The 60,948-nt window shown below is 43.8% G+C and overlaps 1 protein-coding gene, 1 long non-coding RNA gene and 1 pseudogene across 2 annotated transcripts; 1 reads left to right on the top strand and 2 right to left on the bottom strand.

The window, feature by feature from the left end:
• The first annotated feature begins 13,102 nt into the window (after positions 1 to 13,102).
• LOC136526985 (protein LE25-like) lies at positions 13,103 to 13,470 on the top strand. Its single transcript, XM_066519574.1, has 2 exons — positions 13,103 to 13,174; positions 13,294 to 13,470. Exons 1-2 carry the CDS (start codon positions 13,103 to 13,105, stop codon positions 13,453 to 13,455), a joined length of 234 nt encoding a protein of 77 aa, XP_066375671.1. The 3' UTR covers positions 13,456 to 13,470.
• Positions 13,471 to 32,521: 19,051 nt separating this feature from the next.
• On the bottom strand, positions 32,522 to 42,286 carry LOC136528111 (uncharacterized). The gene is made up of 4 exons (XR_010776987.1): positions 40,756 to 42,286; positions 39,900 to 40,017; positions 39,719 to 39,771; positions 32,522 to 32,837 (listed from the first exon to the last, which is right to left on the bottom strand). It is a non-coding gene; the product is annotated as an uncharacterized lncRNA (long non-coding RNA).
• On the bottom strand, positions 33,829 to 36,451 carry LOC136528595 (probable mixed-linked glucan synthase 9; annotated as a pseudogene).
• Positions 42,287 to 60,948: the final 18,662 nt, after the last annotated feature.

Raw genomic sequence — 60,948 nt, 5'->3', positions numbered from 1 at the left:
CAACTCTCAGGGCTTAAAATTAACTTTCACAAGAGTGAGATCTTTTGCTTTGGTAAGGCAAAGGATAATAAGGTGTTTTACTCGCAGCTGTTTAGATGTGGGGTGGGTAAGTTTCCTTTCCGTTACCTTGGTTTACCTATACACTCTAGGAAGTTGAGTAATAAAGATTGGCAGACAATCGAAAACAGAATTGAGAAGAAGCTTAGTGGTTGGAAAGGCAAGTTGCTTTCGGTAGGAGGTCGCTTGGTTTTAATAAACTCGGTGCTCTCTAGCTTACCGATATTTATGATGTCATTTTTCCAACTCCCAAAAGGAGTTTTGGAAAAGATTGACTGTTTAAGATCAAGATTCTACTGGCAAAATAACCAACACAAGCGCAAATATAGGCTGGCTAAATGGGAAATTTTGTGCCAACCAAAAATCCAAGGTGGCTTAGGTATTCAAAATTTGGACTTACAAAACAGATGTCTGTTAAGTAAATGGCTTTTCAAATTGCTAAATGAGGATGGCATGTGGCAAGAATTATTGAGGAATAAATACATAAAAGATAAGACTCTAGGGAGTTGTACTAAAAAGCCAAATGACTCTCATTTCTGGAAAGGCTTGATGAATGTTAAAGATACTTTCATGGGTTTGGGTTCATTCAGAGTGAAAGACGGATCACAAACTTGTTTTTGGATTGATGCTTGGTTGGGTGACCAGCCACTAAAAGATAGATTTCCTGCGTTGTTCAATATAAAGAGAAGAAAACAAGATTCAGTAGCAAGAGTACTTGCTTCAGTCCCACTAACATTTCCTTTCGCCGCAATTTAGTGAGTAGGAATCTAAGGGACTGGCTTAGAATTGTTGCTTCTATACAAGATGTGAACTTACTGGGGGAAAGAGACACATTTGTTTGGGCTTTACATTCATCAGGTACCTTCTCTGTTAAATCTATGTATGCCAAGTTAATTAACAATGGTGTCAGAGTGTCACAAGATTTATGGCAGATCAAGATTCCTACAAGAATAAAGATATTCTTGTGGTACCTAAAAAGAGGTGTAATCCTAACCAAAGATAACCTTACAAGACGTAACTGGAATGGTGACAAAAGTTGTTGCTTTTGTCACTCTACAGAGACTATTCACCACCTTTTTTTCGAATGTGCTTATGCCAAATTTCTGTGGTGCGCTGTACACTTATTATTTGGAATAGCACCTCCTCTCAACATAGACGATTTATTTGTTACTTGGTCTAAGATGAGTGGTGTTATTTATAACTCATTGTTATTAACGGCAGCAGCGGCTTTATGTTGGACAATTTGGTTAACTAGAAATGAAGTGGTTTTTAACAAATGCAGACCAAAAACTTTTTTTAGGTGCTCTTCAGGGGAACCCATTGGCTACGGCAGTGGGCAAGACTGCAGCGGTGTGATGATCTACGGGACCAGCTGACCCTTGTTGGGCAGCGTTTGGAAACTTCAGCCCTGCATTTCTTTAGTTCCAGTGGATGGTTATCTACTAGGTATTATAGTCTTTCTTAGTCAGGACTTCTCTTCATGTTTTGTTTCCTAAAGTCTGGATGTGATCTTCTCAACCTTGAAAGTGGTGTGCTGTGAACTTTGTAATAATTGGCCTGATTCTACCTCGGTAGATGAAGCCGGATATAAACGTTATCTAAAAAAAAATTTAATATGTATAAAATAACGGCCACAGACGTGCTACCAAAGGTGACACGTCAGACACACCACGCAGAGCGTGAGTCCCTACAGGAGACGACGAGAGAGTGACAGCCAAAAAGGCGACCATGACTGCCGCAAGACACGCAGCAAGAACCCGCCGCACGAAAAGGTACGTTTTCTGTTGGCGCCACACCACCAAGGGCTCCGCCGGGGACGAGGCAACATATACGGCATGTTGTGAGCCTTTTTCCTGACGTCTTTGCGTCCTGCGAGCAGCAAAGGGAACCAAGACAATGCGCTTGGCCGCTCATGCAGACTTTGGAAGCTAGCTAACGTCCCCGCGACGATCTCTATGATTTCCGACGCGGGGCAGCGTACAGTGTGAGTGACAAGTGTTAAATGATTACTTGTACGTCTATATCTGGGTATGCGCAGTGAGATCCACTGGATATCAATAATGTTACTGCCCCATAGAGGTGCCCCTTGTTTTCTAACAGTGGTTGGATCACGAACCACCCTAAAAATGATTTTAGAGACAAATCACCCTCTATAAAATGACTTCTAAAGACGATTTCTACTGTTATCAAACATATATATAATCTATACATCTTATATCTTATATATATTTTTTCAAACCCCGCTAGAAGTTCTATCTTAAAATACAAGCTATCCACACCAACTATCCACACCATCTCCCACTAATGCTAAGTCAGCCCACTAACTTTCAACCTATTAATACAAGCCATCCACGTCACCTCTACAACATCTTGTAGTTTGATCTAATTCTTTTAATTTTTTATTGATATGCCAATCTATATCTATATCTATATATCTTATATTTTCAAACCTCACTAGAAGTTCTATCTTAATATGCAAGGTATCTGCTTCATTTCTTACCAACTATCCATGTCATCTCCCACTAATACCTACAGTCAGCCCACTACCTTTCAACCTATTAATGCAAGCCATCCACGTCACTCTCTACATCATCTTATAGTTTGATCTATTTCTTTTATTTTTTTGTCAACATGCCCAATTTTGAATCAATGCAAGAACATGTAGATCTAACTCATGCATGCAATGATTTATTTGTAAGAAAGTCCCGCAGGAACGCGCGGGGCATGCTTCTAGCTCTTTTTATTTTTAGGGGCGATTAGTGTCATGGATCAGCCTAAAAAGGGAGACATTTCTAGGGATAGTCAAAGACACCAATCATGGTTGAAAAATTCAACAAAGCTGGTAACGTGACTTGGCTCTAAAAATAGGTGCAATACAGTGAAATCGTAAATTTTCCGGATGAAGTTGTGTAGGATAGTTTGACAATAAGATAGGAAATCATATGCAGGGAATGATTGCAGAAGCAAAAAATAAATTTTAGAATTAATTAAGTCCCAACTCTTGTATTTGTCTAATTTTAAACCTCAACTATAAAACCGTCTAACTTTGGCACCTCAACTATCAAAACATTTAATTTTTACTGCAGAGCCCTCGCAAAACCACTCAAACGGCCTAGATAGTTAGGGTGCTAAATTTAAACAAAAACAAAAGTTGAGAGGCCGAAAATAGACTTAATCATGTACTTTAGTTTTTAAGATATTTATGAAAATTTTTAAACATTAAATTTATATATTCATAAATATTTATTCGTATTAAAATATTTATCTACATTTTTATTTTTATATATTGGAGTTTTTCTGAATATGAATCCAAAATTATTTAAAATATAATATATATGTTTGAAGTTCTTATATTTTTCAAATTCATTTTTTTTAAATTGTTCGAATGAACTTGAGCCACCACCTCCCTGATCTGCGTCGGGAGGCAGCATAGTCGATCATGAAGGCTCATCCCTGCCGGCAATACCATCGCGACGGCGGCAACCGCCGCGTCTTGGAGCGCCGAATATCGTGCTCACCACTGGACTGTGCTAGGGCGGCAGAGGAACGCGACTAGGCTGCCGACTCAATCCGCCCACGGGCCGCCTCCGCCAGCTACCCGACCAGGTCTTCGCTGGCCTGGCGCAACCCCGTCACCTCAGCTTGAGCGCCAACCAATTGCCCTTGGATGCCTGGGAAGGGAACGAGAACTCAGAACCATCAGTATCAAGGTGCAGGTCGAATGGATCTTGAAGAAGACGAAGTTCAACTCACTAGCAAGCTCCGCCAGGGCCACCATCGCCGCGGCCTTGGCTTCAACGGTCTCCCCATTCGCGGCCGAGACATACTCTCTCAGCCGCCTCACCTCCCGATTCATGTCATGAAGGGCTTCAAGCGTCACATCAGCCTCCTGCACAACCGCAAGGACGCCCCTCCCCACTATACAAACACCGCTTCACCATCAGACATCTGACGCTAAAAATTATATTTGGCGATGGATGATCTGACGCTAAAGATAACTTAGAGACCATCTAATGCTAAATCCTCATTTAGCAATTTAGTGTTTGGCGCTATAGGTATTCATATTTAGCGTTGAACCATCTGTCGCTAAAGCCAAGTGTACCATCAATCTATCTGTCGCTAAAGAAAATGGGCCCCACCCACCGTGACAAACCCTAGGTCCTTTCCCAAGTCCTAAACACAGCAGCCGCTGCCTCTTCTTTCATCTCCCGCAAGCCGCCTCTAGCTTTTTCCTCTTCCGTCGCGCTCCACTCTCTCTCCGGTCTCTCCCTCTTGATTCCAATCCGCCCCATCCCACCCCATGCGACTACGGCGGAGCTCCGTTCTTCCTGGGGCTTGGCGGATCTAGTCCTCGGAGCAGCGGATCCGGTCGGCGGGCGTCCCTAAGGCGGCAACTCCTTCGTTGTCGATTCAGAGATGGCGAAGAAGGAGCTGGAGTGGTGGAATCATGGAGAGCGCACAGCCCCGGCCTCGATCCACCTCGATGCAGCCAAGGGCGCTCGACGGCGGCACTCCAATCCAAGGTGGTGCCAGTCGGTGCGGTGCCATGATGGCTCCCTCTTCCGATCCCGCACGCTCCCAGCTCCCCCTCTTGGTCCCGCGCGCTCCCTGCTCTCGGCAGACGGCAGCAGGCTAGCAGCAGCCGTGGCTGCGCCAAGCGTCCAGCACGCGGTGCCGTGTTGCGCCTAGAGCCTGGGGGCTACGGCCTGCCCCTGGCGCTGGCCTAGGCGCTAAGCTCGTCCCTCGATCTTCAAGGTACTCACGCATAATTACATTGGGCTTGCTTGTCACAGTTTTGCCACAAAGTTCATCTGCGGCTGTAAGCCTGTAATCTAATAATAATGTAGATCTACGCCGATGTAATCTTCCTGACCTACGCTGCTACCTGTAGGATCGCACAATGCACGATACACAGATAATATTAGAGTGTGGAACTTTGTTTGATATTTTGTGCTAAAAAAGAAGAGAAGAAACTTTGATTATATTTTAATTTTATAACCGAGCTCACTAGAATTGATATACATACATGATTAGACCGGTTAAGTTTGATATTTGTATGTAGCAACCTGCCCTAGCTGAACTTTTCAGCTGGGTCCGCCAATGTCTATACTGCTCTCTGAATTTCTCGTACCACCTAAACTAAGGATGCTATGGTTTCAGATGGTTAGAAGCCCCAAAAAACTGAATTAACAGTATACTAGCGAATCAGTTCTAGCTAGCTTGTGTCTCAGCATTTTGATTCGCACAAGAATCTGATGAACACTGCACCAAACAGTGAGATGCTTTTGAGATGCTTCTAGCCACGTGAGATGCTTTTGAGCTTCACGTTGGTGTTTCTTCATTTTACTGATTCTTTGATTTTTTTACAGTATGTGTGTGTGGTCCAGACTGAAGAACAAAGCCATTTTTTACAGATTCTTTCAATGGCTATTTGCATTTGTAAAAGCACTTTGTGCTAGTTATGTTATCTTGTCTGGCTCCATTTGTTTGACAGAAAATATTCTGGCCAATGTACCTTGCATGATTGTAAAACCATTTTGTCCTAGCTATGTTATCTTGTCTGGCTCAGTTTTAGGTAAAGGCACAATACATTTACAGTGCTAATGCTAGACATCTATTGGTTGATTTAACTTGCCTGTTAATGGGAATTAGTAAAATTATTTGAGAAAAAAAGAAGATTATGTGAGCATAGGTAGCTTGTTTTTGAATAATATATCATTTTTAGTTCCCTTTTAAAATATTAGACCTAATGTGACTGCAGTTTCATAACCTGGTGTTTGATGTGTGTAGGACTGCAGGTAGCAGCTGTCTACTAGCTGCTAATATAACACCTTCAATGTACAGAAAGGTAAATAGTACAAACCTATGGCTATTTATCTTGCTCCATTTCATTAGTATAGACCTATAGCTAGCATCTGGCATTCATGTGGACACTGAAGCTAGCAGTTTTCGTTTTTGTTCAGACTTTAAACTGTTGGATTGTGGTAAATGAAGGCAGCCAAATTAAAAACAAATAAAAATATATTTATGATGTTACGCCTCAGGATTAATTAATTAATTATATTGAAGTTGGAGATATGGCATGACATGATCTTGCTTTTTTGGCTGAAATAGAAATTTCAACAGTTTCCTTTTGTTATTATAGTCATACATGAGTCCCTGATGCTTTGTATTCAATACTTTCATTTATCTGCACTTGACTTTATTTAAGAATCTATGTTGTTCAGATTAGTAGTGAAGAACTGAAAGTTCTGTGAGTCCGCACTTCCACAGAAACAAAGTGATATCTGCTTAGTCATTTGCACCCTTTGATCTGATTACTTTTTTGGGACCTCATCTCATCCTTGGAAGATGATGCTTTTGCTAGATAGATGGTTCACTCAAGTACACAGGAAGCCGATGTAACTTTATTGATTCCTAACAGTGGGGTAGCAGACTTCAAGTGGTGATGGGTTGAGTGGGGAAAAAGGTTCGTGCTTGTACTAGCTTTCCTTCTACTGGCCTCAAATCCTAGTCAAGTAGTTGGTTAGTCCTCAATCTGATTTTTTTTTTCTTCTACATGGCCATTGCATTTGGTTCAGGCTGCAGACTACATGCAACATGGCAGTATTAATCTGACTATCTGAAGCAAATTTTGGTACTTGTACAGAAGGTGGGACAGGGGAAGTGTTGTCTTCACTTATATTTTCTTGAGCTGCAATCGTTGACCTCAGATTTGTCCAGGTGCTGCAGCCATCTCCTGCCAGCCCTCACTTAAATGGTAGACATTTTGAATAGCCGATAATTTTTTATCAATGATATCTTGCCTTATATCACTTATAACTGATGACTTTATTCTCATGAAAACATTGAGACTTCAGCTGTTGCAAAATTAGTTGCATAATGTACCCAATTGGGATTGGAGAAAACATCCTGTGGACTACTTGTGTGTGATAAACTGCTTGTCACTACTAGCTGTCTAATTGGTCTATAGAAAATTTGTTACTGCTAATATCAAGTTAATTTCATACTGTTTGGCTATTCATTAGAATGCTGGTTAGTACTAGTTGTTAGTTACTGTTTTAGCAAGATGTACTTAGGTAAGGTACAATTCTGCTTTGGTGAATTATCTGATTGCAGCCTTATGCCCAAAAATATGCACGAATCGTACTGGTACTTTTCTTGTAGCTCATTTACAGAACCCTTGTCTGAAACTAATATTCAACGGCCCAACTTGCTATATGCTAAGAACAAGAGTTTACTTCACATTAGTTAATCATCAATTTGTTATTATTTTACAGTTACTTGCTTAATCAGCTGCCTCTCTTGATTATGTTCCCTTCATTTTCATCTCTTTCCAGTTGCTTGGACGGTGGCTGCTTTCCTTTTTCAATTGTTCCATGCCTTTGTGATTAATTTAAATTCAGTTTTATATTTGCTATCACTGTGCATGTTACTAAATCGATGACTACAGAATACTACATGCAGTGCTCCTTTCATAACAGTATGGCATATACTGAACAAAAGGATGGAGTTGTCATGATTATCACCATATTTTTTTCTCTTCTTATGAATTGATAGTTTTTGCTATGTAGAGTAGTGGATGGCTGAATTATTCATGCCATGTGTCATGTTTGTCGTTAGGCAAATTCAGACCAAATACAGGGGTAGTAGCAATACAATGTCTGATCCTTCGTACAGAACTAGCCAATGGATAAATAATTTAGCAATTTCAGATTAATGGATGTTTAGCTGAGTTAAAGCAATATCTAGTGATCATCATACTAAGTAGAGTACTATCTGCAGTGCTCCTTCCATTCAAAGGTTAAGGATGACGGAATAAAAATGGTCTTGCCTTGATGCTGTTACAGTGTCCTTTTTCATCAGATTCTTGTTGCCCTTTTTCCTCACCTTACAACAACCTGTTGATGCTAGCTTCCTTTTTGTATTAATATTAGGTTCATGTTTCACAAGTCAGAGAAGACAGTGTCAGTCCAATTGAACAGGTAAGTTACTGAATAATGTTCAATGTTATTTATACATGAGAAAATAATTCTTGAGAATCCAGTTACTATTTCCTTTTGAAATTAAAATGCATCAGTCGATGTTACATCACATGATCACTGTTGGTCTTATGGTGTAAGACTAGCGCTGTTCCATCACAAGCGCCTCCACAAATGCTCCCATCTACACAACTAACAGGTACCATATCCTACGCCTTCTCTGTGTACCACAGGCTCTGCCTTCAATTTTACACAGATTTGGAACTAACTGCAATCTATATTCTTAGTCTGTACCACAGGACTTGCTTGTTTTTGCTTTTGTCAATTTTTCTTCCATGTATTGTGGTCTCAGAATTTTTTGTTTTGTCAATATATGATCTATAAAATATGTTTGATACCAACTTGTGTCTATGAATTCAGTACCTAGCAGATTCGAGTACTGAACATAGCTAGTCTCATTGTTCCTTCAGTGATTTAAGTAGTGCACTAGCGTTTTCTGCTCATTTGGAATTGAGTAACACATAGTATTGAAGTAGCAGTAACCTGCTCCAGAAATATTATTGTAAAAAAAATATGACTTAGGGTAAGTACTTGGTACGCTGTTTGCTATTTGACCAACAACTTATTTTTTCACATTGATTCTATACTGTATGCTCACTCTTACATAATGCCAATTAGCAGCACCTGGATAGCTAGGCTAGTTAAGTTTTGAACTTCATTTCACTCTACTCTGAGGGCCTGTTTGGCACAACTTGTGATTTTGTAGAGGCTGCTTTTTGGAAATTTTTGTGAAAAGCAGATTGTGCTTATTCTGCTTACTCTTGGTTTCTATTTATTGATAAGCTGCAGCAGGTCATGAGATCCGGCTGCCAGCACTGTGACTGAGGTGAGCTCTCGTCGTCCCTTATCTCGACTTAAAGTGAATGCAAACATGTAGAACATGCTAAGCTACATTTTCTGAATTTAATCTCCACACATAGGCCCCGTTCGGCTTATTCTATATTCGGCTTGTTTTTTCAGCCGGAACAATGTTTTTCTCTCACAACAATTCAGCCAGAACAGTGTTTTTCAGTCAGTTTCAGTCAAGATTCAGCAAGCCGAACGGGACCAAAGTAATGTATCTGCTTGAGTATATATGCCATGCTCAATACGCAAATTATTTTTCCATTTTCTGAATTTGTCAATTCTTAATGCTTTACTGTGTTCTGCATTCATACTATGATTTTTCTATTTTATGCTAAATAAACGTCATGTACTTTCTTATTGTTTCAGTTGCAATCACTACTTTTAGTAGCACAAGGCACATGCTTCCACAACCAGATTGGCTTGGATGGTTTTGGAGGATGTTCTTTGTCTCTAGAGGAAGTAGATGTGGTGAGCTTACCTATGTGAGCTATTGTAAACTTTTGGTCAAATTTGAGAAAATGCATGTATCTTTATTGAAGTTGAGTTCTAGTTGTGTATTTGCTGAATGAACTTTTGAAGCTTAGTGTAACATTTGTAATAATTGTTGAGCGATCAATTTTTATTTTTTAACCATTTAAAACTAACTGTTGGACCATCTGTCGCTAAAACTATATGTAGCATCAAATGATCTGTCGCTAAAGAGTAGCAGCGGGTTGTCTGTCGCTAAAGAGTAGCAGCGGGTTGTCTGTCGCTATAAAAATTCAGGGCAACAGACTATCTGTCGCTAAAAGTATTATCTGTCGCTAAAGATTTTTAGCGATAGGACTTACAGCGTCTGCAGAAGTCTATCGCTATAACTTTTTAGCATCAAATTGTTTGTCGCTGTAGCTACTTTTAGTGTCAGACCATCCATCGCTAATCTTGGTGTTGTGGCGTAGTGCCCACCGTGACTTGCCCTATTACCAGGCAAGGGGGCGTCGGATGTCATCATGCCTCAATCTGCTAGAGGTCGTGACGACGACGGAGCGCCTCCACCAACGGCGGGCCTTAGAGCAGGACGCACCGTCAAGATAGCCCTCCACCAAGCAACCTGTCAAGGCCTCCTTCCTGAAAGCAAGGTTGAAGAACAGACTCGCACTTACCCAAGTCTCACCAACTCCCCGCGAAGAAGAGTAGGGCCCTGAAACATACGCTTTCGGCGGGCCCCTCCTCTGGTTCTCCCCCCGAGCGCTCGTCTCCGACCATGGATGACAATCAAGAGCTCAGAGGAAACAACGACTAACAAGGAAAGCTGAGAATATAGAGGCTAAAGCATAGGCTTACTAACTCTCCTTTTCTTCCTCTGTTTTTATAGGCAGGGGACGTGCACGGCCAATTGAATCCCAACAATCTCTCCGAGCGACAATGTCAATTAAGGCTAGGCCACGTCCCCACGATCTCTAGGAGGGACGCCTTCCGAGAAAAGTGCATGGGGAAACGAGCCGCCAAAAGCGACACCATAGCATCGTTGAGAAGGAATCCAACCGCACAATCCAGGAAGCCGTGGGACCCTATGGTCCACATCTGACGCACCGTCACCCGAGCCGGTGCAGGCGAGTGATCTGACACTTAGATCGGGTACTCGGCCCAGCTCACCCCTTCAGCAGGTATAAGCGGTAGTGATTCATTCACTAGCGACCCTGCCATTCTAGAGTCAGGGGGTGTTCGGGAGGGTCGCCAGTATGATCCTAAAACCTTTGACACACTGTGTCACGTAAATCTCTCAATACCTAGACGAGCTCAAAGTACCTTATTTCAGCGGATGTGTGCCCCTTAATAGGAAACCAGAAAACTAGTTGGCCAAGTGCTGTAACCAAAGTATGAGCTCCTGAAATCTGGAAAAAGAGTTTCATGACGTGCCCATGCTGGTCAGGCTTAGTCCTATCGCCCCTATTAATTAGGACGCGGATGCTCACTCATTCTACCCGCTATCAGCTCGAAGAGTAACATACGCAGCTGCCGATAGCTGCTCACACGTTCGTTTCTCGCCCACAGTAGTTCTCGCCCTAGGACACTGTTATACTAGCCTCAGGGCTCCAAGACAATGACCTCACTTCTTCCACTAAAGAGGCTCACAAAAATTCGTGATCACAATGCTTAGCGGGTCTTGAAGAAAAACATGACGCCCTTAGTTACTGTTACAAGTCAACCCGCATCGGGTCACCCTTAAAAATCAACTAGCATAGTGGCGCGTAAAATGATAGCAGTGCAATTACCCTGTCTTGACTATCTGTTCTTTGATTAGGACTTAATGACACGCAACCACTAGCGGACGCCAGAATACATTGGGAATCGACTTCCTGAATAAAGTGGTGCAACCACCCGAATACGGCGTTAACAACGTCCTTGAAGCCACGCTTTCGGTTAAAGGGTGCCACCACCCGAATACGACGTTGACAACATCCCAAGGGCCACACCCAGGAAATCACATTTCCCGACACAGGGTGTTACCACCCGAGCCAGACGCTTACCGCAGCCAGGGAACTACGTTCCTTGATGAACGGTGAACCACCATACTTCTCGATACCCGAGGAAGGTTCTCGGCACCCGAGCAGCCACATACTGGCTCCTCAATACTTGGGAATACCAAGCTGCACTGCTCACAACCTCAGTACCCGATGGACAGCTCACTGGTACTCACAATGCTCACAAGGGTCTGCAACGTCCCGATGGCAAAAGCAACCAGCTAGCTTGTCATTAAGTTCTATGGGGGCTACTGTCAGATATATGGACCATGGATACCCGCACCGCCCGTATATGTGACCATCACCAAGCTATCGGCCCAGCAGCCGTCAAGAAGGAGGCCCACAAGGGCTGACGTGATTGAGCAACGTGGAAATCAAGTCAATCCGGGATGGATGGATCTGTACGGTAGCTAGGATCAATCTGTTACGCATTCAGTGTAACAAACTAGGAATCCAATCTGTTAGTCCAATCGTCCTCATTGTAACCCTACCCTTCTGCCTATATAAAGGAGGGTAGGGACCTCGGGCTTAGGATCCATCTTCCATCACCTGAATCAATAATGTAGCTAGGAGCAACAGCCCCTATAATTGAACATACAAATACAAGAGCAGCACTACCACCACTGGAGTAGGGTTTAGTGCGCCACCGCGTCCTGAACCAGTATAAATCGTTGTGTCTCGTGTGCTACCATCTGATTCCATCTTCGCGATCATGTTGCTAGGCAATGCCGGAGCTAAATCAACCGACAACGACGTTCATGATTAATTCCTGAAGAGGTGGAACCAAGCCACACGAAAGACCAAGAAGTTTCGACAACCGGATCCTTGCCAATCCTATGCAAAGATCCAGCCGTTGACCAAGTTCTTGAACCAACCCGATCCAAAGCTCCAGCTCCCTACACCATGTTTTGCTACAAATTATATGATAGTTCCTCAGCTACCAGCGTGGTAAGAATACAGAGGCAACCTCTAGTCACTCGGTGCATGTCTACACGAGAACCAAGATACGATGAGATATGATTGAAAGATACTACAAGAGAAGATAAATGATTAGATAGATATTTTATTTGTAGAAACTATTTATTGAGAGCATATATATAGTACTTATTTTTTTAGATAAGGGTAGCATAGTACTTATATGTGATTATATAGTAATTAAAAAAAATGAAAACTATTCCATAGTTTTTAGGTTGGGACTATCATTACGAGCGATGTACGATACTTACCAGTTAGATAGTCGTTGAAAGCATGAAAGTAATTACCACCGTGAATTTGTATTGATCTTCATTCATTATTACTGTACCATAAAAAATTGCAGATCCTTTCTCTATAGAAAAGTCATTTGATTTTTTTACGCGGCAACTGACAGTCACATACTAGTTTGATTACGCCAGCACTTGGTAATAGCATAGCCAACCTTATTACCTGTTACGTGCACCACCACGCGTCAGGGCAGTTAGTTATCAATTGGACACGCGTAGCTTGTAGGCTACTACGTGTGCAAGCGAGATGCTGCCGTATGCTTTGTGATAAGTAGCTACTACTCCATCCATTTTATCTCGTTGTTTATATATATAAGGAAATTACTCGCGCGCACCGATAAGTACTAGCTACTCCATCCATTTCTACAACTACAACGCGTCGCGCAGGAGCATGTCCGCCATCAAAGCGAAGGCCGAGGACGCCGCTTCGTCCGCCAAGGCCAAGGCCACCGCCGACGAGAAGGTCGTCCGTCGCCGCTCGCCGCAGCATGCTGCGCAAGCCGTCGACCACCCATATGTAACGCGCAGCACTTCGGCACAGCGTACGACGTCTGATCGATGATTTGTGTGTGCGGCGCAGAGGTTGAGAAGGCCAAGACGAGGGATCCGTTGAAGAAGCGGGAAGCCGAGGAGGACAAGGAGGACCGTAAGCTGCAGATCGAGTCCGACGAGCGAGTCGAGAAGGCCGGCGACGGCCCTCTCGGCCCCGAGAGGACCGTGACGCACACGGCCGGTGAGCGGTGATGGATCGGACCTGTAGCTGACAACGTGTGCCGAAGCTGCCGCGGCGAGAATACGCGTGTAATCTTATTTACTCCGTTTCAAATCATATACGTTTTGGCTTTTTTATCGTATTACGCATCTAGATATATTTAATGATATCACTAGCAGAGAACAGATCTTTGATCCTCGATCAAAATAGGCTCTAGTCCCGGCATTTTTTACGCTCGGGATTAGAGATACCTTTAATCTCGGTTGGTGGCTTCAATCAGGACTAAAGGTCCCTCCCAACGACTACTGCGCCAAACAGAGGTGCCAGGGACCTTTAGTCCCGGTTGGAGCCACCAACCGGGAGTAATACTCCCGGTTGGTGGCTCCAACCGGGACTAAAGGTCCCTGCCACCTCTGTTTGGCGCAGTAGTCGTTGGGAGGGACCTTTAGTCCTGGTTGAAGCCACCAACCGGGACTAAAGGTCCCCCCTTTATATCCCGGCCGTCTCCTTCTTCCTCCCCGAGCTCAGCACATTTTGAAGCTCGCTGCACTAGTGTTCTTGCTTCCTCCCTCCATTGTTCCTCCATCCATTCTTCGATTCCTCCGTCGATTTCTTCGATTCCTCCGTCGATTCTTCAGTTGTAAAGGTTACCAATCTCATACTCTCATTTTTCACCATTGTCTTATCTTATTTTGTTCACTATATATATATGGTTCTTTATTGTGGTTTTTTTCATTTGTAAGCAATTTGAGCTCAAAATCACTTCAAGCTTATATATTTACATGAACGAAGGTTAAAGTAGCTAGTTGAACTTGCGGACCGTGTTCATCTCGGCGAGCATGTTCTCTGCCGAGCGGTAACGGACGTCAAGGAGGAGCTTTGATTCTACGAGGGAGAGCGGTAACGGTCGTGGAAGACCGTGTTCTCTTCCTCGTAGAATCGGAGCTCTTCCGTGGTCAAGTACGGTGCCGTCCGGTGGAGAAATGCTCGCCGAGATGATCATGTAAGCAAGGTCAACTAGTACGGATGGTTATTTATTCACACGTCCCGATATCATCGCAGTAGTCTGTCAATCACCGTACCCAAACGTAGTATATATATAAATATAAACGATAATCGATTGTTATGTGTGTACACTCCCATTCTTCTGTTAATTTGCGGAAATATCATGTGAATTACTTACCTGCCGCAGTAAAAGACGAGAACACAATGACCATGGCCACGGCCATAAAAAATGCCAACGACACAACACTAGCAACTTTCTCGGTAAGCACAGTAGTGTTAAACGCTCTGGAAACCTTTAAACTTCAAGCTTGTATATTTACATGAAGGAAGGTTAAAGTAGCTATTAAAAACTAGTATTCACTGTTCATTTGTAGCATGCATAGCACACTTCATTGTTTAGAGATATAGAGAATTTTAGAGTTCTTTTAATTTTATTTGTTTATAAAATGAGAAATTTATAGTGTATTAAAAAATGAGTATAGAGAGTAGATGGCAACTGCTTCTGGGTCCTCGGCCTCTCATGGGTTTCTAATGCGACTTAGGCCGGGCCTCCCACTCATTGCATACGACAAGTGTTGTGATGAGACAAAGATTGTGATGGAGTACCGAGTGAAGAAGGAGGGTCCCAATAAGGGTCGTATTTTCTACAAGTGTCCGGATCGCAATGTGAGTTATTTTATCGTATTTAATGACTGTGGTTAGTTTATACCTATTTTCATGATGGTTGTGATTAAAGTTCTAATTTTCTATTTTAATTTTAGTGGGATGGTACTGGATGTTCAGGCTTCTACTGGGAGGAAGAGTATGTTGAACTCGTGCAAAAATATCTTACACAACAGGCAGATATGACGGCTAATGAGACAGTGATCTAGCCGAAGAAGCCCAAAGATGTTGAACAAACGGGGGATCTGTCTGTTTTAGTTGGGATTGGTCGTGAAATCCTTGTGCTGCTGAAGTGCATTTTAGCTTTAGTGTTTTTAGTGGTAGTTGGGATTGTCTACATTGTAGCGATGATTTCTTAAATTTATAGCTTTTGTGGTGGTATGCATGTTATATAATTAACTAATTATATTCTAGGTTTTAATACGGTATTTATGTCATGTAATGCAGATGAGTCGGCATTGGATGTACAATGCTAATCGTCGCTCCCAAGAGTTCATGGACGGCGTGCATTCTTTGTTACGTGCGGCCAAGGCAAACAAACGCGATGGTTTCATATGCTGCCCATGTGCCGTATGTAAGAATACAGTGGAATATCCTTGCTCAAGGACTCTTCATTCACACTTGTTCAAGTCGGGTTTCATGCCAAACTATATTTGTTGGACGAAGCACGGAGAAACCGACGTTGTAATGGAAGAAGGTGAAGAAGAACAATGGGACAACAATGATATTATTTCCGATGGTGCATGCTTCAATGATACTGTAATGGGAGAAGCTGAAGAAGAGGTAGCCGCAGAAGATGAGTCTGCTGATAATCTTTGTCAGGTCATTCGTGACGCACAAAGAGAATATGAAAGTGAAAAGGAGAAGATCAAGTTCGAGCGGATGCTAGAAGATCATAAGAAATTGTTGTACCCAACTTGTGATGCAGGGCAGAAAAAGTTGGAAACCACACTAGAATTGCTGCAATGGAAGGCATAGAATGGTGTATCTGACAAGGGATTTGGAGAGTTACTAAAAATCCAAAAGAAGATGCTTCAGAAGGACAATGAATTGCCCGCCACTACCTACGAAGCAAAACAAGTTGTCTGTCCTATGGGGCTAGAAATCGAGAAGATACATGCATGTCCTAATGACTGCATCCTCTACCGTGGCAAAGAGTATGAGAAATTGGATGCATGCCCGGTATGCCATGCATCGTGGTATAAGATCAGGCGAGATGACCCTGGTGATGTTGAGGGCGAACATCCACGGAAGAAAAATCCCTGCCAAGGTTATGTGGTATGCTCCTATAATACCACGCTTGAAACATCTGTTCAGAAACAAAGAACATGCAAAATTGTTGCGATGGCACAAAGAAGACCGTAAGGTAGACAATATGTTGAGACACCCTGCTGATGGGTCCCAGTGGAGAGCAATCGACAGAGAATTCCCAGAGTTTGCAAATGACGTAAGAAACTTAAGGTTTGCTTTAAGTACAGATGGTATCAATCTTTTTGGAGAGCAGAACAGTTGTCATAGCACTTTTGGTGAGGATATACTCGATATGGTCAATGATGTGAAAGTCGTTTTTGGAAAAGGACATGGCAGCCAACCTATTCCGAACGACGCTAACGGTCACACACCCATGTGGAAGAAGAAGTCCATATTTTGGGAGCTACCCTATTGGCAAGTCCTAGAGGTCCGCAGCTCGATCGACATGATGCACCTGACGAAGAATCTTTGTGTGAATCTGCTAGGCTTCATGGGTGTGTATGGAAAGCCTAAGGACACATTTGAAGCACGACAGGACTTGCGTTGTTTGAGAGAAAGAGACAACCTGCATCCAGAGAAGACAGATGATGGACGCCATTACTTACGTCCTGCCAGCTACACTCTAAGCAAAGAGGAGAAGGAAATCATGTTTGAATGCTTAAACACCATCAAGGTACCATCTGGATTCTCCTCGAATATAAAGGGTATTATAAATGTGCCAGAGAAGAAATTCTGTAACTTGAAGTCCCATGACTGTCACGTTCTCATGACGCAATTACTTCCAATTGCATTAAGAGGAATTCTACCTCCAAATGTACGTCTAGCCACCGTGAAGCTATGTGCATTCCTCAATGCAATTTCTCAGAAGGCAATTGATCCAACTGATCTAGCTAAACTACAGAATGATGTGGTTCAATGTCTCGTCAGCTTTGAGTTGGTGTTCCCTCCTTCCTTCTTTGATATCATGACACACCTCCTAGTTCACCTAGTCAAGGAGATTTTCATTCTCGATCCTGTGTTCCTACACAACATGTTCCCCTTAGAGAGATTCATGGGAGTCCTGAAGAAATATGTTCACAACCGTGCTCGCCTAGAAGGAAGCATTGCCAAGGGCTATGGAACAGAAGAGGTCATTGAGTTCTGTGTTGACTTTATTCCTGACCTTGACTCGATTGGTGTTCCTGAATCGAGACATGAGGGGAGACTAAGCGGAAAGGGGACACTAGGGAAGAAAACATATATTGGTACGGAGGATGATTATTTCAATAAAGCGTACTACACAGTTCTACAAAACTCCTCTTTGGTAGATCCATATATTGAGACACGCAAGGATCTCTTACGATCTGAGTTTCTAGGGAAGACTGAAACTTGGATTACGCGTAAGCACATGGAAACTTTCGACGGTTGGTTGTGAAAAAAATGTCAAGGTGATGAGAGCATCCATGAGCAACTGTATTTTTGGCTATGCAACCATCATGGCATATCATCACATACAAAGGGTACGAGATAAATGGGAACATATTCTACACAGTAGCCCAAGATAAAAGGAGTACCAACCAAAACAGTGGTGTCCGCATAGATGCCACAGACCCAAATAGGAATAAGCAGACATATTATGGCCGCATAGATGAAATATGGGAACTAGAATATGCACCTACTTTGAAGATCCCATTGTTCAAGTGCCAATGGGTCAAGGTGACCGGAGGCGGGGTAACAGTAGACAACGAGTATGGAATGACAACAGTAGACCTTAGTAATATTGGGTACAAAGACGAACCATTCGTCCTTGCCAAGGATGTGAATCAAGTGTTCTATGTCAATGATATGTCTACAAAACCAAAAAGAGGGAAAAACGATAATGACTCAACCAAAGAGCCAAAGCGCCACATAGTTCTTTCAGGGAAAAGAGTCATCGTGGGAATTGAGGACAAGTCAGACATGTCAGAAGATTATGAAAAGAATGACCGAATTCCGCCCTTCAAAGTGAACAAAGACCCTAGCATCTTGGTAAATGATGAGGACACTCCATGGTTACGACGCGATCATAACCAAGGGACATACATAACGAAGAAGTTCACTGTTGTGCCCACTTGATAATATAGTGATTTAATGTAGTGTGTGTTTGAGATATTATGTAATAATTGTGAATTTAGATGTTTATTATGTCGTGTTTCAAATTAAATCAATGTTTGATTTGGCGGGATTTCTCTCTCGAAAAGTTAAATTAGGATATTGAGTGATAAAAAATTAAAATATTAACGTTAAAATGATGTGAAAATAAATTTCCTGTCCAAAACCAATAGTTTTAATAATTTTAATTAAACACTACATTTTTGCATTAACAAAATAATAAATATTAGTTACATTATGTTTTATAATTATAACAAAAAATAAAAAAAGTTAGGTTATAGATTTTTCCTATGTGCAATAAAGAAAAAGAAAATCCATATTTTTAATAAAATAATTGTATGCCTTTTATTTAATTTACTATGTATTTAACAAGACTATTGCATTTCTATTAAAAAAATTTGCTCAAAACAGGCGGAAACGAAACTGTAGCCCACCTTTACTCCCGGGTGGGAAGCCCACCCGGGAGTAAAGGTGGGCTGCAGTTTCGTGGCCCGCCAAAAAAACCTTTGCTCCCAGTGCGTGTTACCAACCGGGAGTAAAGGTATACCTTTACGTGAGTAAAGGTATACCTTTACTCCCGGTTGGTAACACGCACCGGGAGCAAAGGACCTTTACTCCCGGCTGGTGGCTGGCACCGGGAGTAAATCTCCCTGGTATATAACCGCCAGTGCCTAGCCCAGATCGATCCCCTCCTCTTCTTCCTCGTCGAACACCGCCGCCCTTTCTCTCTTCTTCCTCGCGCCGCCGCCGATTTGTCTTCGCCTGCGCATCAGCCCGCCGCCATGACACCGGAGCCCACACCTCGCCTCGTGTGGCCCTCCACCACGCACGCCCGTGTGGCCCTCCACCGCCGATGACCTCGCGCCTAATGGAGTCCTCCACCGCCGTCGCCGCTGTCGACTACTACCTAATGGAGTCCTTCATCGGCAAATAAATTTTTATATACGAGGTAAGCCGAATGGAGTGTATATACGAAGGTAAGCCGAAGGACTCCATTAGCGGTGCAGCATGCCTGCGATGTGATTTGTGAGTAGGTAGTAGTCGACGCCGGTGCTCCCCTCTTAATCTAACGCCGACAGGATGAGCTCGCGAGGCTGGCGGGCATTGGAATCTTGGATTGGGCTCCTCCCTAGGTGGAGTCGAGCTTGACACTGTCGAATTGATTTGTGAGTACTCCTAGCTAATATTCGGCACGGAGGCTATGGAGATCGAGGACTCCATTCTACGCCGGCCCTGTGGCTCAGATCCAGACCGGAGGACGATGAGAACGAAGCAAGGCCGCCATCGGTCATCAGATTCATGGAGGCGATGGCTTCATGGCAACGGGTCTCTGGGTAGGTGCGGGTTCAGGCGTACGGCTCCTCGCTCACTCACACCGGCACGCAGCACGCAGCTCCTGCGCGGTTACTCTGTAGGGATTTAGGACAACAGCGAGGCTGGAGGTGTGGTGATGCTCTGTGACGGCTATGGCGATGATAGTAGTAGCAGCAGCGCGAGGTGGCCAGGGAGAGGAGCCGTGCTTGGCTGCTTGCTAATGCTAGTCCTTGCTTGACGTTTGTACTGTGTTTTGCAAAAAGAAAAAAACATGTGGACATGCATGCATGATATATAATGTACTCCTTTTGATCACAACCCTGGCCCGACGCGCGGGCCACACCCTCCAGCGCATTGACCGCAGCCCTGGCCCAGGCCGCTCTGCGCCGACGACGCCCTCCACCGCACCGACACCGCCCTGGCCCGCCTCACGTCGTCGTCGTCAACACGCCGGCCCGCCTCACATCGTCGTCGTCGTTAGCACACCGGCCACCGCACCGACACGTATATATACGTCATTTGTATTCATATGCATGTATATATACGTCGCGGAGCACCGCCGCCCTCGTTCGCCCATGCATTTCTATGTATACGGCGGAGCACCGCCGCCCTCGTTCACCCATGTGTACAAACATATATACGACGGAGTGGAGCACCGCCACTCTCGTCACACCGCCCTCTCTCGCGGCCTAGTTGATCAACATTCGTATTATCGTTATCGTTAACGCTAAACAATCACACTAGGGCGAATTGCGTCGGTGACTAGGGCGAACCGCGTTGTTGATGTCACCGATGTGGTTCGCCCTAGTCACCGACGCAATTCACCCTCGGCCGTTTATGTATAGCCCTAATTCGCCCTAGTACCGACGTAGTTCGCCCTAGTGTGGCAAATTGCGTCCGTGACCGAGGGGCAAGATTTAATAATGCATATTGTTCGTAGATTTTACGCATGTAAGCAAAGATTTAACGTACTATATATTGGTTTTGTTTTTTGAAGCTAGATGGCCGACCCGAGAAACATGGATGAGGAGGAGTTGATGATGAATTTGATCAACACTGGCACTCAAGTTGCTAGCGATGATGGTGCTAAAAATAACGTGCAAGAGGATGCAGATGACGGGAGTCAGTACTTAGCTCTTGAACAAAATGAGCAACAACATATTGGCCAAGTATATATTTTTTATTATTAGCTATTTATATTATCATATGTCTTATGTGTGCTCATGACATTAAAAATAATGTTTATGTTTTGTAGCCCTTTGGATCGACATCAACAACTACAACAAAGAGTAAAAATGTTCGAGGTCCCAAAAAGCTATTGGAGGGCCGCTTCATCATCTCGGAGTTCAATGTGGATATAGGCGAACCGGGGGGCCAAATAAAACGAAATTCATGCACCACTGTGGTTACCTTGTACGGGACCGGCTCCCGATCAGTACCTACGAATGGAAGAAGAAGACCAATGCTCCTCATATCAGTTTTGTCTCCGATCGTGACAAGACGTTAATTTGGAATGATGTCTTGGAACATTTCACGCTCCAAACAGATGGTTATGATGATATAATAGATGGTGATGAATTGAAGGAGCGAGTTAGGGATTGGGCAATGAAGAAGATGGCCACCTAGTTTCAGACTTGGAAGAAACACCTATACACGACGTATGTCAAGAAGAACATAGCACCAGGTTTCACTGTTGGGATGAGTTTATACAGTACAAGACATCGGAAGAGGGTGTGAGTCGGGTGATAAAGAGCCAACGTAATGCCCAACAGAAGACATACGACCATAACTTGGGATCAGGTGGCTACCCGACTGCCATTAAGAAGTGGAACAAAATGGAAGCAGACCTTCTTGCCAAGGATATCACACCAGAATCACTCGAGTGGGGAGAGCGTGCAAAGAATTGGTTTTTCGCTCATGGGGGAACACTGGACCTGGAGACAGGGAAGTGCGTTTATGGCGCAAGATTGCAAGAAGCAGCAGAAAGATTGTTTTATGCTCAGAGAGCTACTGCTAGTGGTGCGTTCAGGCCCAACAGAGAGAAGGATGAACTGACATACGCCATCGGGACTATTGAACACGGTGGCCGAACTAGAGGCAAAGGAAGTGTCTCGTGGGAGCATGGATTCCCTCAGGACAGACCTTCCTACACAAGCCGCCAGAGAAAGAAGGAAGAAGAGGCACAGCGGCTCCAGAGGTTGGAGGAAGCGGTGCGTGAAGCATAGGAGCGGGAAAAAAACCTTGAAGCGAGAATGCAGGAGGAAATCAGAAGGCAAGTGCAAATAGCAGTGAGTGCAAGAAAGCAGGCATCAGAGCCAGGAATCAACATTAGCCAATCTGTTCAGTTGAAAAGCAGTTGCGCTTCCACGGAGATACCAAATCAAGAAGACACAGGATTGCGCTTCCCTGTGGATGACGTCACTGAACCATGTACATCGTGTGAGCTACACATTCCGAAGGGGAATTCCACAATCAAGGTGGCTATCGGTCTTGTTAATCCTATCGATCGAACCAAGACACCAAGGATTCATGGGAATATAATCCAAGAAGGATATGCTACCATCTCAATAGATAAAGCTGAAAAAGGTTTTAGTGATTTGCCTCTTGACATTCCTGGAGGTGATGGCGAGAAGACTCTAGGAGAAGCAGAGAAGACATTCATTCTATGGCGCAAGCGCTACATCATCATTCCCGGGATGTCGCCTCCACCTCCTCCTGAACTACCTCACCATAGGTGCGGATGAAAACACTACATCATTAATTTATATTGGCTTAAATAATTAACAATCTGCTCATAATAATATGTCATTCCTTTTTTTGTAGCAGATCCTCCCCCAACCTAAATTCAATTGTTCAATCGCTAGATCATCATAGTGCTTTGTATGATGACAATGTGTTGGAAGGCGAGGCTGCATCCACACCATCTCCAAGGAGGTCTCCAACGCCGCAACCGCCACCTCCAAGGAGGTCACCAACGCCGCTGCCACCACCTCCAAGGAGGTCTCCAACGCCTCCCCCGCCCCCGCCTACCAAGAAGCCAAGTACTAGCAAGAGGCTAGCCCCGCAAACGAAGAACCAGGCCCTGCTGGCAAAGAAAGCCACCGTGAAACCAAGGGCTATTCCCAAAATAATATCTAAAGAGAAGAAAGAAGTAACTGATGCATATAAAAAAGATATGTCCAGATTCTATGACAAACTTAAAAAGGATCAAGAAGCAAGGAGAAATCCAGAGAAACCGTACTTCTTCATAGCTCCAGGTATTCTAAGAAAAAATGTGGCTTCTTACCAGCAACAACAGCGGGAATCTCGTAAGCCGTCCAAATCAACGTTAATGGACTATGACCGCACTCTCACCAAGTCAATTGAGGCGTCACAGAAAAAGAAGCGGGCAGGGAAAGGAGTTGCACAACTCGGACAACAATCGCACCAATCAGTCCCCCCGCTAGTTGTTGGTAATGAATATGGTTCGAATTTAGGATTATTGCATCAGGCAAACATACCTCCGGATGTCGATTTGGATCACCTTGGTGAATTTATTAAAGAGACTAGTCTCGACCTTTACCAGATGTTTGGTGATGGAAACATTGAGAGTGCGGCGGAGGTTGATATTTGGAAGAAAAAAATTGTACTAGGCCAGAGTCTATACAACCCTCAAGCCTTAGGTGATCTGGGGACGCAAATATACCTGCTAAACAAGTGGTACATGCAGGCGTCTACCGGTGGAGACTTCTGCGTTGGTGTCAAAATTAGAGACGAACATTGGTTCCGTGGCGATGATGTTATGTATGTTGACTTTGCATAATTTTATCAACTATGCCACCTGACCTCTCTGGACAAAGTTATCATTAGCTGCTATTGCCTGTAAGTAATAATTCTTTCGATATATTATTAAACTCATCATATGTGTGTATATACATACAAATTATCCTAACAAGTACTATATATATGCAGATTTACAATGATAGAGCGCAGAAAGGAAGGCTGCAATGAAATTAGTTTTGTTGATCCCCATATAGTATTCAAAGACCCAGTTACTCCAAAGCCTAATTGGAAGTCTGAGTCAGAGAGTAACCTCGTGAACTTCTTAGTGAACTAACGCCACAAGAAGGATATATTCTTTTCCTACAACTTTAAGTGAGTGTTAATAATGTCGATCATCCTTAATGGCTTATATGTTGATTCTAGTTAATTAATGAGTGTTATGCGTTATATCCTATAAACACATGCAGTAATCACTGGATATTGATGGACATCGATCTGGTGAAAAGTCACTTGAAAATCTATGACTCGATGAGAAAACCACAACAAGACTACCAAGATATGATAGATATTATCCAGAGGTAATTTCGGTATCTCTAGCAACTATATATACACACAAACATGATGATTAACTATATCTGATGACGTGGCAAATTTTTTATTGGGCAGTGTTTGAAAAACCTTTATTGAGAAGCAACACATGGGAAAATGCAAAGCGCCACTGAATGTAATCCCTTTGAAAGTAAGTCCCCTAAATCGCATCATCTTTATTAATTAAACATATAGCTTTCACTGGATCACCAGATTGGATGACAAATCTTTTTCTCGTAAAGTGGTGTCTGAGGTAGGAACAGGGGAACAACTACTGTGGTTACTATGTTTACAAGTTTATCAAGGAGGTCTCCCAAAAAACTCCTACAGATAGACTCAAAGTACGTTAAAAATACACTATATATTCATTTAATTATTATTATTGATTGTGTTACTATGTCTTTATATATATATATATATATATATATATATATATATATATATATATATATATATATAACTACTATCCTGTAGCTGGCTACAAAATAACTTATTTTGTAGCCACTTTGAGTTACAATAATTACTATATTAATTTACGAGATTATAGTAACTCCTTACTAAGTGGTTTACTATAACGTTATGGTAAATATCCCCATGTGTTATAGTAACCCAACTATCGTAAATTAGTATATAAAATTATCGTAAATAGAGGTGGCTACAGAATAACTTATTTTGTAGCCGGCTACTGAGTAGCCTCTCCCTATATATATATATATATATATATATATATATATATATATACATATATTAATTTATTTTCCTTTAATTTAAACCTGTAGGCTCCATGGTTGAAGGAAAAGGTCATACGACAAGACTAAATCAAAGTAATACAAGAGTCTATAGTCGGATTTTTTAATGACCAGGTCATCGATTCTAAGGGCGAGTTCTACTTCGACCCAACACTGCCATGGAAGCCAACCTAGAGGATGAGAGAAAACTTGTTATATCATAACAACTGTAATGCAATCTTTTGTAATATATGCACATAAAATAATATAATGTAAAATACACATATGCATGCATGCATATATATATATATATATATATATATATATATATATATATATATATATATATATATATATATATATATATATATATTTCTATGCTTGAATTGTGTGATTTAATACGTTCATTGTGCTTGAACCGAAACATACTATACGCGCGTATAAATGTATTATTAGCAGCGTACAATACGACTTTGAAAACCTATTTTGAAAAGAAAAGAAAAAAAAGAAAAGAAAAGAAAAAAGAAAAAAAAACTTTAATTCCGGTTCGTATTACCAATCGGGACTAAAGGGTGCCAGTCTCGTGGCATGTCATGAGGCACCTTTAGTCCCGGTTGGTGTTACCCACCGGGACTAAAGGTTCCTAACCTAGGACTAAAGGACCCCCTTTAGTCCCGGATACTTGCTCTCGGGTGGGGAACCGAGACTAGAGGGGGTTCCCCACCGGGAGTAAAGGCCGTCTGCTAAAATGTTTTATAATTTGGGATAGAGAAATTTTTTATCGTTTTATATTATGTCCATCTTTTATACTCGCTTCGAGATATATCAGCCGTTAGGCACTCTTTTGAGGGTCTTTATAAAAAAACTGCCGCTGCGAGGGCGCTCGCTGCTGCCCGTGGTGTCTCAAGTGTTTGGCTGTAGGGACGTGGTTTTTATCCGTGGTATCGCTCTAGCTAGTGTTTAGTTGTAGGTACGTGGTTTTTGTGGAAGGGACGTTTCGCTCTAGCTGGTTTTTGTGGAAGGGAGGTTTCGCTCTAGCTAGCGGACGAGGTGGGATTAGAATAGGATGGACTTATTTTTTTTTAGTGTTTGGTTGGAGATGACCGTCGCACGCGCGGGAGGGAGAGAAGGACGACGTCGTCGTGATGAACGAGAAGATGGCCGGTGAGCTCCGTCACTGGGTCCACCACAGGCGGTCATGCGCGCGTGCTCAGCCGGCCGGTGCGGGCGAGCTCAACCCCCGAGCCAGCCGCATGCGCCCTTGAAGGCGAGCTCCACCGCCGGCCCCGGCGCGTGCGGCCATGCAGGTGAGCTTCGCCGCCGGCCCAGACTAAGTAAGATTGGTCGAAGTGCAGTTGCAATTATTTTTGTACTTGACCTGTTGATCTCCTGGTCGAAGTGAAGTTTCAATAATTTATTGCCTCGTATCATGGTAACCTACTGTTTTCCTGACAACACGTACTAAAAGAAGAATTATCCGTACATCGTCAAATGGGCGCTGAACAGTGCATGCGTTACTGAACCATTTGTATTATTTATGGTAACGATTTATTCAAGTTATTAGATAAATGTTCCAGATTTGGCGTCTGATGGTATAAAACAATGACTATTACGCTGGGATGACTCCGGCGAGGAAGAAACGTGGGCGAAATTACTACATTCTCAAAACCAAGAGGATACTCCTTAATTCCTGCCTTCGTAACGTGATACATGTGAGTCGTCGATCATTTGAGGCAGATATATGAGTCGTCGATCATTTGAGGCGTATATCTGCGAGTCATCAATCATTTGAGGCATATGTTTCTAAAATCTATGAAAGCTGCACTAATGATATATATGGTGAGGTGATAAATGCAATGTAGATCACTAGGATGGCATAACTCATTACTGGCGGTTCCAAAGATATTTCTATAGGCGTCTATCAGTACCACCAGTAACAAAGGTCAATGAAAATTGTGAACTTCACATGCGTCTTGTAGAAAACCGCTACTACAAATGACTTACACTGGCTATTTTTTAAGAAAACCGCCACTGCAAATGATTTTCAAAAATTATAAATCGGGCTCAAAAAATAACAAAAAAAATTTAATCCAGGAGGCCCCACCAGTCAGCCACCCGTCCGGTCCGTTGAATTCACAAGTCACGGTATTTTTCGCACACTTTGCGGCCAGCGGGATTCAAATCCGCGACCTCCCCTCGCGCGATACTCCTCTAACCACTGCACCTCACTCTCACTTGTGTCTATAATGCATTTTCTTTCTCCTCATATTATCATCAACCGAGTTTAAATTGATTGTTTGAGACCCTAAATAAATTCAACTTAAAAAGTTATCACTTACAAAGTTGCATAACTTTTCGAGATCTAAAACTTTTATTTTTGTTGTTTCTCTATCCGAGGTCGTTTGAAAATTTTAAATTTCAAATTTGAAAAATTTAAACGTTGTTTTCCTTAACAAGATGACTTTAAATGAGAAAGTTGTCAACTATAAAGTTGCATAACTTTTTGATGTCTACAACTTTTGTTTTGGTTGTTTCTCCATCCGAGGTCATTTAAAAAATTTAAACTTCAAATGAGAAATTCAAACGTAGTTTTTCGTGGTAAAATGATTTCAAACGAAAAAGTTCTAGTAATCATCGAGATCTAAAACTTTCATTTTGGTCATCTTTTCATGTGACTTAGTTTAAACAATTTAAATTTTGAATTTCAAAAAATGAGAACTTCAAACAATATTTTGAAACGGCAAATGATTTCGGCTGCAAAAGTCATCAACAACAAAGTTGTAGAACTCATCAAGGTCTACAACTTTTATTTTGGTCATTTCTTCATCCAACGAAATGATAGTCTATATTGTTCATAAATTCATAAATATCTCACATAGTTTATGGAACTGTATAAGAGATATTGCATTTGTGAACAATGTTTACTACCACTTTGTCGGATGAAGAAATAACCAAAATAAAAGTTGTAGATTTTAATGAGTCCTACAACTTTTATATTTATAACTTCTTCAGCTAAAACTATTTGATATTTCAAAATGCGGTTTGAAGTTGTTATTTTTGAAACTCAATTTTTGAAATGTTCATAAGAAATGATGACCAAAATATTATATGTAAGAACACAATAAATTGATAGATCATGATTTTATAAAATTTTAGGAAAAAAACAAGTAATTTGAAGATAGCACGAGGGAGAAACACGTTTTAGTCAGAAATTAAAAAGAGAGATCAGAGTTCTTCAATCATTTAAAAATTGAATTTAAAACAGTATTTTAAAACATCAAATGATTTCAAATAGAAATGTTGTACACAACAAAGTTCTATAACTTTTCGAGATCTATATCTTTTATTTTGGTCAATTCTTCATCCGAGGTCATTGAAAAAATTCAAATTTTAGTACTTAATTTTTAATATTCGGCTATTTGTACTGACGCTAGGTTATGAAAACTGCCACTATAAATACATTTTTAGTGATTGTTTTCTTAAGGCTACCACCAGTAGAAATCATGTATTTTTACTGGCAGTAAACTTAAGAAAACAGCCAGAAAAATGAATTTACACTGGCGGTTCATGATCTGGACCCACAGTTTTATTTCTAGTGGCGCCTGCTCTTTCCGAACTGCCAGTGAAAAAGGATGGCGCCAAGAGAAAGCACCGATGTACTAGTAGATGATGGTAAGATTCATCACCTAGCCGATGTTACCGAGTGACAACAATTGGAAGATAAGTACGTTAAATTCAATTTTAATTCAAAGAATGTATGGTTTGACTTGATCGTCGCTGGGTAATGAATCCATTCAATAAAAGGACTAGAAACTTTAGCATATGCGGTCTGTGATCTTAACCATGTAAAACATATGAACATGGCTATGTCAAAAGCAAAAGTACCTTATGCTCACTGTACTTATTCAATGTCTAAAAAACCATACATTGATATAGATGCCCTCCTTATCCTTTGAAGTAAGAAATAAAGACTCTATGGAAGGTTAGGGTGCCTATGGTTGATGCGTTCAGAGAGCAGGATTTCATATGTGGAGCCATTATTTTTATCACCACCAATGGTTATCTCGTGTGGTTTAGTTTGTTGGGAGTAGTTGGGACAAATCAAAGAAAAGACAGGATGCTTAGTAGTGGCAAGCAGTGGTATAGGGAGGTGGATAGGGGCCTCGCACCCCAACCATACATATGGTTGGTCCACTATATAATCCTCTTAATTAGCAACTCCTGTTCTAAGTTATAAGACATTTTAGTTTTTTTAAATATATTATTTTTATTATGTATCTAGATATGGTGTATATATAAGTGCATAGCAAAATCTATATGCATGTCAAAACATCTTATAATTTGAAATATAGAGAGTAATAATTACTCATTAGTGCTTTATTTGTTCGTACTCTCTTCTTTGTGTTAATTCTTAATGATATTCATATGATGTATGCCTAATACTATGTTTTCTTCTTCCTCTATGTATTCTTATTATTGTTTTTGCGTTTTTTTTCTACACATCTTAGTTGGTCGGCACAGTACACGCCTAATTAGCTAGGTAATGTTGTTAATTAGTGCTTATCTTGTTATTTCTTCCTCCATATTAATCACAACAACATCTATATGCTTTAGAATTATCATTCTTTTATCTTACTTCTCTCTTTTCTTCTTGTTATTATAGTGATTTTTTGCCTATTAATTAGACTAGTCGGAGGAGGTAGCTAGGGTTAATTTTTTTTCTCTATTTCTCTAAAATCTTCAGTCTCATTTTAGACCTTTAGCTTTCTTTTGTATCTAAAAACAAAAGGTGTATCTGGAGAGCTTTCTCCCATAGAGAACACGTACTGAGACTATACACAAATGGTAAGTGATCGGCACATGCAGGGGCTTCTATGGTCCTTGGAGACGTCCGGATAACTTTTTTTATAACCAAAAGCAATTGTGGTAGGTGGATGGTAGAGAATCAATCAACTGATGGTTAGGTGGATCAACGATAGAGAACACTTTTAGGTCAACATAAAACTTGACAATGATGTAAAATATCACTGTCTGTCTATGGCTTAACCCGTCAGTGATATATCATTGTCGAGTCGTAGCTTTAGCCGACGTCACTTATCACTATCGGTTTATGGCCTGATACGGCAGTGATATATCACTTCCAGGTGGTGGTTTGAGCCACTAGTGATAGTTGCCTTTACTGCCGGGTCCAAATTTTCTGGATCCTAGACTTATGAACCGACAGTGATAAGTAACCACCATCAGCTTCAGCACAACCAGTAGTGATGCTCTGGCAATGATTGTGTTCTAGGCGTAGTGGCCGTCGCAGCATGCCTTGCACGTTGGAGGAGGGGACACTAGGGCCAGATGCTTACATTGGCAGGGGGTGGGGGGGGGGGGGGGCTCGCTGCTAGGGTACCACCATGCGCCCCACACTCGGGGACCGCCGTGGTGGAGTTGCGAGAAGGGAGTGAGATGAGTGTCAAGAGAGAAATGGAGGGAGGGAGGGAGGGAGAGAGAGAGAGAGAGAGAGAGATAGAGAGAGAGAGAGAGAGAGAGAGGAAATAGAAACATAGAAGGATAGATATGTAGGCCGGTAAATTCATATGTTCTTAGTGCCTTAATCCATGTTGTGACATGTTGGCATATGGGCCTGTCTGTTAGCCACCCTAAGATAGCACAAGTGGTGGGAGAGACTCTTACTAGGAGGGGCACGAGGGCATATGTAGAGGCTGGGTTCGGCTGATTTTCACCGTTGGCTTCTGTCCCGAACTGATAGTGAAAAGTTTGAGACAAAATCTGGAGGTAAAAATTAGGATGGTTTTTAGCGCTAGTTCCCAAACTGGCTGTGAAAATTATTTCACTGCTAGTTTTATTATAAACTGACGGGGATATATTATCGCTAACGATTTTAATAAAAGCATGTAAAAACTGTTTCTACATTGGTGTAGCAAACGAACTAGCTCAAATATATGGCAAATGATACTTGAATCATAGTCCGCATTGACTTTTTGCATCAAAAAATAAAGCATTAGCTGCTCTAGATTGTTATTAGGGCATCTTCAACGGTTTTTCTAAAGCCTCTATAAATCCTTATTTGGAAAGTTATTTGCATAAAAATCGCTTTCTGTATCTTTCTACTCTTCATTCAAGAAACGGTGGCTATATTTTTTATTTCTGGCTAGCGAGAAATCTGAAATAAAAGATGGCTATATAACTGTTGAAGAGTATTTTTGGGGATTTTGTTTCCAGGACATCAAGAAACGGTGGTTTTGTGCGCAGCACATTCCACTCGTTGATTTAGACACTACATAGTTGTGGATTTTGTATGTAACACACTGATCTACTAAATTAAGTTTTTAAGTCTTGCAACAAGAGAGGACTCTGGATAAAAAGGCCAAAATGCCCTTGGACAAAACGGCCAAGCTCAGTGTCACATGCCTGTGCAGCAACTTGAGCTTTCTCGTGGGCAGCACTATGCCGTCGTTGGCATCCTCGCCGTCGCCGTTAGCGCCCCCACGGAATGCATAATGCCCGTGGCCAACGACCATGCCAACAGTCTCCGACACAATCGCGCGCTCGGCCAACTGCAACGCATGTGGCGCCTGGTGGTGGACAAGCACCAGCTGCTCCAGCGCGTTCCTTGGCGTCGCGGCTTTGCTACAGAGCGATGTTCATGGACTTGGGTCATCTTGCTTTACTCCGTGCTGCTCCAGTGCCAGCAGGCAGCATGCCCGCTTCATCTGCTGGCTCGCGAGTCATGGCGTTGCTTCCGTTCTCTAGGACATAACCAGGACCGTGCCTTGTTGAGGAGGCTGATAATAAGATGACTAGATCAGGCAGAAGAGATAAGAATGTAGCAACGACGGACTCCAACAACAGAATGAAGCAAGGGCAAATTCGTCCATTTATCATGCCCTCATTCCCTGTCAGGTTGGAAAAGGCTCTGTTAACGCCAGCGGTGTGTGCTGCACCAAAACGTAGTTTTGAGAGTGTCCAAGTAACGAAAACAACGAGTGCGGTGTGATCTGCACAAAACCACACTTTAGTGATGTCCCATAGACAAAAGGTCTTTTTTTTATCAAAATCTCTCTTCCTAGTAATTAGGAAGGACTAGGTAGCGTGCCCGTGCGTTGCTACGGGACAACTAAACTTTTACACTAAAAACACATGGATCACATGATACAATAATAATACTATGAAATTAAATACCGACGTTAAAGTAACATTTAATTTAAAAAACAAAGTTTGTGAAATTAACATAGTAATGGAGAGCGCGGCGTCGCAGGCTTACCAACTCTACTGTATAGACCTTTGCATGATACGGCTAAGATAATATTTTATATAGGTAGAAAAAAAATCTCCAATATCCATTTCTTTCGTGCATTATCTTACCTTCTTTGGCGGTCTTAGTCTTATCTCCTAATGGTGCACATGAACGGTTATTTTCCATGCGTTGCAACTGAACAACCATGTACATAGGGTGATTTATCTAGGTAATGCAACCGAAAATTCATCAACCCCATGTCTGAGTTTTTCCAACTACTGTGGCTACAACAATGTCAAGGTTGACCTTAAGTTCAAAATCCATGGTGAATGCAGCATGTTTAAAAGTGTTTCACGGGTCGCCTGAGGGGTATTCTAGTTTCAATTGGCAAACCATGTGTTAAGTATTGAGGCCACACCATCATGTCATTATCCTTCAGTTGTACAATTACAACACTCAATTCAGATAAAAACGTAAATATTCACATAGCACAATTATTTCTGAGTCGTTAATGCAAACCCATCAATCAAAATAGACAAATATTGATATGAGCAATTGCCTTTTTGTTAAGCATCCATGGGTACCGAGTGCTACAACTGCTGCCTCCCCTCATTGCTGCACACAGTAGCAGCTCACAGTTGAAAGCCAACTCGCCCCGGGGTGACGGCTGTCAGCAGGCGCATGTCTCCCAACGGCTCTTCCCATCCTCAGGTGCTGCACCCTCTTACTGCAACATGCATCATATAGATAACTTATGATTGGAGCAAATACAAATTTTAACCAAAGTTTAACATTGGTTCTAAATGAGTTGCTCACTAATATCTATCTACGTAGAAAAGAAAGGAGGTTTGCTTTAGGAATGAGCTAAATGATAGGCTGGAGTTTAGCTCCAAATGCAAAGCCATCTAAGCATCTGGAGCATGGATTAGGAAGGACACCACAGTGAGCGTAGAAGCAAACAGACATAGCAAGCAATGGCGCACTGGGAGAGCGAGCACGTCTTGGTTTCACTATGTGCTGTCCTCCAACTTCGATCCCGATGCCTCTGATGATGTCTTTGAGCCAGAATTGTTATTCGAATTACATGGAATCAGCATGTGGACCAAAGATCACTAACTTAGTGTTAGTTTTCTCTAACGGCAGTGAAAAACATTTAGTCTTGCTCCTAAGAAACCCTGAATTACTTTCAGAACCTTATTAAGTACGGAGCTCTTGCCGCCATGAGAGCATGCTGTTTGTATAACACAGTTCAGATTCAACAAAAAGACATGCTAATGGAACCAAGCACTCCTCTTTACCTGTCATATTAAAATGAGTTAAATGCACCGGAGGTCCATTAACTTGTGAGGAAGTTTCGGTTAGGTCCATCAACTTCCAAAGTGGCTTTTTGGGTCCATAAACTTTGTACGCCGTATCACTTAGGTCCATACCTCTCCACGTTGGCTTCTCGTGCTGACGTGGCATGATGCCTTGGCCATGTAGGCCAACCGCAGCCCCGCGGCCGCGCGAGCAGAAGCCGGTGGACGGCGCCAGGCCACCCCACCTTAGAAGCTTGTATCTCTCCAACTAGGCCGAATTAGACTTTAGCACTTTAAGCAAAGTTGGAGATCTCGTGTAGCTCTACAACATTTGTTACTACCTCATGCCAAAACTAAATGAATTTGGAGTTAAGAGAGGACAAAGATTGATGTTTCCATGTATTTTTGCGGTAGTATTGGTTACTTCCTTCGCGATTGAGCTAAACCGACCAGCTCATTGGAGATGTGGCGCCTATGCCTAGCCATCCTCCCCGCCACGGAATCTGGAGCAACTACCACCAGGACCACGACGTACGCGAACGCGATGATAATGAGCACGGCTACGAGCAGGACGAAGAGCAGGTAGGGCCTCTTGCTCCAACGCCTCATGATCCCGAGCGTGAATGGGTACAGCAGCAGTAGGACCCACACATTGAACAACAGCCCGCTCGCCGCGCCGGCGACTTGCGCGAATGACCACTCGAAGGTGGCCTCCCTCCCAACCGCCACGCCGATGGCGGCGACGTTCACGGCAATCACCAGCACGGTCGGCATCAGCAGCCACGCCCACTGCACTTGGTACAGCTCCACGAACCTCTCCCTCGTGGCGGCGCCGCCGCTCGCAGACACCGGCTTCGGCGTCAGCTTGAACGACAGGCCCTTGAGGCCGACGAGCCTGAGCAGGCTGTGCAGCACCGCCGCCGGGTACACGGCCGTCGCGCCGATCATGTAGAACTGCTCATTGCGGCACCAGTCCAGTAGCGTGAGCCCCGTCCACTTGATCTCCACCATGCCGCACACCTCCATCATGGCGATGCCGATGAACAGGTAGAACGCGTAGGTCTGGAACGGCTTCTGTATGTAGAACTCGCCGTCGCTGGAGAGCCACATCAGCGGGAGAAGGTCGTAGACGAAGATGAAAGCCGCCGAGATCGGGTAGGTTGTCATGTTGGTGTAGGCGGCGCGCTGCATCGGGTGGAGCCGCCGGCTGGCTAGGAGCAGGGAGTTGCGGGAGAAGAACATGTCCAGGGAGCCCCCCGACCAGTGTAGGATTTGGTGGAGGCGCTCCGTGAGGTTGATCGGCGCCGTGCCGCGGAACGCGTCAGTCTCTATGGCGCAGTACATGGACCGCCACCCCTTGCGGTGCACCCGGAAGCCGGTCACCACGTACTCTGTCGCGATGTTGTACACCCACCCGACGCCATTGCCCCACTCTGTCTCATCCTCGTACACGTAGGGCGCGACGTCGGCCAACTCCGCCACGAGCCGCTCATCGTCGAGCGATGCTGGCGGCGTGAGGGGCCATTCCTAGTGCACGTCCAGTGTCATAGAGTTGATGAACGGCATGGAGTTGCTGAACTGTCTGTGGGGGTTGTCCAGGAGCTTGGAGGCGCCGTCGGGCAGCCACCGGGGCGGGTCGGCGCCATAGAGCGCGACGCGCCGGAACATGCAGCCAGTGCCGACGTAGGATGGCCACTGGAAAACGTTGAGGCCGAGGGAGGTGGCGTCGAAGAAGACGCGGTTGTGGTTGCAGTACCAATCCGTGGGGTCGACGCCGTCGAAGCGCTGCGGGAACTGGACGAAGGCGGTGTCGTCGCCGTGGCAGCGGTCGAGCATGAAGCACAAGGCGGCGCGGAACGCACCCGAGTTGTTGATGTAGTGGTCGTAGTCGAAGTTGATGATGAAGGGCGCGTTGGAGAGCAGCGCCGAGACGCGCAGCTGCACGTTCATGGCGCCCACCTTCTTCTGGTGGTCGTACCCCAGGCGCTTTTCCCGCGCGATGTACACTAGCATCGGGAGGCGCACGTCGACGACGCTAAAGTCGAGGGGGCTGGAGGAGCTCGCCGGCGTGCCAAGCTGAGGCTCGTCGCCGGGATGGTTCAAAATAACCTAGGCCAGCTCACCCTCGACGACGACGACAACGACAGCAGTAGTGACAGCAAGGAGGCCATCATCGGGAGCTACCAGCTCGTGTTCCTCAGCCTGGCGCACAACGCCCTTGACGGGCCCATCCCGGAGTCCCTCACCATGCTCACAAAGCTGCAGCAGCTCGACCTCGCCGGCAACAGCCTCAACGGCACCATCCCGGCGCAGCTCGCTGCGTTGTCCGGCGCTCGACCTCTCCAGGAACACAATAGCTGTAACACCCTCGGTGTTACGCCTTAATCAAAATACTAAATCATGTCATGAGCATCATGTTTATGTATTATTGCATGTAGTAAATGAGAAATTAAATTTTATTGCACTAATTCTCAAATTGAGCTCTAATTTATTCCTTGTCCAAATTGTCCTTCCAGCACGTCATCTCTCTCCACGTGAGAGCTCCATAGCCACAAAGTCAAATGATAAATTATTATCATTCACTAATTATTAGCATACCACTTGGCAAGATTTATATCTCCATCAATCTCGTGACGCGCCACTGTCATCTCTCGTTGTTCTAATTATCCCACCTTTACTTCGCTTGCTAATCACCTTACAAAATTATTAGTGCACGACGCGCTACCACTGTCATAGTGTGTCGCACACGCTACGCATTAATCTCACTCACAAGTTCGGCCGCTGAGCACGCCGCTCGCTCACTGCTCCGCAAACGCAGTACACACACCCTTTCCTCACATCAGCACTGTAGCAACAAAGAGGTTCTGCACGCTGGTACCGCAGCAGCGCAAAACACTGTTCACGCGTGGAAAACACTGTAGCTCCACAGAAAACATTTTTTACCCACAGCAACACGCCGTTCCCGCGGTGTTTTATTACCTTTAAGCAAGCTAGTTAGCCACTAACCTAATGACGCGTCGCTGTCGCGCATTTGCTTCTCCATTCCTGCGTCTCCTGTCTTTAAAAGGACACACCGAGCCGCCGAGCCATCCCACTCCGCTGCTCACTTGTTTCTTCCTCTCAAATCAAGTTCTTCTATTCTTGCCTGAGAGAGCTACGTCTATCGATTTCTCCCCGAGCAATAATCAGCTGAGGTAGCTAGTCTGCAATTGATCTTCTCATTCTCTAATATTTCCTTGACATGTGGTCTCCTCCCCCATTAATTCATTGACCTGCATGAATGAACCAGCACCCCAACGCCAAGCACGTTCAGCCCAAAGCCCACTCCAGTCCTGATGTGCTCGTAAGTCTAAGACCACTCAAAGTCCATCATTGAATTAATTCTCTCATGACCAAAGACCACACCACCGCACACGGCACGGAGCCAGAGGACAACCCTGCCAACTCGTTTCATGCTTCCAGACTACCTAGCTTGTTGTGACCACCCACTCACCAGTGCTATATATATGGTTCTGCTCCGCTCCGCGGAGGGCAAGCAAGTGCTAAGCTCCCTGGTGTCTCTCCTCTTGCATTGCCTCCGCACATCGATCACCGTAGGCGGCACTTCATTCAATTCCAAGGTAGCTAGCCTAAAAGAATTTCTTCATCCTCCTTCTCTATTATTTTCTTGACCCGCGGTCTTATCTAGTATTTCTAGACCCACAGTCATGTGCAAGTCAACAAGTCCAATAGCATGATTATCCTCCTCCAATAATATCATTTTCTTCATCTCTAGAGCTTATTTAAATTTATTTATTTATTGTGAAATAAATTTTGTTAGATTCCTAAATTCATGATCTATCTGTTAGTGTAATTAGTTCGTATAGTTCAGTGATAACTTTAGGGTTACTTTATTATTTTGAAATGCTTATTATTATTATGGTTATTTAGATAATGAATTTTTGTGATGCATGGTAGCTAGTGCACCTTGTTTTATTATATAGTAAATTGATATTAACAATAAGGATGCCTTTAGTTGCTAAGATAATACATGAAATGTTTCATACCTGTTTAGTGGGAATAATAGGTAACTTTGCGTATTAGTCATTAGAGTTAGCTTAGTAGCTTGGTAGATGTATTCTTATTTTAAGAGTTGCTGTTGCTGTATTACAAAGCATTGCATCATCATCACTGCATGCATATAGAGAACACGCCACTGGAGATCGTGAGCTTCGGTGACCAGGAGTACGACGAAGTCGTCGAATAGTACGAGGAGGAGATCCTCGTGCAGGAGGACGTTCCGGAGCCGCCCGTCACTGACTTTGCTGACACCGTGCCCGCTGAAGGCAAGCCCCGGTGCATAACCCTTACTTTGAATAATAACTGGATATATATCTATGATGTGCATTTACGTTATAGGCATTTTATGAAAACTACATGCATAAATATATCTACCTATAAGTCCTACTAGTACAGGTCGAGTAGCTGCTATGCTCAGGATATCAGTAGCGTGGGTAACCTGCCGTTACTCGCAAATAGGTGATAAATATGATCACTCATGATAAAATGGTGGAAAGGAAAATGGTGATCGGGCAGGGATATGGTTGGGTTCTGGTGGGCGTAAAGGGTTGTGTCATGCGGCCAACAGGGCATAGCTCGGTTACACTTTTTCCCTGTCTGTGTCAATTAAGGACCGGTCGTTGCATATGACTCTAGGCAAGTCACAGATCTATTGTCCCGAGCACATACTTGGGTATGGGTGCAGAGAAGACCTGTTGCCCTCTTGTCACGGATCCGGCTCTTTCCGGACCGACTGATGGGAAGAGGAGGTGGTGGAGGTCCTTGCACCACACTGAGTACGGGACTCAGGATGTGGGGCTTCGAGTCCAAGTTTGGACGGGGACCTGGACACCCGGGACAGGAGAGTGATGGGTTAGTCCTGCTTGTGCCTGGGGTACAAGCGGGGCGTGTGTCTTCGGGGCACCCAGCTGGACACATTGATTCGCGAATCGCTGGGAAATCCGGTACGGCTTGTCTACGATTTAGCACCGTAGTAAGAACTGAAAGTTGAAAGGAGAAGAAATGAAACTGATTGCTCAACTCTTGCTTGAAAGTAGAATAGGTGTTTATATAGACTGGCTAGATGATAACTTAATATGGCTGATAATAATAATACATAAATAAGGACTCACTATTAGTATTGCTTTCTGCTAAAGAAAACCAGCAAACCATAAAGCTTATTATATTCCTTGGAGTCGGAAAATTATTCCCACTAGTCGGATAAGTCTTGCAAGTATATTGTGTACTCAGTGTTTATTTACCCCTGTTGCAGGTGATGCTTGAAGAGTACCTTTATGTGGAGGATTCTTCTGGTGGGCTCAGACGAAATCCTCGTCCCTATCGCTAGATGTTTATTTTTAAATTCCGTTGTTTATCATTCCGCACTCTGATATTTGGTATTGTAATAATGTACTTTTAAGAAACTCTGATGTATAAAATGGATAAGTATTGTAACTCGTTCTCATTATTGGATCCTTGGGAAAAATGTGGATCTTTCGGGTTCTCCCTGGTGTGCCCAATGGATACCGCCCGCTGTAGCTTGCTTTCGGGGTGCTTAGTGTCTGGTGGAAGACAAGCGCCTCCATAAGTGTACTATTTCGGACGGTTCTGCCACAACAGCGCCATTCGTTTCTCAGTCCTGAAGGAAGTAACCAATACTACCGCAAAAATACACGGAAACATTAATCTTTGTCCCCTCTTAACTTCGAATCTGTTTAGTTTTGACACAAAAGGTAGTAACAAATGTTGTAGAGCTACGCGAGATCTTCAACTTTGCTTAAAGTGCCAAAGTCTAATTCGGCCTGGTTGGAGAGATACAAGCTTCCAAAGTGGGGTGGCGCGGCGCCGTCCACCGGCTTCTGCTCGTGCGGCCGTGGGGCTGCGGCTGGCCTGCATGGCCACGACATCATGCCACGTCAGCACGAGAAGCCAACGTGAAAAGGTATAGACCTAGGTAATACGGCGTACAAAGTTTATGGACCCAAAAAACCACTTTGGAAGTTGATGGACCTAACCGAAACTACCTCACAAGTTAATGGACCTCCGGTGCATTTAACTCTATTAAAATTATTGTGATGTTTGTGGGCTCTTGCTGGACAAGAAACAATACCACCTGCAATTCAGGTTTTGTTGATGATAGGGAACAGTGCCATACAAAAACTTGAACACAAACAACAAAAGAAATCCCATCAAAAGAACAAAAAAGAAAAACAATGAGTTGTAGGTGCTCTGTGTCTTGTCTAACTGAATTAGGGAGTTGAGAGATCAAAACCTTGCTGCAATCATGAACCACTATCAATCCTGCTCTGACATTTTTAACCACACCTGTATTTACAACAAAAACAGGAAAGAGTTGAGAGATTTCTTGTAAATATTAGCTTACAAACAATAGCCAGGTTTCAGTAATGACATTCCTAAGGTAAAATTATTATGGACAATGTAGGATAGCTTACCATTTTTGTAATCACAGCGGGGCAGCAGGATAGTTTGCATTTGTCCCTCACTTTTTTCATTGTAGCACTTTTTTGTAGTGCATCTGCCCTTGGATTTCTTATCTTCTTCAGAAACTCTCTGCCGTCTTTCTCCATCAGAATAAGGCCTTGTTTAGTTGGACCCCAAAATCCAAAAAGTTGCTACAGTACCTGTCACATCGAATGTTTGCGGTCCGTGCATGGAGCATTAAATGTAGACGAAAAGAAAAACTAATTGCACAGTTTGGTGAGAAATTACGAGACGAACGTTTTAAGCCTAATTAGTCAATGTTTGGACACTATTTGTCAAATAAAAACGAAGGTGCTACAGTAGTCTCAAAATCCAAATTTCGCGAACTAAACAAGGGCTAACTCTGTTACAGCTCTAGAAAGGCACGAGAGAACAAGAACAATTATCAAGACAGAGTTCAAGTGTTGAGCACACCCATGATGTAAACTTCTTCATGGCAGTACCTTGCAGATGCACTTGAACATGTCCAGAATACAGTTAAAGAAGCCTACATTAAAAACTACAAGTGCAAGCTTCTAGTAGCCAAAATGACCAAGACAGTCACTAAATTTCACCATGGCAGGTACTGCATTTGTCTCTTATTCGGGATTCCCAGAAATTTGACATGGGGAAATAAGTTGCAACAACTTGAACGATGCTACAGTGATTGCATAAGCACCAAGAATTTTTGTTCTCAGAATTCAAGAAGTACCAATGAAGTCAAGTATTCAAGCAAGCATTGGACAAAGCAGGTAACAAATTACCCAACAATATGCTCTCTACAGTAAAAATCGATCAAAACTTATACAACCGTGCATAAGGAATTACCAAGTGCAATCCCGGTTCAGTCAAGGATGGATCACAAACATTCATCAGTACACACCTAAGATTTGTCATGATATGATCAAGAAGCCTGATTAAATAAGGGAAAAAGATTCTTGCATAATCCACATAGGTCTAGGCAATAAGCAAAATGAATGCACCAACCACGAATTTAAGAACAAGATATGCAAGAACTGCATAATGATTGGAAGAAACCCGGTGCGTATCAAGAAGCCAGATTAGCATCGATCGCACAGGAACTCCACTGTTGCAAGCATCAAATCGAACCCATACTGAATACATCCAATGAAGCTGCAGCTTCAACTGACGGGTACAACTATTTTGTTGATTACACAAGGTATGGTGGTTGCTGCAGTTGAATGAAATCACATAAACGCAGAAGCAATTTCACCTGCGGGATCTGGGACTGCACAGACCCACGTGTAGCAAGCATGAACTGGAACAGACATGCACGGAGAAGCACACAGAACCGCGGTCGCCGCTGACCAGCTCGACGCACAACCGAAGAACACCGTGGGGGTCTCAGAACCAAACTCGGCTGCAGGAGCTACGACGTGGACTGCCACCGCCGTGCCTGCCTGTACCAGTGGCCCAACGGTTCTCACACGGACGAGCACCAGGAGACCGACGAAGAACAGAGCGCCAGAGCTCTAGGAATAGAGAGAAGCCGGCCCAAAAATCGAACGAAAATCGATCAAGAACTCCATCAATAGTTCCCAAAATTTGCACAGGTAATCACCAAGGAGTTAGTGAGCTATCCCGAAAGAATTGTCGCCCAATTTCTACCCAATCTCCGGGAAATTTCAGATCGAGCCAAGAACACGAAAAAAGTCCCCCAAAACGGAAATCATCGATTTCTGCGTGCTCGAGTCGATTCAGTTCAGTTAACTCTTAGAGTAGCTTCAACTCATGTCATAGCATGAATCAACGCAAAAAGAACGAGTTAATTTGCCTCAAATCGACGAGGGCGAAGGTGCGGGCGAGGACAATGGCGCGGGCGATAGCGCAGACCTGACAAGCGTGACGGCGGCGGCGCGGTTGTCGTGGATCCCGGTGGCGCGGCCTTCGTGGGAGCGGACGCAGACGCTGGCCGCGCGAGGGGCGAGGGCGACAGTGGTGCGGGGATGGGGATGGGGAGCGGCACGCGCCGCGGCGGCCCGTAGGATCCAGCGGGTCACACGGTGGGTGGGGGGTGGTGATTGCGGCGTTTTAGCGATTTGAGGAGGAGGAGGAGGAGGATGGGCGCCGCCGCTGCGGACCGCTCGCAGTAGTCGCCGACGTTTGGAAGGGAGACGGGCGTAGGGGGCGCGTGCGGCAATGGCGCAGAGCGAGGTTACGTGCGGTATCGCAAGGGGAGGCCTGACCCAGATCCGGCCATCGCCGGCGAGCTAGAGGTGGCTGCCGGAGCTGGGGAGGTCGCCGAGGCATGTGGCGGCGGCGGAAGTTGAGAGGGCGCGGCTTCTGTCGCTCAAGCGGAGAGGAGGAGGACGTTTTAGTTTTTTCGGAAAAAAAAGGACGCCTCTCTAGGTGGAGGGATCGAACCGTGGAGGGAGGCTGCGGACGTGTGGGGCTGGCGGCGGGGGAGGATGGAGTGGAGCGCGTGACGCGGCATCGCACCGACGCGAACGAGGAGCGACCCTAATAAAAGTCATACGAAAAAATAGTCTTATTTTTATTCTTTTTAGTTATAGGAGATATAGAGAGTCTGATAGTAATGATACTTTGAACGTCTAATGAAATTGGTTATTTACTTGAAAAAATTATATCATTATCCACATTGAATTTTTTCCATTAGAAAATTAAAGTATTTATGACCGGAACAAGTATAATAAACAGAGGGCATTCCAGCATTCAGAGTGAATCAATCATAGATCACATCCTCATTCGTTGGCGGAATTTTGTACCTGCAACCATCAGGTCACGGTGGGCCTCACAGGATCGATATGATACGTTCGTGTAGTGTGGGTTTGAACTGCGATCTGACATTTTAACTCTGCTCCGGTTGTTTCCGCGTTTGAGCGCGCCTGGTACCGTCAGAAGCCGATAATCCTGCCGAACGGGTTGCGACGATTGGGTGAACGCACGTTCGTGTTGGAGGCTCGCCCGAAACGCGAGTCTAGCTTCGCAATTTGGAAAAAAACAGAGCTGGGTTCCTTCGCAATTCCTTAGAGGGACACAGAATTAATTAGAGAAAGGTGTCACAAAGGAAGACGACACGCGCATCACTCCTGGAGAAAAAGAAAGGGGAAAGAAAGAAGTTCTCTTATTCCTTCTCATCCATGAACTTGCCGGCCGTCTGGCACAAGCACATGTGGTATCTTCAGTTGACGAACCTAATTCTTCCTTGGTCCTGGTCGCGGGCAGGCCAGTAGAGAACAAACAAGAATGATTTGCACGCACTTTGGTTATGGATCGGAGATGCTTGGCGACATTTGTCACCAATCTGACGGAGAGGAAAACAGAGGGAAAACCGGAAAATTAAAGGACGAGCAAAATGTACACAACTAATCTGAACTTGAAGAAGTTGTTAAAAGCGACAACCGAGATCATATATACAGTACAATATATGGATTCACACTATGGTTTATCAAACAATCATAGAATTCGTCACAGCGAAACAGCGCATAATTAGAAGACAGCCACTAGCGGAGAACATAACTACGATGCCTTATCATTTTTACAGAACAGACGCAACAAGTAACCAGTGGCAAATAAACACTGCTCGCAAAAAAATAAATAAAGTGGCAAACAAACACAGCGCAGCATGCAGTATATTTGTTGCTCACATCATCACTGCCGTGTTCTGCCTGTAGTCTTGCGATCATCCTTGCCAACGTATGCATGAGCATGATGAGCATCACCATGCCCACGATCTCCACGGAAGTTGTTGGCAGCCGGCACCGCCACCACAGTGGGAGAAGCACTAGGGTTAGGGTAGCCGTAATCGTCTTCATGGGCATGGCCACGACGAGCAATCTGCTGCCTCTCGGGTGGCGTCCTCGCGGAACCCGCGACCCCTGCTGCTGCCACTGGCCCGGCATGGCGGATTGGACTGGCGACGACTTGCTCGTCTTTCTTGGGAGCTTTGCTGGCCGCAGTAGGAGTCCTCGCTGCCACAGAAGCCTCCTCGGTCTTCTGGACCCTATGTTTAGGACTAGGAGGAGCTTGCGGAGCCGCCGGAGTATACTCAGGAGGTTGCGGTGGTGGAGTAGGTGGTGAGTCCGCCGTCTTGTTCTTGTCTTCATCATCGCTCTTGTTTTTGTTCATGTTCGCACCGTTGCCATTGTTTGCTTCCTTTCCAGTTCCAGAGGACGGCGGGTGGCCGACCTCGTGACCTGGATGATGCTCATGTGTCACTTGTGGTTGTGGCGGATCATTTTCGCGGCAGCAGAACGGGAGACACATAGCCGGAGCTGGCGCCGAGGTATAGCTAAGCTAGCAGCAGCTAGGCAGTGCTATGTTAAGCGATCGATCGATTGGACTGAAGGTATGTAATAGGTGAGAAGAAGAGTGCAAGCATAGAGATGTGTGGTTATTAATTAGGCGGGAGAATATATGGCCGCAGATATGGGGCTCTGCTGTATAGTAAACTGAGTTCGTAAGACTTAAGCTAACGTTAAGTCGTTAACCCCAGTGGAGTTAGGTCGTCGTCCACCGTATGAAGCAACAGAAAGATGCACGTCCTCAATGATGGAGAACTTATGCCCAAGGCTTTGTATCAAGCCATTCATGGTGTCGTTGTTATCCTCAATGATGCATGGAGAATCATTAAATAGTGTGATGCTAGCTTTATGTTTCATTCCAAAGTGAAATGGAGAGACACACAGTGCTGCTAGCTTGCTTTATTTCTTGTCCTTGGACATATATATGTACAAGATGTTCTTTTCATAGCAAAATGTGATGATTGTGTAAAATGTTCACCAACTCAATTCGGAAGCATTTCTCGCAATACACGTATGATGTGATGTGTGCCCCATGTGCGTTTGTTCCGGGGAGGTAAGCTCCAAAACATTAAGGCCCTGTATGGATACAAAGTATTTTTAAAGTTTTAGAAAAATACCATGGTTTTGTGAAATATTTTAGTTTTAGAGTGCCATGAAGTATTTGATGTGCATCAAACTTTATGGTTTTGAATACCATGGTATTGCAGAAACTGTGGCCTGTTTGGATGATGTGGTTTTGGAAAACTGTAGTATGACAAAACTGTGGTTTTATAAGCTGAAGAGACGCAAAACCATAGTTGAGAAAAAAGAGGTCATGAGTGAAGTTTCTAAACTCCAAAAAGACTACAGTTTTGACAAAACTATAGTTTTAGAGACTACAAGATTTGTTGTATCCAAACACCCAGTAGCTTTTAAAAACCAAAGTATTTTGTAAAACCATAGTATTTCTCCAATACTTCAAAAATACTTTGCAGAGTTTTAAAAACTCCACTATAGACCTCTTTTTTCTAAACCACAGTTTTGCACATCAATGATTCTAAAACTACAATTGATTGATACTAAACCATAGTATCAAAAAAAACTGTAGTTTTAGAACCAAGAAACCATAGTATCAAGAAACTGTAGTTTTAGAATCATTGTTGTGCAAAACCATGGTTTAGAAAAAAGTGGTCTATAGTGAAGTTTTTAAAACTCTAAAAAGATTACAGGTTCAGCAATACTATGGCATTCAAAACCATAAAGTTTGTTGCACCCAAACACTTCATGGCACTCTACAACCAATGTATTTCACAAAATCATGGTATTTTTCTAAAACTCCAAAAATACTTTGTATCCAAACAGGGCCTTCTTCATGGATAAATATGTCCATTGAATGCTAGATAAAAAGGCAGAACAATCAACATATACTCCATTGTCTTAGAGATAAAAAAAACACCTGTTTGCTGAGGGAAGAAGGGACGATAGACTGGTTTCAAATGTCAAATACTAAAAACCTGTTAGAAGGTGATAATAATGCAAAGTGTTTCTAGCTTATTGCAAATGGTAAGCATATGAAAACACGCATTTTCTAGTTAGAAGGGAATAATAAGATCTTGAAAGACAAAAATGGAGCTAAAAGACCACATAACTTCTTAATACCAAAATTTATTTGGTCCTCCTGTTTGAAAATAAATTTTCCATAATGGAGAATAGAGTTGATGACATCACACAAGTTTCAGACATGGAAAATGATATTTTTACGACAATGTTTTCTGAAGAAAAGGTAAAAGAAGCTATTTTCCAAATGGAGAACAATAAAGCTCCATGGCCAAATGGTTTCCCATTGACATTGAGTTTTATATCAAGTGTTTTGGGAAGACATAAAAAGGCTAATTCGATGGCTCTATTTTGTGACTTCTATAAAGGAGACTTACCTAGCCTTAACTTGGGCACTATTACTTTATTAACAAAGTGTCAAGAAGCAATCTGAATTCAAGAGCATAGACCGATCTGCCATTTAAATGTAAGCTTCATGTTTTTTACTAAGGTTGCAACTAGTAGAATGAATAAAGGGTCACATACAGACATTCTCGACCAACACAATATAACCAAGATTTTTTTACCTGGTCACTTTACTTTAGAAGGCGCATAATCCTCCATGAATCTAACCATGAGTTACATAGAAAGTAGCTAAATGACGTTAATTTTAAAGTGGACTTTGAGAAGACCTGTGATAAAGTGAAAATTGTGGTGTTTCCTTCAACAAACCCTTTAGATGAAATGATTCTCAATTTTGTGGTGTCAGTGGATCCATCAATTTGTTTCTAGGGTAGTACTGCTGTAAAGGTAAACAATGATGTAGGACGGTATTTCTAAACGAAAAAAGGCCTAAGACAAGGTGATCATTTATCACCAATCCTTTTTAATTTAGTAGTGGATATATTATTTAATTCAGTGCTAGAGCTAAAGAGGATGGACAAATTCAAGGACTAATTTCACATATAGTAAATGATAGCCCCTAAATCCTACATGCTAAAGATACAATCCTTTCATGTCACGTGACATTGAATAGGAAAAAATATTAAAATTCTTTTGTTTTCCTTTGAACAACTTTCACATTTGGAAATTAACTTCCACAAAAGTGAATTAATATGCTATGGAAATACAAAGAACTTTGTTGGCAAATACTCGTAGATCTATGGATGGGAGATGGATCAATATCCTTTTAAATACCTAGGCATACCAATGAATCATAGAAAACTTTAATAACGAGAGGACCAGAAAGTTGTTGAAGTCCGCCTTCAAAAGAAAATGTGTAGTTGGAAGGAAAGATTTTATCTTATGGAGGTTGGCTAGTACTGATTAACTCAATTCTAAGTAGCCTTGCTGGTACATGATGTCATTTGAAGTACCAAAAGGTATTCTAAAGAAGCTAAACTTTTTGGGTTCAACTTTTTCTGGCAAGGAGACAACCATAAGAAAAAAATAGAGACTTGTGAAATAGGGGGATCCTCTGCCTAACAAAGGAGGAAGGTGGCTTAGGAATTACAAATCTTGGGGTGTAAAATGAATGTCTACTTAGTAAGATCTACAAACATGTTAATGAAGATGGAGTTTAGCAAGAACTTCTTAGGAAGCGGTAATTGAAAAAAAATTGGGTGGAAGCCAAGTGATTCCTATTTTTTGGTCAAGCCTTGTGAAGGTCCATGACCAATTCTTAGAGTTTTCCACATTTAGGCCTTGTTCGGTTAATAGCCAAACCGAGGACCCCTCAATACCCTCCAATCTCATCGGTTAGGGATTAACCGAACAAGGCCTTAACGTCCATAATGGTGCTAAAGTGAGATGATAGGAGGACAAGTGGTTGGGTAACTTCATCCTCAAAGAACAATATCCAAATTTATATAACATTACAAGTAAGAAAGATATTATAGTTGCTTGAGCTTTTAGCACTGCACCACTTAAAATTTTCTTTCTGCAGAATGCTAGGGGTGATAAATTAATTAAATAGAACGGTTTCATCACAAGACTAGCATTTATGCAACTTGATGATTAACCTAATTCTATTAAGTGCCCTTTTGACTGGGCTTTTCTACATGGGCTCTGTTGCTGGAGCTAGAGCACCCTGGCAAAAGCCCAAAAAACAGCTCTGCCTCCGTACAGTCAAAATGGCTCTAGCTCGTCTATTCCGCATCAAAAGCGCTTCTCCATCCATAGTCATTTGGTGTGGCTCCTCTGGCTCCGGTGCCGGAGATACCGACAGAGCTGGAGCTAGAGCACACCAAATTGGCCCTAAATGGACCTCTTTATCCAGGGGCCATGTGTTTATTATGCAACCAATGCAAAAAAAAGTAGTAAATCAAATGGCTATGCCTTTAAATAAATCATGAAGGAAGATCAAGTCGCCTCTAAAGGTCAAGATATTCATTTGAATCTTAATAAAAGGAGTGATTTTAACAAAGGACAATATCCTAAAATGAATTTGGAGTGGTGATGAAAAGTTTTGTTTTGTGACAATAAAGAAATCATCCAACATTTATTTCTTGCAGGTCATATAGCACGCTTTGTTTGGAGGATTGTCCCAAAAAGTGTACGAAGAGAAAAAACATCTCATGCCCCTAGCCCAATAAACAAGCTTTTGTGCCCATCGGGCAGAGTATTGGTGCGTGAATGGGTCTAACAAAACTTATCATATGTCTTTCCATTATACCCATGGCCTAGGGGTATGCCCCCTATGCTATAGGGTGAGCTGTCGAACAGTGGCAAACAATTGGAGGCTGATGGTACTAGTGGCCATGTGCAAGCAAAAAATGGTGTTTGGGTGGCGAGCACCAAACGATAAACACGCACTTGTTGTGGGAGTCTGAAGGCTTGTGGCGCTCACTGGCACACAAAAGCGTGAAAAAGATGTAAGAATCCTTACACATGCATAGCGAGGGGCTTGTAAGTGTTGTTGCACAGGTGTATACCGTGGATGTTTGTGTCTATGTGTATTTAGAGGTTCTCTGACAACAACAGGGGCTTGTAAGTGTTGTTGCACAGGTGTATATACCATGCATGTTTGTGTGTACATGTATTTAGAGGTTCTCTGACAACAATGTTAGCATGTATGTCAAGGAGAGAGAAGTAAGGTGGCCACTCGGAAGGATTGCTCTAACACCATACCGAGCACAAGGTCAGAATTTTGCCATAGTGATCAACAAGATTCATCTAATTTTCAAAGGGACTCTATTCTTAATTGATGTCGCTACTTGTCGAGTCCTGGCCATTCATGATAGCGATTTAGGAACGGGTCAGATGCTTAGTCTACCTGACCATAAGGGGTGTAGAACCCTAGCTATATATGTCATGTGAGGGATGGCTAGTTCCAAAATGCTACCATAGGGAATCCAAGGTCCTTGTCAAGGTACAAAGATTTGACCCAAGAGAGGGATGGGGTGCATTGGGTCACTAAAAACTTTTCTATGGACCAAACTTGATGCTACCCTAGACAAACATAAACAAACTAACTAGCAAGGTGTGCACTTGATCTTTATCTAGTGTTTTTACTTACCCATCAAAAATAGTTTCTCAACATATAGCAAATCATATGAACCACCCTAAGCTATTCTAGGAAATATTGGTAAAACCATAAGTGAGGTATGTAAAAATCAAGCGAGGAATGCAAAACTCCTGAGACAAGATGTGATGATGTGTACTAAGGTATATTGGTAGGAAAAGTGTTACCCCTAGTCGATGTTGGAGCTCCACAAAGGTTTTGTCATGTGGTCATATCAAGCCTTCCTATGGCATGGTGTTAGACTCGCCACTAAGGCTCTTCCAAGAAAGACATGTGCCACAAGGTACTAAAGCTTGTCACTCACATTTAGCATCTGGTGTTTACAAAATTTTAGCACGTCCTAGAAATATAGTCTTTCTATTGATTGTCTAGTGCTCATATTTTCCACAATTGTACTATCTGATCCACCATAACTATTAAGCCTTGAAATGACCATGGCTATTCGGTGCTAACTTAATTGTCGAGGCCATTCAAATTCAATTTTAGACCATTGGACTATTTGGTACTCAATTTTTTGTTGTTTTATTTGTTTTGCTTTAGTTTCTTCTCAGCCTTCACATCACTTGTTCCCTTGCATTCGTAGGACCTAAATAAACCTAGCTTGGTTCCAACTTGACATTTCTTGAGGTAGCTCTCTATTTCAACTGATCCTGAAAAGAATTTAGGTCCTTCTAAAATCATCTGTGTGTCAGTCATAGGGCCTGTGTGATAGTTTGAACACCTCACACACACGCTGAGCATGTGAAATGTAAAAATCTTTAGTAAATACAAGCCTAGCTACATGAATTGATACCAAGATGAATTGATGGGAGGATGTAGGGTTCTACCCCAATTAGTTCCACTAGTCCGTCAACCCACCATGTTTATGCAGAAGCTAATAATTTTAAAAGAGAAATAATTAATACTCATATATAGATTTGGGCCTACCACGCACTGAACTTTACTTTCTGTCTCTCATTGCCTATATTCTCAGACAATAGTTGTATATTCAAATCTTTATGTGGTTGTGATATATACTTAGGTTATCTAGTTACAATGCATGTTTTTTCATCCCATTTCATTGTCATATTTAGTTGAAACCATATGTATCTCCCATATTCAATGATGGCTATAATGAATAGATGGCCATATATATTTTTTTTTTATTTTTGTGAGTTCATAGGATTTATTATCTTTTTTCCTACCAAGTATTAGAAAATTAACACGGGGACTTATTGTTGGGATCCTCTAATTGATAATACTAATATTAATTGATAATAAAGAGGATGCCGCGCCGGTGTCGTCCAAGCACTCGACATATCTAGTATAGCCTTTTGTCTTCTCTCCGGACAACGAACCTCGACCTGGCAGGTCGGTGATTGTAGCGATAAGTACTCACTTGATCGTGACATGTTCCTTTTTGTACTCGTCCCAAATATTCGGCACACCCTTTTCAAATATCTCCACTAGTTCATCGATCACTGGTTCCAGAAACACATCAATGTCATTCGTAGGTTGTCTTGGCTCTTGGATTAGTAGTGGCATCTGGATGTATGACCGTTTCATACAGACCCAAGGTGGAATGTTGTATATACATAGCGTCACTGGCCAGATGCTATGATTGCTTCTAACCTGGTCGAAAGGATTCATCCCATCTGTGCTCAAAGCAAACCAAAGGTGCCTTACCTCTCCACCGATGTCCTTATAGAACATAGTATTGACAGTCCTCCAGTCATGCCCATCGACGGGGTACCTCATCATTGTATCTTTCTTATGCTCTTCGCCAAGCGAGCGCAACAGCTTAGCTGACTTTGCACATGCAAACAGCCTATGCACCCGGAGAGCAATAGGAAAATACCAAACGACTTTTACGGGACCTCTTCTGGTCTTGGTACCCTCATCTGACGGTCCTTCCTTGTATCATGGAGCTTCACACTTGGGGCACTTGTTCAAGTCTTTGTATTTTTCTCCACGGTATAATATGCAATCATTGGAACACGCGTGGATTTTTTCAACCTCGAGACCGATGGGGCAGACCATTTGCTTGGCCAAGTATGTCTTTTCTGGCAACTCATTTTTTTCTGGGAGCATTTTCCTTATTATACCTAACAACTGATCGAAGCCTTTATCACTCAATCCATTTGTCGATTTGAACTCTAACAACATGATGTCGACTTCTAGTTTGCTCATTGGACAATTCCTATACAATAGTGTTTTACCATCTTGTCTCATTTTCTCTAGCTTTCTCAGCTGTCTTTCACTAAGACATCTGGTCTCTACATTATGTAGCAGCTGAGAAATGCCATCGTTATCCTCGGTGTCGTCAGCTAGCGTGTTCCTAAACACATTATTAACTGTGGCCATAGGTTCCGTATTGACACTGGGTTCATCGTCAGCATCGTGGATGGCTACGTCAGGCATATCCACATCATCATTGTTTTCCTACAGAACATTCACACCAACCTCACCAGACATAGTCCATATCGTATAGTTTGGCATAAACCCCTGGTAATCAAGTGCGATCGTATAGACTCAATTTGACGAAAGTTCCTTTGATTTTTACAATCTTTGCATGGGTAGAAGACATGTTTCCCATTCCCAGCATGGTCTTTAGCATCGGTGATAAACTGGCTGACGACATGCATGTACCGCTTGTCCATTCAGGATAGATACATCCACTCTCGACCTATCTCTGTACAAAAAAATACTGAGACAGTAATTACAAAGAATTAATAAGAAATCGAGCTTCATGAACAACAATTGTAGCTCGAAAGTACCATTTTTGGAAAACATTATTGTACACTAATTATTGAAAAATTAAAATTGGTAGCCCCGGCCCTGTAAATTGAAAATCGTAGTAAAAAATAATTATTGTACAATAATGAAGAACATCTATTCTACTCTACTTCTAAGAACTAATTATAGCATCACATACTAACAATGATGATCTTGACCACCATGGAATAATTAGCTAGGAATTTAAATGTGTTCATAGACACCAACCTTTTGGATGATAGATTCACCACAATTTGAGTCTTGCACAAATGTCCAATTGAAAAAGTGCTCTCTAGAATGGAGAAAGAACTAGAATGAGAATCAAGCAATGTAGCCATCAAAACGAAGTTAATTAAGCAACAAAATCAAAGGAGTGGATGTTTATTACTAACCTTAAAGCAAAAAGATCAAGCCATTCTTCAAAATCCAAGCACTAGCTTCATGGTGAAGAGCAGACGCAACAATAGAGGGAAGGGCCCAAACGCGCGCCTCTGTTCTCGGGATGGAAGAGAGGAGGAAGTAGAGGACGGCTGCAGTCTTTTTGTGCTGTAGGTTTATCACCGTCGGTTGTTAGCTAGAACCGACAGTGATAGATCCAAATCATTGTCGGCTCTTGGATTAAACCGGTAGTGATTAGTGGCCACCAGAACACTGTCGGTTCAAGCCACAAACCGGCAGTGATGTGCTCCTTCACTGTCGGTTTTAACCCAGCCTCAATCATTTTTTTATTTTCAAGCTCATAACCGGCAGTGAAGGTACATCACTGACAGTTGTCACAAATCCGACAGTAATGAGGCCGACAGTGATGTCCAAATCTGACGTAGTGCCGTTTAATCCTTGCGTTCCAATTACTACATCGTCCGCCATTATTAATAATTAAATGAAAAGGTGAAACTGGAATAAATTCTTTCCGAATATGCTTCTAGCATTAGGTATGCCAGCACTAGTTTCAGACAATGGAGAGACTAACAACAGCATCCAGTTTGAACTAAAAGACATCATCACCAAATTTAGTTTACAATTTACAACTAGCTAGAAAGGTACGAATTTTCACTCTCATCTAATTGACAATGTATATATAGGGAAAAAAAAATCAATTGGCTATCGTAGGGAGGCCTACGCTCTGCACACCACAACGCGAGCGAGAGAGCAGGATGAGCGAGGTGCCGGAGGAGGCTCTCCATGCCGCGTCCTCACTCCTCAATGAATTACAGGAAATGACGACGGAGAAAGTTGCTCGTGGGGACGTCCAAACCTTCACTGCCGTTGCTATTATATATCTTTGTTTATATATATATATATATACACACACACGAAATTGTTGGAGATCGGCGTCTGTCCTGTGGTGGCCGCAGCACGCTGTAGGGTAGCTAGTAGTCTTCAGGACCACGACGAGCCATCGGTAGTACTCGAAGTGGCGCCTAGCGGCCTCGCTGGGATGCGATGCTGCCTGCGACCCATGGCCATGGTGGTGGCGAGGACTAGCAGAGACGAGATACGTACGCTGAGGAGCTTGTTGCGCTGCGGCCAGATCCCTATGCTTATTATTAAAAGCTTGCGTTGCTGGAGTGGTGGACGCTACGATCTTCCCGGCAGCGCTCTTGTTGGAACCGGTGGTGACCACCGAGTTTATGATCTTGGAGCTGGCTTGCAGCCGGCCCGGCTCGTTACCACGAGCCTGCACTCCCACAGGTCCCAGATCCATCGGAGCTACAACATATAAGGCCTTTGGGCCTTACTCAACCCAAATGTTGGGGTTTAGTCCCACATCGTGTAGCGATGATGGGGGCACAACATATAAGGCGGGAGAACCCTCACCTATCAGGCTAGTCTTTTGGGTTGACTAAGGCCCAAAAGCCTTATATGTTGTCAGCTCCGGTGGACCTGGGACCTGTGGGAGCGCAGGCTCGTGGTAACGAGCCGGGCCGGCTGTAAGCCAGCTCCAAGATCGTGAACTCGGTGGTCACCACCGGTTCCAACAATTGGTATCAGAGCCGGTACCCATGGTCAGAAAAAGCTAAACCTGATAAAAAATTTCGAGAGTCACATATAGCGGGGGCACCCCGATGTGTGACTAAGGGGGAGATTGTTGGGGTTTAGTCCCACATCGTGTAGCGATGATAGGGGGCACAACATATAAGGCGGGAGAACCCTCACCTATCAGGCTAGTCTTTTGGGTTGACTAAGGCCCAAAGGCCTTATATGTTGTCAGCTTCAGTGGACCTGGGACTTGTGGGAGCACAGGCTCGTAACGAACCGGGCCGGCTGCAAGCCAGCTCTAAGATCGTGAACTCGGTGGTCACCACCGGTTCCAACAAGTTGGTCTAGTTTCTCTTCTATCATTAAGATAAAGCCTGAAAAACTAGTTTAAAGTTTTTTAAAAAAAATCACAGGGCTGCCAGCCTGCCACGGAGGGTGAGAACACCCTTCTGATCCGAGTGAGTCTATCAGGTGTGCACCATCCGCATTACTTTTTGTATTGGTTGGACACATGATCCTGATGTTCCCATTTTAGTTGCTCAAAGAGGTGCCTTTTTGCCTCTTCCTTACGGTCGCAAATTTCAGATTTCTCTTCACCTTCCTACGTCCAATAGAGATAGAGATAATTTGCAGGAGAAGGCTTGCATTCTTGCTTTCAGGACGGTTCCAGTTTGTCAAGATCAATATGCATGCTCTCGTGGTTAGCAGGGAAAAACATAACTCTGACCAACTCAATGTTTCCTCTGCAACAGTGTCGCAGTTAACGAAAATCTCATAAGCATTCCATGTTTTTTTCTCAAAATTCAGAAACGCTGAACCTTTATGGGGAAATAAACTAAAAATCATATTTCTGCCACTAATAAGTAAGAGTGTATGCTTGCAGAAAATCAGAAATAAATACAGCAAGCTAAGCCACTCAGTCGATTACTGAAGACTTTTCGCTAATGTCCTCTTCTCATGAAGCACGGACCCCTTCATGTTTATGATCGACGAGCGGTGCAATCTATCCAAGTTGCATCTTTCCCTTGGATTGTCTTACAACTAAAACGAGTGCAATAATGTAATGTGATTGAGTTGACTGACTTGATAGCATCGCTTGATAAATTACTTCTGGATACATGATTGTTATCCATCTGTAACGTATATATGGGCACAGACCTAGTACATTATTAGTACTCACGTCCTTTAAGATTCGTATAACTCTTCACAAGGATCGTTCGAATTAATATGTTGCGGTGACGATGGTAGCGTTGTTAAACTCGTGGTATAGTATAAATTCTCCACCATTGCGCACAAGCATATTCTTTAATTCTGATGCTAACGCTGGACCTGTCGTCCCTGAGGTTCTTGTTAGCTTAAACTGTACGAAACTCAGCTTGCTGTAATGCTGCTGGCCTGCTGCTGCGATAAATATTCTATCTCCTCCCAACCACATCTCTATAGAGTGCCTGTGCAACTGGAGCCCTGCCCAACCACAGGCACTAGTCCTGCTACCTACTACCTTCACTCCAGTTGCTCACTAGTGCCTGCAGCCTGCTAGCTAGCTTCGTCGGCGATGTGTCTGCCGTTCTCCCGCGGCGGCGGCCACAAAGGCGATGATGGATCACAGCATGACTCTAGCGTCCAGCAGCCTTATTTTCGGCGGCCACAACAAGCTCCTCTGCCACCAAGGGTGGCGGCGAGATCGGATGAAGAGGACAACGTCCAACCTTATAATAAGCTGTCGTCCCCTGTGAAAGAAGCATATGGCCACCATGGGACGACCCACGTGCCTGCCGCTGCGAGCGGCGAGGGCAAGAATGGAGGAGCTCTTGTGGCGCAAGGGCATATGACGGAAGTGAACAAGAACGGTGGAGGGCCCATGACGGACTTTGGCTACTCAGACGGCAACGTCCATGCTTCTGTTGGTGGCGTTGTCCGAGGTCGATAGAGTCAGACCCTTTGGGGTTTAGTCCCACATCGTGTAGCGATTGTTGGGGTTTAGTCCTACATCGTGTAGCGATGATGGGGGGCACAACATATAAGGCGGGAGAACCCTCACCTATCAGGCTAGTCTTTTGGGTTGACTAAGGCCCAAAGGCCTTATATGTTGTCAGCTTCAGTGGACCTGGGACCTGTGGGAGCGCAGGCTCGTAACGAGCCGGGCTGGCTACAAGCCAGCTCCAAGATCGTGAACTCGGTGGTCACCCCCGGTTCCAACACTACTTAGTGTCCGTTTGGCAGGGCTCCGCGAGCGGCTCCAGAGCTCATGCTGAAGCCCTGCCAAAGGGCTAAACCGAAGAACAGCTCCGCCGACGAAGCCTAAAAGAGCACGAGCCTTTTTTCTACTGCGCCAATGGAGCCACGAAGACGAGCTTCTCCAGGCTCCTCCTTTATCAGGGCATGAGAGGGCGCGGTTGTCATCCATCGCTCGTTCGAGCGCAACACAGCAATGCTGGCCTGTTTCCCTACATGCGCATGTTGTGCCTGCTGTAGGTAAAGAAAGAGGAGGATTGACTAGCAAGAATAGGAGAAAAAATAGGGTTCCCAATGCAAAAATACAAGAAAAAAAAGAAAACAACAGATGGCTCCAATAATTTAGAAATAGACCGGGTTCCCAATGCAAAAGCAACGGTTAGCTTCTCCTCAACTTGATCAAATTGCCTGCTGCTTGTAAAATACGTAATAAATCATAGGAGTATCAAAAAATTGTAAAAAAAATTCTAGGTTGCGTTCAACTAGATCTACACCGTAATAAAATAATAAGTGGGGGTATTATAGGCATTTTCCATCTTTCATCCATTTCAGAAAAATAGGAGGAGCCGGTTTACCAAACGCTTTTCAGAACGGCTTCAACTCCTTCGGAGCAGCCACTTCTTCAAAGGAGCCAAAGCTGGAGTTGTTTTTAGAGGAGCCAGAGCCCTGCCACGGACAAATCTTTTAAGACAAGAACAACTCAAGGCCCAACATGGTGATGCATGGCTAACCTAAGTCGTCCAAGATAACCACGAGCTATCGTTATTCTTGTCCTGATCATAAGGTTGTCCCCTTCCCTTCCCCGAGCTCCCCAAGGGCGACTCGGGGGGGGGGGGGGGGGTGACACTCCCTGGCACGCCAGCCCTCTCCCTCCGAGCCACATCTTCAGCCACCATCGCCATCCTCCGGCTTGAGGCCACAGCGGCCCACGGCAGACCCCAAAAACTAGCCCTAGTCCGCAGTCGATCCCCTCCTCTGGCCCTCGGGCCGTGCGGAGCAGTGGTGGCTGGTGCCCCTCCTCCCAACACGACGCACCGTGACCCGACATGGTTGAATCCCCGTGCCCCCTAGGCCCCTTGGGCCTAGATCTACCGGCCCCTAGCCGGCGCGGCTAGGCAGAAGCGGCGACCCACCACCCTACAAGGTCCTCCACGACCCGACACATTGTGTCCCTGAGCCCCTCCCCCGTCCTCGTTTTCCCTCTCTTGTGCATCGACCGACCGGCGCCGAGCTCTACCAGCAGGGGCGTGGACCGCCCCCCTGGGCCTATGGTGGGCTCACTCGGCGTCACTCTCTTGCGACAGATGGGGCAGATTTGGGCCCCTAGGTCGCCCCGACTGTGCGGCGGTGGCCGCCCCCCTGGTTGAAGGGATCCTTAACTTGGAGCTCCGTAACACGACGCGGACTCGTGCTGGTGCAAGCTCCCCCTAGCGTGACCTCCTGTTGCGTTGCTCTCCCGAGCAAAGGAGCCCCTACATGGGCAGTTGCTCGGCCCACTAGGCGGTTTGCCACCCCCTTGCTAGATTCATCGGCCTCATGGCCAGATCTAGTGATGTTGCTCTGTGGTGCCGTGTCTCTTCTTCATGAGCGTGTGCAGTGGCCTAGGCGTACAAATTGTCTGCGAGCATGCTGGCGGCGGGGCTGCATGTGGGCGTCCCCTTCGCTGGATCCGGCGGCCTCATGATTGGATTTCATGGAACCATTGTTGTCCTCTCAAACTAGAGGCACAGATGGTGCTATGGCAGTAGTGCATTGTTCTTCTACACGTGTGTGCACAGTGCATGTGGTTTGGCCACGGGCGAGACGACAATGAGGCTACGTGTCCATGGGTGCCCTCCCCCTATGCCTTATGTCTAGGAGGACAAAGCGCCGTCTCAGTAGTACAACGATGTTGATCATGCATGTGCCCACGGTGGTGGTGACAATGTGGTGGCAGTGTTGAGACGTCAACTCTAGAGACCTGATGAGACGACAATGCCATTTTTTGCCTCATCTTTGAGAGCACTTGCAAGCCACCGTTCTTTTATGGTGCATGCTATGATTATCTCTACTATAATGGACTAGTCGAAATTATACTAGGTCCCCCCACGAAAACATCCCCCGCTGAGAGCCTCCAACCATTGCGCACCCTGAAAAATACACACATGAATTCAGCACCATTAAAATCAAGGGTTAATCAAACACCTTAACAAAATCCGATGGCCACAATTCGATGTGGGATGCCTGGCTTCGCACACCCGTTCACTCGCCGTGGTAAAGCCAATGTGTGAGAATTCACCCAGCGTTTTTTTGCGCCGACATGTGGGCCCCTGCTCTCTCTTCCGCACGGCCCCACTCCAGCGTGCCTCTCCAATTCTCCACCTGCCCCTCCTCCCCATGCTTCCACGGTGCCACCCTGCCTCTCCATGCCCCAAAGCCCCCGCCCCATCCAATGCCCAGCCTAGCCCCCCATTGCCTCCCCGTTGATGCCGCCGCCACCGCCGAAGCGCCTCATCCCGCTTGTGCTTGCGCAGCAACTGTCCAGCAAATTAGCCGGGGGCAGTGCAAGCAGATGAGGGCAGCCGGAGATACCCAGATGGCGTGCAGGCGTGGTGGCCGGCCGGCCCTGCTGGGGTGGCACGAGCGACAAGATACCCTGCCCTATAGCTTGCTAGGATGAGCTTTGTCTCCGAGGTGAGCCCTGTCTGCCATACCCCTCTCTCCCTCCTTCAACTCTCTCCATCTCTCACTTTCCTCGCAAATCCAAATGTGGAGGCACCCTAATCCTCGCTTGGGACGCAGGCATGGATCTTGCCCAACCTTTACGCCATCCAGGTGAACGACGCCCTTGTTGACAAGATACCCTGCCCTCTGTTCCTGGTAATCTACATCTCACCCCTGCCGTCTAGATGTGCATCGTCCGCGTCCTCTTCTTGCCTCACCAAATTGGTCATTCATGTTCTTGGTATTTGGTGGCTTTGGTGATGTTTAGTGTTGATTAGCAAGTCGTGTTTTACATGTCAGAAAGGTGTTCGACAAAATGACCATGTGCCACATTTCAACAATTCAATCTTCAAAGCTTCCTTCAATTTTTGCAACAGAATCCAACAAGTAGAAATTTGCACCGGCATGGGTTGGGAACATTGAAGGATCTGCTGGGTATGAAGTAATAAGGCTGAGTTTTAGTGGTTTGTGAACATTGTAGCAACCGTTGTGTATGGAGTAATTGAGGCTGTCTTGATGGAATTGACGAGAATAAAACAAAGCTTAGTATAAAGGCGATGGACGTCCTAAATAAAAAGCAGCATGGCCTTGTGCAGATGCTGATGGACGTCCTAAATAAAAAGAAATCTTTCAGAAAATTTACCTGCCACTTTTGACCTGGATCACTCCGTCATGAAAAGTTTTTTTAACAAGAAAAGCTCATCATTTTTTGCAGAGATTTAAGAGGTTGGAAACATTCAATGTATATGGTTTGAATGATCACATTTCAGAGGTTGAAAATGTTCTTCAATGGGAGCGACAAAGATGCACTAGCCAACTGTGAGTTTGTCCTTACAGGCTTACACATTGTTTCTTGCTAAGCTTTCCCTTTTTAGAAATTATATTTTTTATTTGTACAATGAATACTCGATCCTATCATGTTGTGAAATGTGCCACGACTGAATTTTTTCAAATGTTCCACGGATATTGAAACACCATATGGCACTAATCCATATGATCTGATGCATTTCTCATGTTGCTCCTCACCATTTTCCTCATGCCAATGCTTTTGGTTGCTGGTTTACTTTGTATTTTGACACTAAAACATCACCATATTAATTTGCATTTAGAATGGTTAAATAATCCGCTATCTGCTCACCCTGCACCATAGGTGTTTGTGCACTTGTGTAAACCATCATTTGGTACTACCCTAATTGAAATTCATATCCTTTTTTAAATGTTGGGTTAGTACAAGTTAGGATTTGGAATGGTTATTGTTTAGTTCTTGTTTCTTTTAGATATAGAAAAAATTGTAGGTCTTTTATTTTGTGTCAATCTGGTATTGCTATGGCAATTCTATTCTGGCCATTCTATCAATATATTCAATAGATTCACATATTCTTATTCTATTATGGCTATATATGGATTGTTTTAGTGTTTTACACATGCATCCATATAGTCTTTAGTGTATTAAGATAAGATTTTCCTTCCTACTTACACTTTTGTCAGAGCTGTTGTCGGCCTGGCTTGGGGCGTGCCTCCCCTGGCGGCCGCAGGCGTAGCTGCCATGGCTGGCGACACTGCCACCCTAGCTGGCTGCTCAAGAGGGTGCGATTCAAGTCCGTCGCCGGCGACCAGCACCCACCAGGTATTCACACCTTCTATTCCCTCGCTGCTATGCGAAACCGAGCAGCTGTAAGCCTTGTTTTGGTGATAAAAAGTATGAGTTTATAATTGAGGCGTCCTGTCATGTGGGCAGCACAAGGCCATCCACTAGCACTGTCTTAATATTGTTGATATAATCGACATCCTATGTAGAACAGGGAATCTTTTTGCAGCTTTGATGTTAACATTCCCCATAATTATGAGACCAAATGTTTTAGAAAAAAACTTTACTATGACTTCTTAGTTTCCTGGATTGTATACATGCTCAAAGATATTGTGTAAAAGTTGAACTATGGAAAAAAGATATTGGTTGTTTTCATATGTGTCTCCAAGATAAATCCGTTGCGTTAGCACGTGCATTATACTAGTTGGAAGAGAAAA

The sequence above is a fragment of the Miscanthus floridulus genome, chromosome 19 (assembly GCF_019320115.1).
Source record: "Miscanthus floridulus cultivar M001 chromosome 19, ASM1932011v1, whole genome shotgun sequence".
NCBI lineage: Eukaryota > Viridiplantae > Streptophyta > Magnoliopsida > Poales > Poaceae > Miscanthus > Miscanthus floridulus.
The sequence above is the reverse complement of the archived record's forward strand: the minus strand, read 5'-3'. Positions and strand labels throughout refer to the sequence as shown.

What these genes read in the sequence shown, in the direction of transcription:
- LOC136526985 (XM_066519574.1), top strand. Translation starts at nt 13,103, where the DNA reads ATGTCCGCCATCAAAGCGAAGGCCGAGGACGCCGCTTCGTCCGCCAAG. An exon ending in AGGCCACCGCCGACGAGAAG is followed by an intron (nt 13,175 to 13,293) that starts GTCGTCCGTCGC and finishes TGCGGCGCAGAG; the next exon opens with GTTGAGAAGGCCAAGACGAG.